A 70,486-nucleotide genomic window follows, 5' to 3' on the forward strand; every position below is an offset into this window, starting at 1 on the left:
AATGGACATAATCAACCATCCCCTGGTCCTGGATCCCAGGATGATGGGAGTCTGGTAAGCCTGCCCTTTGACCTGAATCTGAATGACGTTAGTAATACAGGAATAGGTAAAATGCCAGCCACACCTGGCTGGCCCATAAAGAGGAAATACTTCCCACACCTTGCTTTTGCACACTGAGGGCCCCCAGGTAAAGGCATCCCCAGTGCAAGCCGCTTGCTTTAATACCTGGGTGTGTCTGCAGGAACCACCCAGTACAAACCGGAGTGAACCTGCTGCCCTTTCCCCTCTGAGCTGCCAAGTCAAACAGAACACAGGGAACACAAATAGAATCATCACAATAAACCGGTTGTTGGAGTCAGACACAGGAGAACCCACTCCCTGGCACCGCCACCCCCTCCACGGGTCCAGACAGGATGAAGTGCTAGGAGGGCTGAGGAAGGTGCGGCCTGTGGGCATTCCTGCCCAGCAAGCAACCCTTTGGCTCCTCTGGACTCAATTGCCACCCACGTGGATCTCTGAAGGAGCTGCTTGCCAAGGCTGGGAGGGAGGAGGGTCTCCCCTTCCTCCGGGGCCCTGGATTGACGGGAAATGCCCTTCCCACCCACTCAACTTGACTAATGCTGCCGCTTGTCAAGGAAGGGAACTCTTTAGACACATTAAAATCCTAAAGGCATCTGAGGTTTGGAGGAATTCGTGCTGGACGTGCCTCTCTGCAGGGTCAGACGTGGGGGAGGAGAGAGGGGAAGGAGGAGGGGCCAGGCCCAAGTGACAGCTTCAGAAGAATCTGGCAGAACTCTCCAGGTAGTGCCCTCCCTAGCCTGGGGCAGGTCAGAGTCTCCCAGAACTCGCCCGAACTTTTCTGCTGCCTGTGCTCTGGGGCATGTCTCTCTTTGTCTCTTGGATCTCAGGCCAATGAGGAAATATAGGTTAATCCCAGGAGGCAGGGATGGGATCCAAGTTCTTGCTTTGTGGTGTCAGCACCTTTTCATGAAGTTCTAGCAGATCTCACAAAAGATCTTCAGTCTCCCCTCGGCCTTTTCTTTTTCGTAGGTTGGGGAAAAAGGGCTAGAGTCTCCCCGGAGAGGAGTAAACTTGCCATGTGATCCCAGTAGAGGTTTTCTGTTGTATTCCACTTCGTCCCAGGATGCAGGAAGAGCAAAAGCTCTGAAAACTGACCCCTGGATTGGAAGCCTGGCTCTGTACTCCATCCTCGGGCAAGTTACTTAATTGCTGGAGCCTTGGTTTCTTCAGGTGTCAAAATGGGTATAAAAAGCTCTAGTTCACAGGGAGGTAGAGAGGATAAAATGAGATACCGTAGATGAGGACACCAAAGGCCTAGATAAATCTTGCCTTTTTCCCTTCTCTCACCCTCTCTGTCAGCGGCTTGCTGGGACCTTGATTGGCCAGAAGAATTAGAAGAAAGACCTAGAGAGAGAGAGACAGAGAAAGAGAGAGAGAGGATCTCACAGTAAACAAGACGGTCTCATTCTAACTTAACTCTGAGTTTCAAGTAGGGACATTAGCAACCACTTTTTTTCTAGGTGGCAAGATCGGTCATTTATGTGCCTCGGGGTAAATCATAGCAATGCTTTCCTTTCCCATCTGAAACAAAACACAAGCCACTTCATTACCAGGCCCAAACTGATTCAATCTAATCTACCCTCAAGACAGGACTTCCCATTTACTTGAACTTGAGGTTTCCCTCTTTTCCATTTGCCTTATGCTTTAGGTGCAGTACTAGGGGTGGGGAAAGGGCAACTGAAACTCCCAGGGGCTTTAGCTTGAGTATCAGTTGTCAGAAAAAAGTTGAAATTATCATGACTCCCCTGAAAATGTCAGAACTAGTAGGTCGCTCCCTAGCCCATGGTCCCGTAATAAGCAAAATCTGCCTAATGCTTGGATACGTGGCACGAATCTCAACTACGGTCTGGGGACTTTTTTTTTGAAGTGCCGATGATGACTTTATTCTGCTCACTGTGCCCTTCTTCCTGCGTTTGGCCTACATTTACAAAAGGCCGCCATCCCTGCTTAGTAAGGACTAGACAGGAAAAACATTATGGTGGAGACGGGTGGATGGGACAAGGGTTTGGTGAGTGCTGATCAACTGGGTAGACACTTGGGGAGTGGCAACAGAGTGGGAAGGGAATTAAGGGAGAACTGTTTAGAGAAGGGTGTCAGGGAAGTGAGTAATAGGTAGGTCAGAGGATGGAGAAAAGGAATATTGAAAGAGAACGGATATGCTCTGTGGGCAGGTGGTAAAATATCGGAATGGGAGCCCAGGCAGGGCTAGCAAGGAGTAATAGGGAGGGAACTCGGAGGTGCTGATTTGTCAGAGGAAAATGGGATTTGGTATGCTCCGGTGGAGGATTGGAGGGATCCCAGATCAAGCCCAGATGCCATTCATTTTAATGAAATCCTTCTTTATGCTTCTGCCATTGGAAACACACACCATGTGCTCATCCCAATGACTTATTATTTTTTTTAAAGCCCTGCACTTTATGTTTGTGACTTTGCTATGTGCCTTACTGTTTTAGTTTATTTTTTAGTAATCTCTGCACTCAATGTGGGGCTCAAACTCACGACCCCGAGATCAAGAGTTGCATGGTCTTCCGAATGAGCCAGCCATTGGAGGCACCCAATGGCTTATCTTTTTTAATGTTTGTTTGTTAAGAGAGAGAGAGCAGGGGAGGGGCAGGGAGTGGGAGAATCCCAAGCAGGCTCTTGCTCAGATCAGAGCAGAGCCGGACACAGGACTCCATCTCATGACCTGATCATGACCTCAGCTGAAATCGAGTTGGGCGCTTAACCTACTGAGCCACCCAGGCGCCCCTGCAATGGCTTATTTTTAATTCAAGAACATAATAGCCCCTCTGCTTTCCCTCAAAAAATGAGACACAATGTAAATGCAGCTAGGCTGGATAAAATTCAAAGTCTCAGACCCTTCAGCTGTGCCTTATCATTCCAATGTTATAGAGCAGTTGCCTTCATACAGTCATCTTAACCCCTCACTCCTGATACTGAATCTCCTTTTGTTTACATTTGTTCTGCACCCTTCCTATAACTTTCGAGAGACTCGTGTGAGGAGAAAGGAGGCTGGCACCCTGAGATTTGTCACACTCCGCTAGCTTGTATACCCAACACAAAACTAAGCAGTACAGAAATCAAAGCTTCACTTCCTATTGGCCTGGGTTCTTCAGGCCTTCCCACTTTTCAGTATCCAGTCCTCCTGGATTTCTAAATTTTCCCTCCCTTTGGGAGGATTGTTCCTTGAACGGGGTTATTAGATCGCCTCCCTCAAGTCTTCAATAAAGCGCCAAGGCACGATAATGTGCTGCTTTTAAAGTACAAACGACATCCTCTGTGCCTCCCTCTCTCTCTGCCCCTCCCCCGTTCATGTTCTGTCTCTCTCTGTCTCAAAAATAAATAAACGTTAAAAAAAAAAAAAAATTAAAGTACAAACGACATCCAAACTTCTGATTCCCTTGATTCTGGAGTCGACTGCAAGCAGTGGGAAAGTTTTCTATGCTGGGTTTTGCTCCTGTCTCCTGGGTCAGGCAGTTTGGCCAGTGGTTGTTCTGTGGGCTGGAGGAGACTGCGGTCTGGGAGGTCACCCTGACAATTACCGCCAACTGAGCGTGGAGGGAGTGGTCTAGGTTTGGCCCTCAGTCTGGAGTCACAGGCAGCACAGAGATCTTGGCTCAGGACCCGGGGCTGAGGCGTGCTGGGACAGCCTTGGGGGTGTCCTGGCTTTCCAGGGGCTGGGGAACCCTCTCTGGCCCGGGGGCGGGAGACGCTGTTCCAGAATCGGTTCTGGCTCCACTGCAGTCTCAGCACTTTCTAATTCCAGCGCCAAACAACAACAGCCGCCCAGCTGCAGCCATGGCAACAGGCCCCGCCCACCAGACCTCGTTCCGAGCCTGCAGCACGTGACCGCAACGTCTGCGTCGCTCCCTCCGCCCCTGGCGCGGCGGGAGGGCGGGGAAGTGCGGGGATGACGTTTACTCAGTCGTCTCCATGGATATAATGCATAGACGTCAACGTCGCCCAGTGTTTAGTGTGTAACGTTCCTCCGTCTCCATGGGAACGTCAGGCGGCCAAACACCAGGCCCCAGCAACAGGCTTCTGATTGGCCGAGTCTTCCAAAGGCGGAGCTTCGTCGCCCGCGCCAGCTCTACCGTGTTGCTGTTTTGGTTGTTTGTCTCCTATTTGTTTATTTCTCAAACAGATCCTGGAGGCTGAGGTCTGGATCCGTCTCCAAGGATGAGATCCAGGAGAAAACGTGCTCAACGTGCAGCTTGCATTTGCCGATTATACAGCCTCAAGATGACATAGGCCCTTTGTGACCAAGTCCATTGTGAGAGTCACGGCCCTCAGGCCTGGCGGCTGTCACGGCCCAATATTTGGAGTTACATCCCCGACCCTCCCCCACTTCACAGCTCAAAAATGCTATTCCCCTCTCAGCCTCATCCCGGAGACTGTGTTGCCTTTCACAGTTACACTTGTTCACCCTCCCAGAGCAGTCAGGGCCTTCCGTACCTAATGCCAGGATTCAGTGCTACCCCCTGCAGGATTTGGCTACGGTTTCCCGTCTGGTCCTAATTCTGTTGAATGACATCATTTATCCGTATTCCTACCCAGAGATGCCCAGATTGCTTGTACCTTGAACAAATACCAAAGGATCCCAAAGGATAGGGGTTGGTACTTGTATTCACGGACTCATCGAATCTCACGCTTTTCTCTTTGCGTATTTTAATTCGAAACGAGGAGGGGGGCACTTGACTTCTCCAAAAGAAATAGAAATAAATTGAGGACAGAGATGGGGGTGGATGGAGTGGGGGAGAATTCTGATCTGAAAATCTCAGATTTCTTCATATATGAAAGTAATACACTGATGGAGTTAAACGTTCGGAGGCACAAATAATGTCTCCAGAAACAGTTTTAACCTTACCCTGAGCTCCCACCAGTGAAGCCAAGTTAATATCTGGCAAGAGATAGGGATCTAGCCTCAGGGGTTTCAGTCAAGTTGTGCTTAAAAGAATGCCTTAAAATCTTTAGTTATGGTGTCAAATATAATAAATCTTCACCAGCTCATGCACATACAAGTCTGAAATGTTGCATAAAAGGTTTAGATGACCCGATAATATGTTTTCAAAACCCAGAAAGGGAGAGAGAGACACTGATGCAAACCTCAAGTTAAAAACAAGAAAGTAAAATTACTTTCACAGATTGGAATTGATAAGAAGGGCATCTTGTTCTCTCTGCTCTCATCAGCCCACCACCTCCTGTCCCCTTTATCTGCTCTGGGGAATATCCTTGCTAAGTGTCCTCCCTGGCACTCCTTGGCCAGCTTCTAGCCTACAATTTCCTTTGGAGATGTGAATGAAATTGGAAGCCTGCTCAGTACAAATAGGACCAAAGGGCACAGCTACTTATTGTAATGAACTTCATTCTGATTAAGTCACAGAGACTGCAAGTGCTTACTATTTACCCAGTAAATATATTAAATTGCCACGCAAGTCTCCCTCCTGTCCTGATGCTGCCAAGGCATATCTGAAAGTCTGATATAAGATCATTTTTAGACCATCAAACATCCCTTTTGAATTCTATCATCTGTCTTTACATTTCTAGGAATACAGAGCATCCTGGTCTCCAAGAGCCTATCTATCTGGGTTGCAAAGAAAGAGTAATAATGAGACAATATTTACACTGTACCTTGAAGATGGACCTGAAAAGCTAGGCGGGGTGACTGAGGGCATTTCTCAGTGTGGACAAGGAAGACGGGAGTATGATGGAAAATGACAGAATTTCTAAGTACCTAGATTTGACTCTAGCACATGAGCTGGATTTTATGATTCTGTTGAAAAGCACCAGTTACAACCTCAAAGCTTCCATGTCCTTCTCCATCCCCCAGACTTAGTTCTGGAACTTTCTTCCTTTTATTTATTTATTTATTTATTTATGAAGGAAAGAGAGAGAGAGAGCATGAGTGGGGGAGGAGCAGAGAGAGAGGGAGACACAGAATCCGAAGCAGGCTCCAGGCTCTGAGCCATCAGCACAGAGCCCGATGCGGGGCTCGAACCCACAAACTGTGATATCATGACCCAAGCCGAAGTCTGACGCTTAACCGACTGAGCCACCCAGGCACCCCTTGACTTAAGTTCTTTCTTTTCGTTCTTTTGACCATGACCCAAACATGGTTGTGGGCCATAGCGTGTGGCAGGGGAGTTTTTAATCCGGGAAATACCAAATAGATGATAGTTTCGATGGTACTCAAAGCAACAGTTGGTTTCCTATGTGTCTACATGCACACACACATGCACAGACCCTCCTGCCCCCGGGGTTTGTCTGAGCTGCTCCGCTTAGCTGACCAAATTCAACCTAAAGACCGCGATGTCCTGCTCTGCTGCTGAGTTCCTCAAACGGCAAGAGGACTAAATTCCTCCAGCATATTTCCTCGCCTGTAACATGGGATCTGGAGAACTTACTGACCCTACATGTTTGCTCAGCCCCTAAGAGAATTATAATGATGGAGCGGTTATTAGTTGGTACTGTGGGAATACCAAATGGCATATAAATGCTTGATTATCATTAATGGGCATTATTTCCCCCCAACACCTTCCCATCTTGGTGTTGAGTGGAGCCTGCACCTGCCAGGTTTCCACAGCAGACAGGCTTGTCTCAGGCCCGGAGGAGCAGCGACCCACCTGGCCTTCCAAGACCCAAGTGCACATCATACCTCTTGCACATCCCAGCTGTGACTGAAATTGAGCTCTTCAACTCACACTCCTCCTGTCTTCAGTTGTAGAAGTGAAGATATTGTGGGGCACCTAGGTGGCTCAGTTGGTTGAGCGTCCGACTCTTGATATCAGCTCTGGTCATGATCTCGTGGTCATGGGATCGAGCCCCACGTCAGGCTCTGTGCTGAGTGTGGAAGCTGCTTGGGGATTTTCTCTCTCCCTCTCTCTCTGCCCCACTCTTGTTCATGCTCTCTCACTCTCTCTCTCTCTCTAAATAAATAAATAAACATTAAAAAATTATAAAACGAAACAAAGATGCTGCTACCTTCCCTGCTTACCTCTCAGCACTGTTATGAGGGTCACACTAGGGAATGTTCAAGAAAGGGCTTTGAAAACCATAAAGCAGAAGGCATTCAAGCTTAAAAATGTTTTACTAGACAAGGTGACCTATAAGTGGAACAGTGTCAAGGTGGGCTTGGGTGTCATTCATAGGCAGGCTGGATGAATGCCTACCTGTGCGATCTGATACATCCCATGTCAGGGCATGCTCCCTCACTCTCCCTAAAATTCCATTATCAGTGGAATATGCCTTTGGAGTCAGCATCTACCACTCTCTTCAAGTCTTAGGTTGAAAATACAAATTCTTTGATGAGTGAACAGTAAACTCCTAAAGTTTAACATAAATTAGGTTATCAGACATGTTCCACCCTGACAGGTGAGACAGCACCACATGAGAACACTGGGCTCTTAGGTGGGTCTGAAAAACAGGATCCTGGGAGCCTAGGGAACATTATTCATTTTAATCAAAGTTGCCCCTCCAAGTTGTGCCATTTGGTGACAGAGGATACTTGGAGCCCACCCAGCAGATCTGGAGCGCTACTCATACATGAAAAGGAGAGACTCTTCTCCCTGTCCTTACCCAAAGCCTCTGAGGCCACTACAGCAATCCAGGGGTTTCCACACTGCTGGATTTTAGGGGCTGGCAAAGTTTTTAAAAAGTTGGTGAACTGGCGTGGGGGGTGGGTGGGGGCGCCAGTCAGTTGAGCGTCCAACTTGGGCTCAGGTCATGATCTCCCAGTCTGTGAGTTTGAGCCCCGTGTGGGGCTCTGCACTGACAGCTCAGAGCCTGGAGCCTGCTTCAGATTCTGTGTGTGTGTGTCTCTCTCTGCCCCTCCCCCGATTGTGCTCTCTCCCTCTCTCTCTCTCTCTCTCAAAAATAAATTAAAAAAAATTTTTTTTTTTAAAGTTGGTGAACTTGGATGTCTGGGTGGCTCAGCTGGTTGAGTGTCTGACTCCTGATTTCGTCTCAGGTCATGGTCCCAGGGTCATGGGATCGAGCTCTGCACTGGGCTCTGCTCTGAGTGTGGAGCCTGCTTGAGATTCTCTCTCTCCCTCTGCCCCTCTTCCCCATTCACTCGCTCTCTCTCTCTCTTTCTCTCTCTAAAAGAAAAAAAAAGTTGGTGAACTGACATAGGTTGTCAGCTCTCAATTTTACCAAACAATCACCATTTGTTATCACCATCATTTTATAAATAAGAGGATATTTTAACATTAACAAAAGTCAGAAAGACATAATCTAAGACTTAGGGACAGCTCTTTTAAATTGAATGTATATAGCTCTGTGAAAACTCCTTGCTTTGTCATTTTTTTCCCCTATCTTCCTCTGACAGTTCTATTCCTTCTTTAGTCTCCATGGCGTATCGTTGACAGTGGTCGAGAGCAGACAGAAGCATCAAGGAGAAGTAAAAATCGAATTCAAGGGTGGATTCATTTTCCTAATCAAATGGACCACTTCTTAAACCACGTGCCTTTGGATCACCAGTTTCTGTGGCAAAGGGGTGTGACACAATCTCACCAGGATGGGTAAGAGTGCAATACAATGGTGGGAATATAATACTTTGCGTAGTTCCTTTGGAATTACACCCAGTCTGGGTGGGTCAGTTTGTTTCCAGTTGGTCTGATCCTTGCTTGGACCAGGCTCCACCCACCCAAACACTTCCAGGTTTACATGAGGAGGTGGGATTTTGACTGCTCTACGCCTGTTCAACAAGATCAGATGGGGCTGAGTGGTGAAGATCGGCATGTTCCCCGGAGGAGGGAACAAGCCTGCCTTCCAACTGGTGTCCCAGGCAGGTGCAGGAGACACTGGCAGAGCCAGTTTAACCAGCATCTCGGGCAAGGTTTGGCCATACTTTTTTCCTGCTTGCAGTTTCCTCTAGCAGAAGTGGAAACGCTCTTCTGGGCAGGTTAGCTCAGTTAGTTAGAAGTGGCAACACTCTACGTGTTCTGCGGCTGTATATGAACCGAATGCAACCAGCATTATAGCACTGTATATATTGCTGGTAGAGATGTCACTATATATATTATTATATATTATATATGCTTTCCTTCCAAAACCCAGTGTAAACAGAAGCTGAGGCTATCATTTAATTCTAAGCAATTTAAGAATAAATAAAGCCCATGAGACTTTCTCTCTCATCAGTAACTCCCTGCTAGATACCTAGGGAAATAAATTCACTTATTCAGGTCACCAGGGCACTACCTACCTACTATACTGGGGAGAAAACAGCACAATTATCTATTGTGGAGTAGTGCATTATAAGGTCATTATTTAAAGAGATGTATTGAAACTACTCAGCCAAAATGGCATAATAATGTATCATGGCACTTTGGTGAATATTAAATAACGTAACGATATCTGTAAAACATTCAGCACAATCCCTGAGCAGCACTCAATAAATATTAGCTACCGTTATTTCCATTTATCCGAGAAGTATTTTTTGAGCAGCCGATACATGGCCAGAAACCATATTATGGGCTTGCGAGTCCATCATGGGTGAAATAAGCAGGATTTCTCTCCTTCCGGAGTGGAGAGACAGACACCAAACAAACTCAATCAACAATTAAGGCCTACTCATACAAGGCCTTCTGTGGGCGTTTGGGGGTTCATCAGATCCCAAAGATCCCAACCTTTGTAGAACGGATCTCTTAGATATCAGCCCCATTGTTTTCTAAATAAGTATGCATTATTAGAAACAGTGATCAGTGCTATACATGCAAAGCCTGGGGTGAGCGAAAGACTTCTAGAGGGTTCCTAATTCAAGCTGGGTGCTCAGGATACAACATTCCAAGTTTGAAACCTGGATGAGAGTAGGTTTAGCTGAGGAGGAGAGCGGGAGATGGGGGCAGAGAACACAGGTTTAACACTAGTAACTCACATTTAATTCGTGCTTTCCGTGGTACAATGCCTTTTCACAAACGTCCTGCATCAGAGGTTTGCCACCGGAGTGAATTTAGTCCCCAGCTCCAGGATGCATGGCAGCAGCTGCCTACTTTGCTCCTTTCCAGGAGATCACCAACGTTTGACAGTTGCTGCCTCAGTTTTCCTTGCTTTCCATTGCCTGGAACAGTTAGTATCAGCTACAACAAGGATGACTGCTGAGGCCCGAACGCAGCTTCCTTTACTTGTTGTAATGAAAGCCACCCTCGTGCCCCCAGGAATGTGTTAGCAAACATTCGCTGCTGGGTTTAAATAATCAAGTATGGGCTGAATAATAATCAGTCTCTGAGGGCTGAGCTGTCTTCTTTCCCCAAAACATGCATAATCCTTTAGCTCACTGTGCCCTTTGCCTCCTGAATTTTCTCGCCTTCAGGTTTCAACGCTCCTCTTATTCCTACTAGCAAGTTCCACAGCCTGGCTCATATTCCAGCTATGAAATAGTTCACATAGTTCTGGGTAGACATAATATTTACGGGAACTGAAGATGGGCGGATTCTGATAATGGCTTGTGGAAGAGCCTTCGGTGCAGTCAAAATAACAAAGAATTTAAGAAACTAATGCGTTGAGACTTTTAGTCTCCCATAAACTTCCCAAATGTTCTTACTTAAACCCTGTGTAAGTATCAGCAGAATCCAGGGGAGCGTTGCCCTGGGTGAGAAAGAGTGGTTTGTTCAGCGTTCTGCTGTTTTACAGCACAAATTCTGAGCCGAATTCTGTTTATTGTCAATAGCTCTCTAACAAAGGGCAAAATGGAATGTGCCTGTTTTCAAATTCCTGTGAAAAAGGGTCCTGGAAGACCTCAGATCCTGGTCTAGGGCAATTTGCGTCACTGTTTTTCGGGGCTTTGAATGAAGACTCTAAGCTGTTGAGAGAGATCTTACCAAACATCGTTAGCGTGGAGCCACTTATCAGAAGGATCTATATAGGTTGTTACTGCATAAAAACGAAATAGAACTGTCCATGCCTGGTTTGAAGTACAGTGATGGCTAGGGAGGAAAGTAAACCGGGAAGAGCTGGGACATTTCTAAATTTGGTACCATTGATCCAAAATTTGGTGTTTATCATCCGGGGGAGGGAGAGATGGTTCGGGGGCAGCTCAGACACTAGAGCTTGTGGTGCGCATTTTAAGGACAGAGGGTTGCTGGGTTCAGAGGTGAGGAAAAATCAACGGTTATGTTTCTCAGTACTTAACTTTACACTGGGAAGCATTTCCTCTGCCCAGAATGCTCTGCTTCTGGTTGGCCCTGCTTCTGTGGCTGGTTCCTTCCTGTCATTTATTTCTCATCACAAAAGTCACCTCCTTCCACCTAATCCAAACACTCACAACATATCTCTCCATTTTAATTACCTGCTCGCTTTTATCTGATATTTTGGTTTGTTTTCTTGTTTATTACTGGACTACGAGCTTTGCTTTAATAGGAAGCTTGTCCGTTTACTACGGATTCCAGCGACTAGCACGTAGTAGATACTCAAGAAAGATACTGAATGAAGAAGAAGGAATAGGATAATTGTCCCTGTACAATTTGAGTCATGAAAAAATTAACTTTGTAGAGGTCTTACCTAGTACCTGCAGGTGATTTTCTGGTTCTTATGCAAGATAATAATAATTTGAGGTAAATGAAGCCCCTTTCATCCCTGGGAGGGATTCTGAAACCAATGGAAAAGTAGAAGGTAGGATAGAGATTTCTGAAAAGACCACAACTAAATTGGGGCACTTACATGTCTCAAACTCTTGATTTTAGCTCAGGTCATGATCTCACAGTTTGGTTTGTGGGATCAAGCACTGTGATGGGCTCTGTGCTGACAGCACGGATCGTGGTTGGGATTCTCTCTGTTCCTCTCCCGCTCGTGCTCTCTCTCTCTCTCTCTCAAAAATGAATAAACAAACACTAAAAACAGAACACCACAACTAAATTAATCTCGAACACCGTGGGGCTGCTTTATCTAAACATGCAGTCTAGAACCACCTCATTTGAGACTCTTCGGTATTCTCCATTGCTAGGGGTTTTGTGTACTTCTCTGGTCATCTTACCACACGGGCCAGAAACGGGTAAGACGTGTTGAAATATTCACTGTGGCTCGGAGCTGCTGTTTGGTAAGACTGCTGATCTGGCAGGCCAATGAGTGGAGTGCTACTTGAAAACACCAGGTTTTCTCCATTTCCCCAGCCTATTTCACAACGTCTTGCTTCACTCTTTTCCAAGTTCCAAGCTCAGACAGACACCAGCTGGATGAACACTAGGCTTGGATGGCAAAGTCATAGTAGCAAATGAACCCCCGAAGTCCCGCCTCCTGTGAACTGTCCCATTCACGACAAACAGAGGCCAGGGGAAAATGAAGATTCTTCACCCGCAGACATCCTCTGGGCAGGTTACCCACAGTTGATTCCAAACCACCTGATCAATGTGGAAGAAGGAATAGAATGGTTCAGCCAAACTGTGCCAATGAAGAATGCTGTCGGCTGATCCCATGCACGGAGCTAAGCAATCTGAATGGGGCAGGAGTGCGTGGTCCTCTGTTGTAACCTTGAAGTTCAGCTTCAGCCCAGATAGGGCTGATGTAGGCCCTGCAGCCAGGCCTCAGGTGATCGTGTGGTCTGCGATACTCCAATCCTGTCCAGTGCAAGTCTTACAATCAACAAATACTGACCGAGCCCTAGCCACATGCCCAGTCATGGCTAGATTGCCCAAGAAGCCAAGCAAGAACATGCTGGGGCCAGGGCAGGGCCAGGGATGGGGGTAAGGGGCATTCAAGAAAGAACTGGGAAAACTGTAGCCATCATTCTGTTTATTGAGTACCTTGCTGTTGTGCAAGGCACTGTTTCTGGCACTGGGGAACCCGCAATTTTTCCCTCTCGCATGAACTTACATCCTGGCCTTATTTCAGCATACTTGTGAGTTTTAGCTTTTGAAATAAAATTTTATTTTGCAATTTAATGTTGTTTTTATTTTGAACCTCTTGGGAGAGTACCATCGTCATTTTGGTATCGGGGCCATAAAAATTTTATTACGGCCTATTCCCTGTGCTGTTAAACATACAAACAAAAAGTTAGGTTTTTAAACCTTATGCCCAAATATTTTCTAAAAAAGTCACTTGTAGTATTAACTTGAATTTGTGAAAAAGAAAGGATTTGTGGGAGGGGGGCGTGCCGCACTTGGGTGACTCCGTCAAGCATCCAACTCTTGGTTTCAGCTCAGGTCATGATCCCATGGGTCTTGAGTTTGAGCCCCACATCGGGCTCTGCAATGAAGGCGAGGAGCCTGCTTGGGATTCTGTCTCCCTTTCTCTGCTCCTCCCCCACCCACTTTCTATCTCTCTCTCTCTCTCTCTCTCTCTCTCTCTCATAAATAAATAAATAAACATTCAAAAAGAAGAAAGAAAGAAAGAAAGAAAGAAAGAAAGAAAGAAAGAAAGAAAGGAGAACCTATCCCAGACAGATTGTCTCATTGTGCTGATCACTGTTTCTGAATGGGGTGGTTGTGGATTTAAAACCACAGGTAGTGGAAGCATTTAGACAGCAAATATGATGGGTGTATGCAGTTCTAAGAATGGGTGTACCCATGGGCTTTGGAAGCATTTATATTATTATGCCTGATAAAGTAGGTGCTGCTCAGGATTTTGGTTCCCCTCACCTCCAGAGAATACAGGTAAGAAGTCACCCATCGAGCCCCTTTATCCAAAGAGAGAATCCATGCTGCCTTCTCTGAGCTTTCTGTTTAATGTTCATTCTTTCCTCACACATTTATTGAATGCTTTCTAGTGTCACGAAGCTAGGCACCAAGGGTAGTTTCCTACCGAATGAGACAGATAAGCCCCCTGCTTTTGTGGAAATCATGGCCTAGTAGAGGAAGACAATGAAAAACGACGTAAATAAAACAAATAGGGTACCATGGTGCTAAGTCCTAGACAGAAAATGACAGCAGGTAATGTAACAGAAAGTGACTGAGGGATGCCACATTGGACCGGGGACGGGACAGGCTTCGTGGAGAATTTGATATTTGAGCAGGCATTGATCATGAGGAAGAGTCAACATGTTAAGATGTGGGGGGAAGAGTGAGCAACAGATAGAAAGTCTCAGCTACAGACCCAGCTTGGCAGGTTTGAGGAACAGGAAGAAGGCCAGCGTGGCTGGAGTGGAGGAGATGAGAGAAAGTGTTTCAAGATGAGGTCGGAGGGTTAGGCAGGGGCTGGGACCTACATTTGGTAGACCTCAGTAAGGAATGTAAATTTTTTTTCTACAGTGTGATTCTGTAAATTGGCCACTAAACAGGTTTGAAGGGATTGATGGTTTAGGGTTTAGTGTTATGATTTAATTCCGAGCCCCACTAAGTGGGAGAGTCGACTTTCAGCGTGCGATCTGTCCCTGTCTTCATTGATTACCTCTCAATCTCCGGCGGGCCAGAGTCTGAAGGTGGAATTCTTCAGTAAAGTCATTTTGGGGATGTTAGCCAGTGATCTCTAACTCACTGACACTCCATGTGAAATAACAGCGGAGAAAATCAGACCTCAGCTGGGAGTTTTCTGGTAGGACACAAGCAGATACTGAGCTAAGACAAAAAGTGTTCGTATCTGAGGATGAAACTCAAATCTATAGATCAGAAGGCAGCATAACTCTGAATGCCTACATACTGGCCAGGATTTTCCTGGTTTAATGTTTACTTATTTTTGAGAGAGTGAGAGAGAGCGCGCGAGTGAGCGAGCACGTGCGTACCTGAGTGGGGGAAGGGCAGAGAGAGAGGGAGACACAGAATCGGAAGCCGGTTCCAGGCTCCGAGCACCAGCAGAGAGCTCCACACGGGGCTCGAACTCACCGACAGAGAGATCATGACCTGAGCTGAATGAAGTCAGACGCCTAAATCCACTGAGCCGCCCACGCGCCCCTTCCTGGTTTAGATTTTTTTTTTTTTTTTTTTGTCGTCACAATTATTACCGTCTCTTTTAAGGATCTTTCTTGCTGAGCAAGGCTGTAGATAAAATGGTATCAACTATGCTTGAGATGTCTTAACACCTTGGAGCGCGTCACGTGCTAGCCCATTCTGGCCATGCCTGGCCCTACCCGTGCTGACTCTGGGATTTTCCCCGTTGGATGGGAGTCCTGCAGCTGCAGTGTTTAGTCAGGGTGTGTTGTTTTCCTATAGGTTTAGTGACCTAGATGGGCTTCTTCTGAAAGTCCAGCAGCTAAGTCCACCAGAGCTGCAGAAGTTCAGCTCAGGACAGCTGAGGAGCCAATGACCTGGAGAAGACTTGCTGGTCTGCCCGCGGTGAGCTCTGCTTTCTACAGGAAGTGTCAGCACGACTGACAACGAGGGTCCAATGATGCAGGCTGTGGTGTGAGACAGGCTGCAAGCTTGGGCTGAAATGTCTCCTTCTCAGGCACTATAACTATTCCCCAATGTCCTCAGCTCCAGAGGGAGCGTATCCCAGGGACCACACATTTGTTTAAATGCTCGCATTAGCAGAAGGACGGGGATCCCATTGAATCATCATCTCCTGTCAAAAAGCCAAGGGTTGTTCCGAAGGAATGCAGCTTTTCCCAAAGAGGCTAAATCCCTAGTACTGATTAGTTCTCGTGGCCACGGCGGGGGTGGTGGTGGTGGGGGAGGGCAGCGGTGCGTGTGTTTGTACGTGTGTGTGTGCATTGATGGTGGTGGTAATCCTGTGCCTCCGTTGTTTTAAAATAGGAGCAGTCTTTTTGCTCACTGTCTGAGCCATAGGGTGAGTAACCTTGACCCCTAAAGCCCTCCACTGGGTGTCATGTGTGTGTGAGTCCTGCCCCTCCTTGGGTCCAGACATTTAGAATGAATAAATTAGAGGGTGGTGGTAACATGGTCATTGTCATTGCAGACAATGTGGCATTTATGTATGGGCACTGGCTGTCTTTATCATGGGGCTCAATAACAAGGGCAAGTTTGATCTTTCATCACGAACCACTGGGGTGTTCTTTAGGCCTAGAGCCTGCAACAGCTGAAAATAGCCCTAGCATCTTGTTATTTTCTCTTTCCCAATTTTTGCCTATTCATACCCAAGAATAAAAGACACAGTCTGTTCAGCCTTTCCAAAGATTTAAAGAACCTTATCTATTGATTTCTAAGTACCCATAAAGGACAATATTTGCCTTGCTTGCATGAGGGTATTCATTCATTCATTCAGCCGTCCATTCAGGAGATATTCATCGGACACCTGCTACAGGCGAGGCACTGGGCTAGATACTAAGTGAATATCAGTACATGAAAAAGACAAGGGCCAAAGCATGGGGATGTTGAATAAATCTAAGAAGCGACTTCCCCAAGTCCCTGAAGGAGTTGATTTTGCTATACACATCTTCCTGACTTCTGGTCCCGTGCTCTGACCACAACCCTTCACCGCTAGACCACACTTCCCCAAATAAATAACTACTTCTGCATGCTGGGGACGGATTGTGTGCGGCAGCATTTACGTAGGCAGTGCAGACAGCAGCCTTTCACTTAATGTTGCAATAACACCGGGCTAAACAATGTGCACTGGCTTCCAGAGTTGCTGAACAAATGCTTGATGTGGGTCAGGTCTCTTAATTCAAATGCCAGAGAAGTACAAAATAGGAAAAGTCTCTATCTGATAAGGAGCAACTGTTGAGGAAAGATATATTTGTTGTCAGTTTGGGTTAAAATCAGACACGGGATTCTACCCTCCTCTTCACTTCTGGATCCCCACATAGGAGGAACTCCGCACATAGATAATCACAAACTGCGTAAGTTTTGGTTTTATATGCTCAGACTTGTCCCGGACACAGAACCCCTGCCCTGCTAGAAGGCAGCACTATGTTCACAGAGGCACACACACATCTGTCTCAAAGTCACCCTGACCTTGGCTAATGGCAAAGATAATTTCGTGCATCAGTTCTGATTTCCCTCTATTTTAAGGCTACATCATGTGAGCTCCACATTGAAAATGTGATTTTGTAGTCCTGAAGCAGATACCATGAGCAGATTCAGATGTGAGAGTACGTTAGGGTGATCAGAGATTCAGATGCTCTGGCATTTCAATCTTTATCATGTCACTTCCCAGAGGACAGTGGGTCCAGGTCCCATCTCTGTACCGTAGTCACTTCCTCTGATACTGGTCTCTGAGCCCTCCTCTGTGTTCTTACCTCTGTCAAAGCGTTTGCTGCTGCTTTGTAATTCTCTCCTGATTTGCTGATCTTCTCCCCAAAGCTGGAAGGTCTCTGAAGGTAGGGACAGGTCCATTCTGTTCTGTACAGTAAGTGCCAGCCCCCAGAATTCATAGGAGTGCATGGCCGTAGGAGGCTGTCAGTAGTTCCTGGATAAATAAATAAAAGAATTATGAATTCGTGGCTCTGTCCTTTTCAGAGGATGGGTTTAAATCTCCAACTCTCAGGTCGTAAGGGTGCCGGGAAGGAAAGAGTTAAGCTATCTGGAGGGACTAGGTTCATTCAGAGACCCCTTTCCTTTTATTGGCAAAGACAGGATAAAGTGATATATGAGATAAATCCTGGGATATAAAATCTTGACACATCCTTTAGGTGCTGAGTTGAGCTAATTCAAACTCTGAAGGGGAAATAAATGAAGTCATTCTAGGTTTTCTCTTAAGCGGCCTGAGATCCAGTTATGAAGGGAAGGCAAGGCCAGACCCAGGAATTTAAAGCTTGACCTCCTTTGTCCAAGCTAATAAGAGAAATGGATTGGCCTTCATGACTTTTTTTTTTTGTAAATAATCAAGAACAGTGAAGTAGCCTGACAGATGATAGAATTAGGAGAACTGAAGGCCGGAGAATTGTTTCACGATTCAAGGCAGCTCGGAGAAGTCTGTGTTTATGTATTATGTTTTTCCTTCTCGCTCTCCTTTTTTAAGTGCGGAGGTTGGGGGGCGCCGAAATTCCCACCAACATAAACCAGTGCCATACAATGATGAAATTCTGTTTTCACCTCTGCCTGTGACAGGGAATGCAAAAAATAGCAAGTGGCCCAGTTCCACGAATCCCCGCCTCCCTGCCCTCCCAGCTCCCGCCGGGTTCTCATCTCTAAGAATGGAGGTTAGCGCACCGCGGCGCGCGAGCCGCACGCAGTCCCAGGACCCGGAGGATGATGTCAGGCGGCGGGAGTGGCCGCAGCCGGGCCGGGGAGGCCGAGGCCCCGGGGGAGCGAGTAGGGAGGGCGGCCTGGCCCGGCCGACGGCGCGCCCGGCCGCGCGGCGTCGCCTGGAGACAGCCCTGGCGGCGCAGTGTTGCTGTAAACAGCCGCTTCCCTGTTACTATCTATAGCAGGATCGCCTGGCTCCGGGGTGCGGCGGCTGGAGGCAGGTCGGCGGTCCGACTCCCCGCGCTCCCCGAGGGATCCGCCCGCTGCCCTGATCCCGCCTCGCCCCTTTCCGTGAGCCCCTGGCCCGAAGAGTGGGGGAAGGGACACAGAGGCTCTGCTGGGATCTGCGGCTTCGCGTCCCGGAGGTGGCCGGCGCGCTGGGACCCAACCAGGGGCAATGTGACCCCAGCTGTCCTTTGCAGCGGAGCAGGAGGCTGGGGGCGTCAGGGGGCGCAACGAACTCCCGAGCATCTAGGCGCCCCAACCCCGTTTTCCAGGCCACGGGGCCGCGTCTTAGGTCCCAGTGGCCGGGGTCCCCGGCCTGGGCGCTGCTGGCCACGGTCCTTCCAGCGTGCTCGGTGCTCCCCCCTCCAAGTCCTCGCTGGAAAATCACCCGCTTGTGGGCTCCCAGTAAGCACAGCTTCCTGGGGGAACCGAACCACATCTAACTCCCCAGCTTGGACTTGCGCTCCCCCAAGAGCTCTCTCCACCCGGTACTCCCAACTGACCACCTTGCCCACATAACATCCCCCCACCCCCACCCCATTCCTCGGGCTCCAGCTCAGAAGGAGGCAAACGAACCCATCAGACATCCTTGCGTGGAGGTTCTGCACAATGTTTACTGGCTAGTGTCTCAGAGATTTGACAGTAACACTAACATCCTTAAGTATGGCCGAGAAAAAAAACTGCGTTTTTTCCTTAAAAACAAACAAAAAATTAAAATCAAAATGCCCAGCATCGTAGGTAAAGTAGGTTATCGTAGTCCCTTATTTTGGATCTCCGGACTTTCTGCTTCCAAATGCAGTAACAGTCCTAGTATTGCTCGAGAGTGGGGGCTTAAGGGTCTGCTTCCACAGTTTGCACTGAATTAGGGCTAGAATTTGGAATGTCGTGGTGCTGGGGGGGGGGGGCGCATTCCTTCGGGGGCCGAGGCTTAAGCCCTCGGGCTCTGTACCTGTTTCTCCTTTACCTTAGCCCCAGCACGTTTCCGGGGTTCCGTATACTGGTAAAAAGTCGCTTCCACCCCATCCCCCAACTCCGCTCCGGGAACAAGGGTCCGCATTGAACCAGGTGCGAATGTTCGCTCGCGTTCCTCGCCTTTCCCGCCTCCCCTCCCCCGACCGCGGCCCCCGCCTCCCCCCGCGCTGCACCCTTGGTGTTGGCTGCAGCCCGCGAGCAGTTCCCGTCAATCCATCCCCCCTCCCCTTACACAGGATGTCCATATTAGGACATCTGCGTCAGCAGGTTTCCACGGCCGTTCCCTGCGGTCGTGGGGGGAGCTATCCCCGGAGTCCCTCATCTTAGGGGGTCCGTGAGACCCCTAAGTCCCAGATTGCTAAGCATTGAGGAGATAAGGAAACGCACCAAGACGGGAGACGGGAGGCTGCGAGGGCGGCGGAGGCGGCAAGGAGGCAGCAGAGGTATCCAGGTCCGCTCGCCACCCCCCCAGCGCCGCGATGGTCGCGCCCATGACGTGTGGCTGCTCATTCATAGAATGCTGTTATAAAAGCAGTGGCTGCGGCGCCTCGTACTCCAACCACATCTGCAGCGAGCAGCCCAGAAGTCGAGACAGAGCCGGCGGCGGCGGCGGCGCAGCGAACGAGCAGTGACCGCGCTCCTACCCAGCTCTGCCCCACAGCTCCTACCTGCCTCTGTCCCTCAGCCCCTCGCCCGGGCCTAGACTCACCGCGACCATGATGTTCTCTGGCTTCAACGCCGACTACGAGGCGTCCTCCTCCCGCTGCAGCAGCGCCTCCCCGGCCGGGGACAATCTCTCCTACTACCACTCACCGGCCGACTCCTTCTCCAGCATGGGCTCTCCTGTCAATGCGCAGGTGAGGCTGGCTTCGCGCCGCCGCGGGGCCCGGGGCTCGGGGTCATCGGGGAGGAGACACGGTGGGCGGGACGCTCGGGGAGACGAGTCGGGGACCCCTTGGGCCGGGGAGGGAGGCTGCCCCGGCCGGAGCAGCCCTATCTCGGAGAGCCCCGGACTTGTTCCGAGTGCACGCACGCTTGTCATAGTAAGAATCGGTCCTCCTCTCCAGCGGCAGGCTCATCCTGAGTTGCCCTGGGACCGCGCTCTCTGACTGGTCTCTGACATGAGCTGGGGCAAACAGGTCTCAAGCAAAGATTCGCAAACTCGATCCTGGCTCCTCCGGGAGGCGGCAAAACGCGGCGATTCCCCCTCCCCTAGCTGCCTGGAGCAGGGAGGAGGGGCGGGGGAGGAGGGCGAAGCAGGCGGGTGTGTAAGGCAGTTTCATTGATAAAAAGCGAGTTCATTCAGGAGACTCCGGAGCGGCGCCTGCGTCAGCGCAGACGTCAGGGATATTTATAACAAACCCCCTTTCAAGCGGGTGATGCCGAAGGGATAACGGGGACGCAGCAGCAGGGTGGAGGAGAAGGGCACTGCGTTGCGGATTTCTTGGGAGGAAACGGGGAGACCTTCCATCCAAGATGAGGGGCATATAAAAAGACGAGAGCAGTCCAGGGCTCGCTTCACCCTCCCTCTCCCTGCTGCATGCGGCACTGGAAACTCGGCTGTCGCCACCGGTGTCCGGAACCTGCTCACTCACGTCAGCTCTCCCCTCCTGTCTTCGTTCTAGGACTTCTGCACGGATCTGGCCGTCTCCAGCGCCAACTTTATCCCAACGGTGACTGCCATCTCCACCAGCCCGGACCTGCAGTGGCTGGTGCAGCCCACCCTGGTCTCCTCCGTGGCTCCTTCTCAGACCAGAGCCCCCCACCCCTATGGAGTCCCCGCCCCCTCCGCCGGGGCTTACTCCAGGGCTGGAGTCGTGAAGACCGTGACCGCAGGAGGCCGAGCTCAGAGCATTGGCAGGAGGGGCAAAGTGGAACAGGTGAGGAGTTCTTCTGCGCCTTCTCTCAGCAGGGGGCATGGGTTGGCGTAGGTGGAGACAGGGAGCACAGTAGATAGGGCGAAGCCACCGATGCAATTCACCGCGCATCCTGAACGGGGACCCCTGGCTCCAAGCCATCTCCACCCCAAGCCAGACTCTGGTAGCCCTGCCCCAAGATGTACTGCAATAGTTTCTTCCCTAATAGGTTCCTACCTCCTGCTTTTGGACCGGGCTCTTTGTCCTGATTTTAAATGCCAGTCACACCTAGCCCACAACGGCAGGTTGGAAATGGCTTCCCAGCCGAGGTGCCAGGAAGCTGAGAAGCGCCCAGGGCCAGTTTCCCTGGGGTGGCCGAACAGAGCTGATGGCAGACCTTGTCACTGACTGTTGGCCTTTCTGAAAATTGTTTTTCTAGTTGTCCCCAGAAGAAGAAGAGAAAAGGAGAATCCGAAGGGAAAGGAATAAGATGGCTGCAGCCAAGTGCCGGAACCGGAGGCGGGAGCTCACGGATACGCTGCAAGCGGTGGGTAGATCCTGGGGGGGCGGGTCACTCCTTTTTCAAACTTTGGGAGCAAGTTGGCGACTGGGTATAGGGGAGCTTGAGTAAGCCTGTGTCTTATGCTTTGCTTTATCCCTCTGTGTGCAGGAGACAGACCAACTAGAAGATGAGAAGTCTGCTTTGCAGACTGAGATTGCCAACCTGCTGAAGGAGAAGGAAAAACTAGAGTTCATCCTGGCAGCTCACCGACCCGCCTGCAAGATCCCCGATGACCTGGGCTTCCCGGAAGAGATGTCTGTGGCTTCCCTAGATCTGAGCGGGGGCCTGCCGGAAGCTGCCACCCCCGAGTCGGAGGAGGCTTTCACCCTGCCCCTCCTCAATGATCCTGAGCCCAAGCCCTCCGTGGAGCCGGTCAAGAGCATCAGCAGCATGGAGCTGAAGGCCGAGCCCTTCGATGACTTCCTGTTCCCAGCATCGTCCAGGCCCAGCGGCTCCGAGACCGCCCGCTCTGTGCCAGACATGGACCTGTCTGGTTCCTTCTATGCAGCAGACTGGGAGCCCCTGCATGGTGGCTCCCTGGGGATGGGGCCCATGGCCACAGAGCTGGAGCCTCTGTGCACCCCGGTGGTCACCTGTACTCCTAGCTGCACTACTTACACGTCTTCCTTCGTCTTCACCTACCCTGAGGCTGACTCCTTCCCCAGCTGTGGGGCTGCTCACCGCAAGGGCAGCAGCAGCAACGAACCCTCCTCTGACTCGCTCAGCTCACCCACGCTGCTGGCCCTGTGAGCAGGCGGGGAGGGGAGGCAGCAGGCACCCACGAGCGCCGCTGCCCTAGTCGGTGCATTACAGAGAGGAGAAACACGTCTTCCCTCGAGGGTTCCCGTAGACCTAGGGAGGACCTTATCTGTGCGTGAAACACACCAGGCTGTGGGCCTCAAGGACTTGAAAGCATCCACGTGTGGACTCAAGTCCTTACCTCTTCCGGAGATGTAGCAAAACGCATGGAGTGTGTATTGTTCCCAGTGACACATCTGAGAGCTGGTAGTTAGTAGCATGTTGAGCCAGGCCTGGGTCTGTGTCTCTTATCTCTTTCTCTTTAGTCTTCTCATAGCATTAACTAATCTATTGGGTTCATTATTGGAATTAACCTGGTGCTGGATATTTTCGAATTGTATCTAGTGCAGCTGATTTTAACAATAAGTACTGTGTTCCGGCAATAGTGTGTTCTGATTAGCAATGACCAATATTAAACTAAGAAAAGATATGACTTTATTTTCTGGTAGATAGAAATAAATAGCTATATCCATGTACTGTAGTTTTTTCTTCAACATCAATGTTCATCGTAATGTTACTGATCATGCATTGTTGAGGTGGTCTGAATGTTCTGACATTAACAGTTTTCCATGAAAACGTTTTATTGTGTTTTTAATTTATTTATTAAGATGGATTCTCAGATATTTATATTTTTATTTTATTTTTTTCTACCTTGAGGTCTTTTGACATGTGGAAAGTGAATTTGAATGAAAAATTTAAGCATTGTTTGCTTATTGTTCAAAGACATTGTCAATAAAAGCATTTAAGTTGAATGCGACCAAACTTGTGCTCTTTATTCTGGAAGTTTTGTAAGATCCTGAAAGGTATCAGAGACCAGTTTGTCAAGAAGGGTAGCTCCTGGAGGGGGACACGCCCCTTCGTTTGATCCCTTATTGAAAAGGAAAGGGAAACTCTAAAGCTGATGTTGGGAATATTTTACAAATATGGGTTCATCTGGGGAGGCTAAGATTCCCTAGCAGATTCTGGGGTAGCAACCGACTGTACTATATAGCTTTTGAGGGAACGCGTCTTCTTGCTTCTTTCTCTGTTTTGGAAGTCCAAGGGGAAATATTTAAATCTAATTGTGCCAATATTAAACCGAAAGGTCTTGATCTTAAAGGAATCCTTTTAAGCAAACAGAATTGAGCTTTGCACAAACCACTTTAACTTTTTATTCCCTCAAAATTACGTGAGGGGTTACTCTCACCTTCAAGGTGAGCAAATTGAAGAAAGTTTAGAATGCATGCCTTTCTCAGTGTTCCACCAGTGAGATCGAATCTTAACTTCCTCATACCTTATCCTATCCCTAAGGCTGAGCTGCCTCTTAATATTTGGTCTAAAAAAAAGAAACAAAACTCAGGCCTTAACTCGAGCATACATTTAGTTGGGCTATTTTTATTCTCACAAGGAAAGGAGGGCTACTGTCCTATCCCTCGGTAATAAATGCATTGTAATTGCTGACATTTCTTTAACATCATAAGCCTGCCATTCTGTTTACACTGGGGGAAGAGAAAACTGGCCCTGAGAATTTGCAAGAGATCTTGAACAGTTCAAATAATGGTTGATCAGTCGGTAAATAAAAAGTTACATAACAGCTCATTAAGGAGAAGTCAACATGACTCTGAATAAGCTTTAACTTAGAATCTTTAAGAAGAACATGACCTTTGTCTGGGACACCTCTAGTAATGGGGCCCTGACACGCACATGCACAAACCACAAAGAAAAGAGCCGGGGCCCTTCCCCACCCTGTTCTCAGATACCAGGCCGGTACCATGTGTGGAAGCCAGAGGCCATGCTTCCCCACACCTGCTCTGTGGAAGGGGAGCATCGGTGCCAGCCTCCCCATGCTTTGGTGATAATGAAAATCACTGGGTGGTTATGGGGTGTCACACTCAGTCAAGTTGAAAGTTTTAATTGAAAATGACAGTTCCATTGAGGTTGATGTTCTCACCTACGGTCTCCCTGTGCCTGCAGAATAATTGACATTCGAAACCCACTTGCTTTAGGCTCTTGAGAACACTGATAGATCACATACGACTGCATATTACTTTTGCCTGTCTTGCAGTGATGAAAGAGGCTTTAGACTCCCTATTTGCTGTTCAGAGGGTAAATTTTCTGTAGCCTTTAAATGCAGCCTAGACTAATTACAAAATTACTGTAATTAACACCCAGATCTGAAATAACAAGGTGAGATACCTGTAAAGAAGCTAGCCACCCCCCTCCCCTGCTTTCGCATACAAGAATAACAACCCACAGAAGGAGATTTCCCAGGTGGAGAAGGGTGGCTGGACCTCAGCTTTGGACACTGAACTGCTCCCCCAGGACCTGGCTAATGACCCCTGTCAGTCCCACACTGACTATAGAGAAAGAACATTGCTTTCCCTTTGACAGCCTTATCCTATGCCCAGACACAGACCATTCTTCTATTTCACCATGACCCAGCGAAGAACACGTTGCTTCATCGACAAGACCGCATTACAGGTCCAGGGAGAGGTACTTGCACACAAGGAATCCCTTACCAGGCTTCTCGGAGGACAGAGTATCCTCCATAGGGTTGACATCTCACCCAGCTCCCTGCAGACTATTCTCATGGGATCAAGAGAAGAAAGGAATTCCTTCTGTTTCAGCCAAAGGGCTCTTTCCAAATCTTCCTTTCCTGAGTCAGGATTCAACAATTCCCATGGATGATGGATACTAGGAATGTCGACTTCTTTTTGGGAAAGACTGATCTCTACCCACAAGATACGACCTCACACTGGTCTCAACAAAACAACTATCCCACAATATACAAAAGATACACATATGATAGAAGGGGATGGGAATGAGGATGGGAGGGTCATTTTCTTATGGGGGAACATGTCTGGTTTGGCTCATCAATGGATCCCCAGACCTGTCTCAGTGTCTGGGGTTTAGTACAGGGATAATAAATATCGGCCTGGTGGCTGAATGCAGACATTCTGCACTATTTCCATGAGCAGAAGTACATTCCACACATATTCTCTAAATTCTCCTATTCCAGACCCTTTTATGATATTAAGCAATGGGAATTTCACATCTTTTATGTCTGGCTTCAAACACATACCCCACTTCTATCCTTGGCTCCTCTGACCTCTGCCCAATTCAATTTCAAAGTGAACACCCTGCCATTGGGTTTCCAGTTCCAAAGTAATTTTAGATAAAAAAAAGAATAGACGAAAAAATATCTATCTCTATATAATGGTGGATTATAGATTCTGTACTGTCTTTGCACATCCCTGCATCTTGCTCAAATTATTAAAATTAAAAGGTAGCACTTAGCCATTTGTTCTAAGAACAATAATTTCGTATCAACAGCAACTTTCTAGGTGTGAATGAAAGCAAATCAATTACTCCATCTTTAGTTAAAGGACAGAAACGAGACTGAGGCAAATTAAAAATTCTCGGATGATTACTCTTAGGAAAGCACCTGAAGTTTCAGTGTTTTTCAAACAAAAAAAAATCTAAAACAAAACAAAAAATCAACCTTTAAACTGTGTCTGAGGCTTCCTCGAAGCACAGAATAGTCAAATAATCAAAAAACAAATGAGAATTGAAGATCATTTGAATGCTGAACATCAGATCGCTTTAAGGTGTGCTGTTTTGCTATTCACATGAAGGAGCTGTCAGTCCCATGCTGACTATAGGGGAAGAACATTTCTCCTCCACATCCCCATCTTGTCCTTTTCCCCTACAGCCCCTGCTCACCAGCCTTCCTTCAATTCCAGACACACAGCAGGCTTGATCGTGCTGCAGGGCCTTTGCACTTGCTGTCTCTCTCTCTGGGTCTCTTTCCCCAGGTTGGCTCCTTCCTGTCATTCAGGATTCAGCTCAAAGGATACCTCCTTCAAGAGCCTTTCCCACATCATTCTATCTGAAGTGATTTATGCACACATTTCCTCTCCATGACTCTGTCTTATCATCCTGCTTTGTTTCTCCATAGCACACGTCACCGTCCGCAACATCTAATTTATGTTTTCTTTTCCTTTTTAATGAGTTTCGGCCCTTCTTCACCACTGTATTGTAAGTTCCATGTGAGCAGGGATCTCTTCTGTCTTGATCACTTCTGTTTCCCCAGTATCTATTAGGCACTCGAATGCTTGTTAAATGAATGAAGATGGATGAATAAATGAAGGCAGGTGAAATTTACAAAATTAATCTAAAGGGAGATAAGTAGAATTTAAAAGTGAAGATAAAGCTGTGTACCTCACGGACTTCTTCCTGGATAGAAAAGCATTTCCTTTGTTTAAAAAAATTCCTGTCAAGGGTTCTACAGTATTAAGGTAGGGCACTAGCTAGAGTGGGAAAGAATTTTAAGAGGTCCCCAAAATACAAGCATACTGCAGGTCAGTGACACTTCGAGACAAATTTACAAATTGAGAAATGTTTCAACATCAAATGAAGAATGGACATATGGTAAATATAGGCATAACCATCTTCAATGCTTTTATTTATTTTTGAGAGACAGAGAAAAGTGAGGAAGGGGCAGAGACAGAGGGAGACACAGAATCCAAAGCAGGCTCCAGGCTCTGAGCTGTCAGTACAGAGCCTGATGTGAGGCTCGAACTCACGAACCTAGAGATCATGACCTGAGCCAAAGTCGGACGCTCAACCCACTGAGCCATCCAGGCACCCTGGTATAACCATCTTCAAAGAAACAAACAAAATTATGGTTTTCACCCTTATTCTTATGAAATTTTATTTTATTTTTTAAAGTTTATTTATTTATTTATTTTGAGAGAGAGAGAGAAAGAAAGATAGTAGGAGAGAGGCAGAGAGAGAGAGAAAGAGAGAGAGAGAGGGAGAGAGAGAATCCCAAGCAGGCTCTGCACCGCCAGCACAGAGCCCAAGGTGGGGCTCAAACCCAGGAGCTGTGAGATCATGACCTGAGCTGATACCAAGAGTCAGAAGCTTAACCATCTGAGCCACCCAGGCGCCCCCACATGAAATTTTAGACTATCACACAAATCCATTTGGAGTGCCTACAAACTGGTATGCTAAATTATAAAACCTACAATTTAGTTTGCATTAAAATAGAAGACTGGGCACCTGGGTAGCTCAGTCAGTTGAGCTTCTGACTTCGGTTCAGGTCATGAGCTGGGGGTTCGTGGGTTCAAGCCCATGTTGGGCTTACTGCTGTCAGTGCGGAGCCCGCTTTGGGTCCTCTGTCCCCCTCTCTCTGCCCCTCCCCTGCTTGCTCTCTCTGTCCCTCAAAAATAAAGAAAAACATTAAATAAAAAAAAAAAGAATAGAAGAATAAAGGTTAGCTGTTATTACTATCATTACTGATATCAATCTTATCATCATAATCATCATTTATCATCATATCATCATAATCATCAAGAATATGCCCAGACCTGAGGAAAAGCAGTTGGTAATAAAGTGTATTGAATCCTGATGAATGAGTTCAAAATCCCTGAAGGACACTGGCTGGATAGATGGCTACTTTCTTTGCACACAGAAGAAAGCGACAGAAGCATAAACTGGGTTTAGTTCAAAGCAATTCATTTCAATGACTCCACACACTCATTCACTAAGTTGCCTTTCCTTTGCCCAAGGGCAGAAAGGGTTCTTGGCCACTGTCCCAAGGAGGCTGCCTGGCTTGATGGCCATCAGTTCTTCTTGACTAATAAGCCCTTTTTACTTTCAGCTCACACTGAGAAGGCAGCGCTTTGCTTGGTCCAATCAGTTGATTAGAATAAGAATCCGGAGGGGTTTGATCGATGGTTACATTAGGAGCAGGGCCTCAGAAGGAGGTCTTGTCAAAGGATGAGGAGCAGAAGGCCGCCATGTTTACTTTGGGGGAACAGTGTGCAGTCAGATCTACGGAAGCAATGATTGATTTGCAGGCTTTTTGATCAACTACGAGACTCTCATCACAGCTTTAATTACCAAAACAATATAAGTGAATTTGGATTTGAGGAATTGGATCCAATATAGCAGAGTGGTTCAGAGCAACGACTCAGGTTTGAATCCTGGCTCCTTGACCTTGGGCCAGTTACTTCACCTTTCTGCACCTTAGTTTAAGTAGAAGGGGGATAATTGTACCTTACCTCTTGGGGTTGTTGCAAGTATTAAAAAAAGTTAGTATGTATTGGGTGCCTGTTACAGTACAGAAGTGTTTGCTATTATTTATTATCTCTATAATTAAGGGAGATGGGGGTCAGGGGAGAAAATATTTACCCTCTTGGGCAAGCATGGGCTTCATTTAATTCAATAAAAAGTTTCTGGATGTCTATTATTTATCAGGTGCTGGTTTCAGATATGAGAAAGGCATAGGCCTGTACTCAAAGAGTTCATGGTCTAGTAAGGGAGAAAGACACGTAAACATGTGCATCATAATACACCGTAAGGGTGAAAACATCAGATGCAACAGTTGTGCAGAAGAGGGAGTGATGAACTCTATCTGGGGGCGTCTCCGAGCCAGTGATCTCTGAGCTGGGCTTTGAAGATGGATGGAGTTTGCCAGATGAGCGAGTGGCCGGTGGAGGGATTTCAGGAAGCAGAGGGATATCCCCGTAAAGGCACACACTCCTGAAACAACACACTTGCTTTTGCTGGACTATAAAATATGGGTGGAGGGGGGAGGAAGGAAAGGAGGGGGATGTGATTATAGAGCATCCCCGAAGTGCATTTGATTTCGTTTACATTAATATTGCAGCATCAAAGCGGAGGGGGCTGGAGATAGGTCAGGAAGAGGTAACTGTGGCCAGATCATGAAGAGCCTGGTATTTACTTGCTTCAGTTGTGTGTAGGCTGGACCGGGGCAGTGGTGGTGGGAATGCAGAGGGAACAAGAGGTAATTAGGGGGTAGGACTGTTGGGACCTGGTGACTGAGTGGATGTGGGAGGTGAGGGAGGGAGAGGAATCCCAGTCACTCCCAGGTTCACCGGGCTCGACATACATGGAGGCTGTGTGACTGTGACTGCAGGAAGAAGAGTAGGTTTGGGGAATAAGAAAGTAAGTTCCATGTTGGACATGTGGAGTTTGCCAAGCCTGTGGGATTCCCCGGGGGCGGGGGCGGGGGAGGGTGGTGTAGGCAGTTCACTTATACACTAGATGTTCTATGATGTGAGCTTATGGAGCTCGTCTGGAGGCACGTGGTTGGGATCGGACCTGGAGCCCTAGGATATAATAGTGATAATGGCTAACATTTCACATGTGCTTGTTACATGCCAGGCTGTGCTATGCACTTCACAGGCAATGCTAAATCAGGAACTGTATTCGCTTCGCTAAGCATTTTACCTCTAGTAACTGGCCCATACTGGGCATACGATAATTATTTTGTTGAATGGATGCTCTCGTTAAGTCCGCACCACAGCCCGATGATGCAGATATTATTAGGATCTTCATCTTACAGATGAGGAAAATGAGCTAAAAAAATATCACATTGCCCAAGGTCACACACTTATGAAGTAGCAGATCAGAGATTTGAAATGAGCTCTTTGTGACTATGAAGTCTGACGTGCTGAACTGTTTTGCTAGAATGTTAAAATCTGCTCCTAAGTAGGTACTTATGGGGCTCCTGGGTGGCTCAGTCGGTTAAGCGTCTGACTCTTGATTTAGGCTCAGGTCATGATCTCACGGTTTGTGTGCTCGAGCCCCACATTGGGCTCCTGTGCTGGCTGTGCGGAACATGTGTGGGATTCTCTCTCTCCCTCTCCCTCTGCCCCTCTCCTGCTTATGCTCTCTCTCTCTACCTCAAGATAAGTAAACTTAAAATAATATATACTTATGTGACTTAGGGTGAGCCTCTAGCCCCTCTGAGATGACCCCATCGGGAGTGGATTTCAAAAATCTCGGAGCTCCCTTTCCAGCTTCAAAACTCTGACGACATCAGGTGACCACGGTGGAAATGCACTGTAGGGGCCCATACCCCACCATTTAGGATGGAAGGCCCGAGAAGTGTATGTAGTGCTAGGTGCTACACCACAATGGCGAGGTGGGAGCTGTGTGGGCGGGCAAAGCGGGCGGATTAGGGTTCTGCATCTGCACAACAAATTATCGCAAACTTAGCAGCCAGAAGCCACACATATTTCTTCGTTTCTGTGGACTGCATGGGTAAGCTCCGTCCTCTGTCCATGGTCTCATAAAGCTGCAGTCAAGGTGTCAGCTGAGCTGAATTTTCAGCCGGATGGTTGAAGGGAGAAGAGTCTGCTTCTGAACTCATTCTGGTTGTTGCAGACTTTATTTCCTCATGATTTTGTAACTAAGGCCTGACCTTCTGCTGGCTGTTTTGAGCTGGCCTCTGGCCATCCTCAGATCACAGAGGCTGCGTTCTCAACATGGTTGCCCACTTCGGCAAGCCTGCCAGGAGAACCTACTAGTGTGTGCTGGTAAAATGGATGTATATATCTCCTTTATATAGAAATAGATACAGGTGAATATATAAATATTGCAGATTATTTATCACAGGAGTAACATCCCATCGCCTTTGCCATATTCTATTGCTTAGAGGCAAGTCTTGGGTTCCACCTGCACCCAAGGGGAGGGAATTACACAAAGGCATGGACACCAGGAGGTAGGAATTACTGGGGGGGGGGGGGTCAACCAAGGGCCTCTCATCCACAAGAGGTCACATTACGTGCTGAGAATGTAAAACTAATAAAACCAACTAAAGTTGGTCTGCTTTTTTATTAATGCCATGAACTGTCAACTTTAGGTGTGACAAAGTATTTCCTGAAAAGAACGTCTCTTGTTGCTTCGAGTTGTAAACAGTTGCCGGGATTACTGTCAACTTTTCATAAGGCGTATGTAAGCTTCATTTTTAAAATCACTGATCCTTTAATGCGTTGTATGCTACACGGAAGGAAACTCTCAGTTATACTAATAGTTGGTCCCCAACACATGGACTTAGCTATATGCCTTCATCTCAAAGAGTAAGTTTGTAATGGTTCAGAGTCATTTGAAACTGTTTTGGGTGCAATGCACATCTCCAACCTATGGTAGTACACAGCACTGTGTTTAAATAGATTTGAAATAAACACGGACAACAGTGAATGAGAAATCGAACTTGAGTGACTTCAGTTCTGTTATTATTTATGACCGTGTGGAGTTTTTGTGTTTAAAATCTAATACTGTGAGGCGGTGCAAACAGAGGTGTGATATTTTTATTTGGTAAATATACATTTCAGTTCATACAGGCAATACTTCACTAAATTTTAATATTAGCTTTAAAGTGGAAAATTCCTTTACAATTATTCATTTTAAAACTGAAAAACGATCAAGAAAACAAAACATTACAACAATATTGTGATTTAGTAGTTGCCTAATACTTGGTAAGCTACTGTTTTGCTGCTTAGGAATAAAAATAGCTAGCACTGATTTGGCTCACCACGGGCCAGATTCTTCCAAACACACACTCCCACATACTAGTATCTACATTAACTCGTTAATACAATTTAGCAGGTAAGTCTTGCTATTAATCTTACAGATAAAATAATCTGGGGCACAGAATGACTGCGGTTTCCTCGAGATCATCCGAGTGGAGTGGCAGAGCTGGTATCCGAGCCGGGGAATGTGGCTCCGATCCCTGAATTCTTAGCCGCTAGTAAGAAAAGACAAAACGAAACCAATATCCCCAACAACCTTGCAGGCCAATAGAAGCCCTTCAAAAAGGACAGGTAGCCTTCTTCTGGTCCAGAAGGGCTTCTTTCTATTCTAGACCCACCCCTGCTGGATCCTGGGCTGCGGGATAGCTGGCTTCCCGAGGGGGTGCTCTCTCGGCGTCCCCTCCTCTGCCCGCGTCTGCCAGGCCCAGGTTTGTCCCGGCCCGTCCCAGCTTCCGGTCCTTTGCTTCTGGCCAGGTCGCAGGGTCAAGCCGTGCCAGGAGCTCCCGAGTCCTCTATTTACTGTTTGGTTTCCATGGTGACACGTAGGCGCCGTCAGCGCCTCCCGTCACAGGCCCCGCAGCGCGCCCCCACCCGGCGCCGTGACGTCTGTCCGCCGCTTCCGTTCTGCCCATATTTGGCGCAGCCCGCGAGCCGCCCGTCGGGAGGAGGCTGGGAACCGGACTCCCGCCTCGCCCCGCCCCCTGTTCCCGGCCACGCCCCCGCAGGGTGCTGGCGGCGGCTCTGTGTCACGCGCCCCCCCTCCCGCCCCTTCCCGCAGACCAGAGGTGAGGCAAGGGGCGGAGGCGTTAGGGACCCCTAGAGAGGGCGTGGGTGATCGGATGAGCTCTGAGGTCTGTAAACATTACTTGACTCTTTGAGGCTGCAGACAAAATTTGGGGCTGTCTCATCTGTCCCGGGTGGGTGAGCTCGGATCACGATTTTCTCACTCTGTGCCGGAAATCATGGAAACAGCCATCCCTCGCCTAACTCTATTTTATATTTTATAGGGTCGAACTTAAAATTCTCGCCCATGGCGCAGTGGAAAGCTTTGTAGCCAGAGGTTCTGGGTCAGTGTTGCCTCTTGGGGGATAAGTGACCTTGGGAAGGTCGCTTCTCTTTACTCGGCGTGGTAAAATGAACTGTGGGGGTGAGTGGGGGGGGGGCGATCGTAATATTTGCAGCAGTATCAATCAGGCTTGGGAGGGAATACCGTCCCTCACCTTGGAACTACTCCCTATCCCCATGACATAATTGGAATGTCAGTGAAGCCCGCTGAGGACCCCTGCAATTTTGATCCCAATGGTAACTGGATTTGTGTGGCTCTTTGCGCCTTGCTCGTATGAGACGCTTAATTAAAATAGTTACCTGATTATTGAATGAATCCTAGGCAAATTACCTTCGGATTTCACCTTCATAAATCCGGATCCCTGCAATTCCTCTTCCAGGCGGAAGGAAGAATATTGCGATGATTAATAATCGCGCAGCAGGGTTGCTGATGTAAAGCGATTTGCAGATGTAAAGGGCAATAAGCATTCCTGGGAGGAATCCAGTGAGATTCCAGAAGTCTCCGAGGGAGCCGTGGGTGTATATCGCCGGGCCCTGCGGGCGGGGGTGGGGCGGGCAGTGCCGCAGAGGCCACTGCTGGGGACTGGACTGCTTGGCAAGGGGCTAACTCTTCAAGTTGCTCAGTCGCACCCCCCACCCCCCACCAATCCCCCGGGTTTTCTGACCAGAGGACTGTGCGTTTTCCAGAATTTCAGAGCAGGAAAGCACTTCCCACATTCTTCCTGCCCCCCCCCCCCCATTCAGCCCTTCTATTTCACACATGCGGAAACTCGGGCTCTCGAGAAGTTGGTTCGTCCACCCAAACTTGCACAGCTAGTTAGAGACAGATAAAGGCTAGGATTTCTGGCTTCCATCTCACCTCTAACCGCCTGTGTGCTCTTGTGGCTTCAGGACCCTGTTGCCCGGCTCAGATGAGGGGGCGTGCAGTAAAGCTAAGTACTGACCTCAGGCCTCCTAACGGATAACAGTGGCACACCTGCTGCTTCACGCAGCCACAGCCTGACACCAGGGCCTGTGGTGGTGGCCGGGACGTGTGTACTTCCCAAGCCACAAGCGTTCCTCCTTACAGTGGTTGGAATGGCTTCTCTTGTCCAGAGAACGTGACTTGGCTGTCCTGAAACCAGGCTTAGACTAGCCGTTAGTTATTTTTTTAATAGTGACCCCAAGCCTTGCATTAAACTTTTCTCAGCTAAGACGACAGCAGAAGGCATGCAGCCTGAACCCATGGGAACCCCTTTCAGCCCTTGGAAGGTCTTTTCATGGTACATAAAGGTTAGATTCTGTAGGGGAATGCCTCTTCAATGTCTCTCTCTCTCTCTCTCCCCTTTCAATCTCGACCAATTCCTCCTACATTCTACATTCTATTTCTTCCCTCACTTCCAGACTGTGTATGAAGGCAGCTCAGACTAAGAAGATTGGTGCCCACCGCTGGCCTCCGTCATCCTGCTGATTTGAGAAGTCTGGAATCCTTCACCTCTGATTGTACTCGGAGCTATAGCGGCAGAAGCGGCAGCTCTGCCCCCTGGTGGACATATGAGGCACAGCGCCCTTCTCCGATTCCAGAAGCCCTGTCACGGTAGAGGCTAGAGGAGGTATTTGCTCTTTGTTCACTCTGATAGAAATAGAAAAATTTGGCAGGAACAAAAAAACAACCCCAGCCTTTTCTCTTTCTAGTTTATTTCTGAGGATCTGGTGCATTCTTTCTCTTGCCTGGACTGTATTTTTCTTCTTGCTATCCAAACCCTGCCGCTATTTTTTCAATCCCTATTTCAAGTTCCACCTGCTTCATCATAACTTCTCTGACTTTCGTCTCCTAGGTATCTTCTGAATGCGGCTGTATACAGACCCAGCGCACTGAGTGCACACTTATATATGATGGCATTAGCGTTGTTTTCTTGAGGGTGGGAGCCATGTTTTGTGTGTCTTTGTGTTCTTAGACTCCGTATTGCCCCGTACAGGGCTGGGGACAGAAACTGCTCCCAATAAGCCCTTGTTGACTAAATGGTAAATTGATTAATCTCTGCATTCAAAACAAAACAAAACAAAACAAAACAAAACCAAAAAACCCAAAACAACGCTAAGCCTTTGCTTCGACAAACCTTCTAGAACTGTTAGTTCTTTGGAGGAATCTAGATAGTGACCTAATCAAATAAAGCCTTGCACAATAAGTAGTTCACCAAGCAATTTCACAAGAGAACACCATCACCACCCAGAGAGGGATGAGAAAGTTTGAAGTGGACTCTCAGAGAGAGGAGAGTGGTGATGTGGAAAGGCCAAAGGACGAAGAATTAGGAGGGAAGGGCCTCTGCTCCTGGGTTCAGAGAGGCAGTACAGGGGCTCTAGGGCCAGGTTTATACCCAGTCTTTACCATCTGCTGTGCAGCCTTAGGCAAGTGTACTCCCCTCTCTGTGTGTCAGTTTCCCATCTGTAAAAATAAGCACCCATCTCCTAGCAATACGATGAGGATAAACTGAGTTGATATTTCCAAAGCTCCTGGCACATAAGTGCTAGTTAACAGTTTGTAAATGAATTTTCCATCTTAAATGTCTTGTAAATGGGATGGGGAATATTATATGATCTCTCGGTTCCCCTCTGCATTAGCCTTCCAGGACAGCACATGAGCTTTGGGGTCAGGCAGGTCTGGGTTGACTCTCGTCTCTGTTAGCAGTTGTGTGACATTGGGCAGATCACTCGACTTTCTTGGAGCCTCAGTTTTCTCATCTGCGAAAATGAGAATAATTGTGTCTACCTCAAAAGACTGCTGCGTGCATTGCATGCTTGCAAGATGCCTATCATAGAAGGAGCTTAGTAAAGAGAAGCTATGGTTATTATTAGAAATTCTTTTAGACGTTTGTTTATTTTTGAGAGAGAGAGAAACAGTGTGCGAGCAGGGGAGGGGCAGAGAGAGGGGGAGACACAGAATCCAAAGCAGGCTCCGGACTCTGAGCTGTCAGCCCAGAGCCCAACGCGGGGCTCGAACTCACGAGCCAAGAGATCATGACCTGAGCCGAAGTTGGACGCTTAACCGACTGAGCCACCCAGGCACCCCTATAGTTATTATTGATGAGAGGAGCCATACACACACACACACACACACACACACACATACATATATGTGTGTGTGTGTGTGTGTGTGTGTGTGTGTGTATGAATAGGGTCTCCAAAATCTCTGAAGTTTCAAGGAAGAGCATATGGAACAGCAGTAGTGACACCAGCTCAATCGTGGAGCTTGGGGTGGGAGGGGAGGCCCTGGGCCTGGGCCATGATTGGCTATCGCAGCCTCTGAAGAATCCAGGAATGGTTTGACTTGCACATCAGCTCTAGGAACACTTTGTGCCCGAGGGCTGCGCCGAGGGTGTGGACCCAGTGGGGCTAGGCGCCAGCAGCTGTAGGGCCATCCTGCTCCCCTTCCCAGGAGGGGGGACTTTAATAAGAGAGGGTGTGGGTAGGGTGGGCCTTAGAAACCTATTGTTGTGGAGTGTGTATGTGTGGGAATGGCCCAGAGACATCCTGCCCTGCGACCTGGGCTCCCCGGCCTGGTGTGGCTTCCCTCGTGGCAGAACCTGTCCGCACAGCTCCTCAGAGCTGTCATTCCCAAACCTGTCCAAGGACACTGGGATGGATTGCCAGCAGTTCTCCAAGGGGTGGGGGGGGGGGGGGGGGGGGGAAGGAGGGCTGTGATAGTCTTAAAGCCAGATTAACCTTACTTCCCTTCAGCTGCATGTGTGGAAAAGTACTAAATGGAATATGCAAATGCTGTTTGTATTCCTTTGAGTTCTCTTCCAAGGGGAAGGATGGTTGCAAAATCCAGTAATGATAGGGTGTTGCAATTGCAAACACGCTGGGAATCACTCTTATGGTCCTCACACTTGATGGCTCTTGTCGCCTGTGACCCACGAGGAATTGTGTGATCCCCAACAGCAGGGTCCGCACTAAGTGAGTTGCTATTCTGGAATCCCAGATGCAGTCTGAGACCTGGACAAATCCACCTTAGGGGCTGTTTGGTATCTCGGAGGAATCTGTAAGCCCCATTCCAAACTCACGCTGGGAACAGGGTGGGCCCCAGGGACTGGCATCTAGAGCAGAATGGGTTTTTTTGTTTGTTTGTTTGTTTTTTTTTTTTTTTTACTATCTGTAAAAAAACGGGACTTATGAAGAGTCACGAAGGTGCTGGTATTGGGTGTCTGTGGGGAGGAGGGAATGTGTTTCTCTCCTTTTGCTTGTTTGTTCTCTCTGATTTTTTGTTTTTGTGAGAAGAAAACATGTTTTTTTAAATGTTCCCAGCAGAGCAATATGTTTGTATTTTAATAGATAATAAATGGGAAGGCTCAAACGCCTCCTGAGTTTTTTCATTTTTATTTTATTGCTTTTCCTCTCTTTCGAAAAGAAATAGATGCTCGTGGCGAAACCTTTAAAAATTCAGACAATCAAAATAAGGAAAGTAAAAAATCACCTGTAGTCTCATCACAGAGATAACAACCGTCATTACTTTTGATCGTACTTTTCCTATACACTCTACTTTTATACCTTGTAGTTTCTATGCTGTGGTTTTTATGAAAATAGGATCACGCTGTAATAATGTTTTGTAATCTGCTTTTTCTATACCATAGATCATGAACATATTTTTCTATGTGATCAAATTAAATAGCTGGTTACATAGGATTCTGGTTATAAACGTCCAGCAATTTAAATAATTCTGCATTGTTGAAATATAACCTTTGGGCTATTTCTTTTTTATTTTTTTTAATGTTTATTTATTTTTGACGGAGAGAGAGAGACAGAGCATGAGTGGGGGAGGGGCAGAGAGAGAGAGGGAGACACAGAATCCGAAGCAGGCTCCAGGCTCCGAGCTGTCAGCACAGCACCCTACGAGGGGCTCGAACCCACGGACCCAGAGATCATGACCTGAGCCGAAGTCGGACGCTTAACCGACAGAGCCCCCCAGGGCGCCCCACCTTTGGGCGATTTCTACATTTTTTTTGCTGTTCTAGACAAGGCTACAAATATCTTTGCAGCTGATTATTTGTACACCTTCAAGGTGATTTCTTTTGGGGTGGGCCAAGAGTGTGCTCCTTCTGGAGGCTTTCGAAATGCAGCTGTGCCGTCAGTACAGGGTCACACGGTTTCTAGCTGTGTAATTGTAAAAATTACTTACCCTTCAGAACTGCTTTTTTTTTTTAATTTTTTTTAACGTTTTTATTTATTTTTGAGACAGAGAGAGACAGAGCATGAATGGGGGAGGGGCAGAGAGAGAGGGAGACACAGAATCGGAAGCAGGCTCCAGGCTCTGAGCCATCAGCCCAGAGCCCGACGCGGGGCTCGAACTCACGGACCGCGAGATCGTGACCTGAGCCGAAGTCGGACGCTTAACGGACTGAGCCACCCAGGCGCCCCCTTTCAGAACTGCTTTAATGTCCTCAACTGCAAAGCTGGAATGATAGCAGCTATCTAGTGAAGGCGGGTTGTAAGGATCGGATGAAAAAGTGTATAAAATGGTGGCTGGCAGGGCACATGATGATCCCTCCATACACGGAGCCTTCAGTGAACTTGTAGCTTCTGATTCAGGGATTGTCTTTCCTTCCGGGGAAGGAGTTGTCCTGAAATTGGGGTCTGGCTGCCCGGGCAAGTTGGGGGAGAACTCAATCAGGTTTAAATGGTAAATGGTGGAGACGCTGGAGCGGGAAGGGTAGAAGCAGGCAGGTAACAGAGAGATGGCTGGTGGTGGGGAGGGTGAGGAGAGGTTAGCAGAGGAGAGAGTGAGCGGTCGCGGAGAATGGGACTCAGTGGGCAGGGGTGAGTTGTTCGCATGGATGTTTGCAGCAGGGACCCTCCAATACAGGGCCGTGGGCCAGTCGCTTTGCAGTGTGTGTGTGTGCGCGTGTGGAGCCTGTGTCCTCTGCTTCTGGCCCCATCAGGCTGCTTTCTGCCTCCCTCCCTGTTGCCTCACTCCATGCCAGTTCCTTCTTTCAGTTCCTTGAATGCTCCACGTTCCTCCCTGTTGCGTGACCTCTGTACATTCTCTTCCGCCTGCCAGGAGCTCCTACTCTTTCCCTGGCTTAGGCATCATCAGCTCTCAAGCTTATAGTTCACTTTCTCAGAGAGGCCTCCCCTGACCATTTGGTATAAACCGGCTCCCCTCCCTCCCGTGACTGTCTCATGGCCCTCTGCACCCACATGGCAACCACATCAAGGTTTGTAGTCGTGTGTGTGACGATTCATCCTTGGTGTCCCCGCTAGGCTGAGAGCCCCCCAAGGGTAGGAACAGGGTCTGTTTTTTTGCTCACTGTTGTATCTCGATGCCCAGGACATAGTAGGCACTCAGTAAGTACTTATTGAAATGGAAGAAGATGAAGCTAGTTGCTTTGTGACCTATAGAATGCTTTTACATCCCTCCTGTGGCTTCAGTCCCATCTTGATTGATGCTGGCTGATTGGCTGAAAGAATAGGAGATTTGGGGGCTGCAAGGGATGCCTTGGCCAGTTCCTCTCCCATCCTTCTTTCTGTTGAGGAAGTGGGCTTCCCTTTCTCAGGCTAGAAGCTTTAAATCAGTGCTTCTTAAACCTTAATGTTTGTATATATAATTTTTATAATTTTTTTAAATGTTTATTTTTGAGAGAGTGAGAGAGAGAAGGACAGAGCGCGAGTGGGGAGGGGCAGAGAGAGAGGGAGACACAGAATCCGAAGCACGTTTCAGGCTCTGAGCCATCAGCACAGAGCCCAATACGGGGCTCAAACTCACCAACCATAAGATCATGACCTGAGCTGAAATCAGATGCTTAACTGACTGAGCCACCCAGGCGCCCCTACCCAGGGATCTTCTTAACATGTGAATTTTGATCGCAGGTGTCTAGGATCCTCCCTAGGGTCAGGTCCAAGATACTGAATCTCTAACAATCTCCCATGTCAGGCCCCAATTGTTGAACAGCAAGGCTTTCTATTCCCCTTGCTGGCTGTGATACCCACGCTGAAGATTGAATCGCTGCGCCCTCTGTCGGCTACCGGAGGGCATGGCAATCCTTGATAGATAAAGTAGATAAAGCGCGCATACATGGATTTTATAAGGCACACCAAATTCTTGGGGGACAAGATCTTCTGCTGAAAGTGGATGGACTCACAGATTCTGAAAGTGTTAGGAAATTTACTCTTAAGAATTCACTCTGTACAGGATCCTGCCATGCTGAGGCAAAAGGAATTCTCTGAATTGAAGAATGTTAGGGCTGGAGAGACCCTTACACTCAGCTAGTGAGCGATTTTCTTCTTTTGCCACTGTTTGCTTTTCCCACTTTTTCTTTTTTTTTTTTTTTAAATAGCAGAGGACTTTCTTCAGAATCAGGGCTGCATAATGACTTTGATGGGCCCTAGACTCTTTGGCCTTTGTGGGCTCCTTCCTCTATAAAAATTAATTGAAAATTATATTTTATGACTGCATTGGTATGAAGACAAATAGGTTAACATATATAACATAGTGTCATTTTTTGATATAAAAGTTAATTTTTTCTCCTGAGTTTTAAGGTAAATAAAATCATGTCTATGGATTTGTGAAAATATTGTGGGCCCTAGGCACCATGCCTTCTGTATCAGCCCTGTTCTCCACACAGCGCCCAGGTTATATATCTCTCTACACGCGCCCAAGGCTGTAGAAGATGCCTCGAGGGTCATAATGCTTTTTAAGCAGGTGACCAGATTGGACACGTTAAAGGACTTAGACATACAAACTTCTGAGTGTTTACTATGTGCCAAGTGCTCAAAACATATGTAAGTTTCAGAACAGCCTGGTTGCGTAGGAGAAGGTGACGAAATTTTCCTCACGTCACAGTCTAGTAGGTGGCAGATCTGAACTCCGAGTCTGTCTGATCCCTCCAAAGGCCGTGCTTTCGATGGGACAAGGTATATACATCGAGATGTCTGCCTGGGTGTCTGTTCCTAAATGTATGTTACAGTAGCGGGGGCACTAAGGGGCAAGATGTCAGGGAGGGCTGGAGGGTCTTTGGGAAGATGGAGACTTGAGTATGGCTTTGGGGAAAACATAGCAGAGATGAAGTGGCAGGAAAAGGCACCTGAGGCCACAGCGGTGTAGAGGTGGGGTCCCCTGGTTCAGGGACCATGAAGAGATTTCCCAAGCAGGAGGGAACTCAAGAAGTAGAGGGTGATGAGGCAGAGTGTGGCTACTGAGCCTGCGGAAATTGGGCTCAATCTAACGTTCGGTGGGAGGTTTGCACCCTTGCAGGGTGCATCCTTGCACCCTAAAATCTAGTCCTAAATCATCAACAGTGTAGCAAAGCTTTATCTGCCGTCCCTGACTCAGTTTCTTATCCAACTAGTAGGCGTTCTGAAATTTGCCCTACACTCTTCAGAGATGTCAGGAAGTTCAAAAGACTGTAAGCTCCGTAAGGGTGGGGAGCCTGTGTCTGATCAGGCTGTATTCCCAGGGCCTGGGCGCTCAGCACACCTTTGAGGAAGGAGTGGACATCATATTCTACAAATCCCTTTAAAAGCAGCGAGTAGGAAGTAGCTGCTTCAGGAGAAAGGGCTCCATGCCAGAAGAGGGCGCTGTTCAGCAAACAAGTTTTAGTGTAAGGAAACCCCGGGCGGGCTCTTTCTGCGGGGTTGGGGGATTGAGCATTTGCATCTCTGGGCTTTGCTTTACACTCTGGGACTTAGGTGATCAAATCATTCTAAATTCTTATGTTAACTCTTGTTTTCTAACTAGGAAAAGTGGCCAAAATGTAGTTTATTTCCTCTATTTCACATTCTCTTAATGCTTTAGGCACTTAATACAGATGTAATTATTTGGGGGGAGAACAGAGCTTAAAACAGCAACCAGTTTATTGTATCTCATGATTTTATGAGTTAGGAATTAAGACAGGCATTGGCCAGGACATTCTTCTGCTCAGTATGGCAAAGACTGATGTCCTCTGTGGTATTCAACTGGGAGATGGGCTGGTCTGGAGTGTCTAAGATGGCTCACATGACACAGATGTAATTTTACATTTTGTGTGGTTATTTGACTAATGTCTGTCTCCCCCACTAGTCCAGAAGCTACTACCAAGGGGCTGGAGCTGTGTCTGTCTATCATTTTATCGCTAGTGGCTGGCGCAGTGCCTGGCCAATTGAGACTTAGTAAATATTTGTTAAATATTTGTTGGATCGATGATGTAATTTTTATAAAGAGTGTCAGGATCCTCAGAAAACAGGCATTGGTGGGAGTTAATGATGACGATAATAGCTCAGTAAGGGGGCGCCTGGGTGGCTCAGTTGGTTAAGCGTCTGACTTCGGCTCAGGTCGTGACCTCACGGTCCGTGAGTTTGAGCCCCGCGTCGGGCTCTGTGCTGACAGCTCGGAGCCTGGAGCCTGTTTCAGATTCCGTGTCTCCCTCTCTCTCTCTGCCCCTCCCTCGTTCATGCTCTGTCTCTCCCTGTCTCAAAAATAAATAAATAAATAAATAAAAACGTTAAAAAAAAAATAGCTCAGTAAGTACCAAGACTAAGCCAAGCTAAGTAGCTCTATAGCCTGGCGGGTTGGCATGATTTACTCCCATTTTACAGATGAGGAGCTGAGGTTGCCCTGACACAGCTGCAAAGGGCGACACACGAGAGGCACCTTTTATATCACAAACCAGAGAATCTGGGGGTAAACTCAGGAGCCCCGGAGGCCAAGCAAGTTATTAAACTGCATTATTTGGGAGATAAAAACCTGATGAAATGACAAGAGGCTACAGGTGTGTCTTCAAATTAGTCACCAACAATGTTCCAGATTCCTGCTTCTGTAGTTATCCAAATAATAAAAGCAAAGTCACCCCCAAGTGATGATTTGAAAATCCACTTGGATGTCTATTGCCATATTTACTTAAACTGTTCCTCAAAAATCCACCTAAGTGTTTCTTCTTCCTGGTTTTATTTATTTTTGATGTTAATCCACAGCTGGACGGTTCCATCAACATGGTGTATTGCTTCTTTAGTTTTATCAAACAACAGGCTGGCTTTTATTTTTTTTTTATTTAAAAAAATTTTTTTAACGTTTTTATTTATTTTTGGGACAGAGAGAGACAGAGCATGAATGGAGGAGGGGGAGAGAGAGGGAGACACAGAATCGGAAACAGGCTCCAGGCTCCGAGCCATCAGCCCAGAGCCTGATGCGGGGCTCGAACTCACGGACCGCGAGATCGTGACCTGGCTGAAGTCGGACGCTTAACCGACTGCGCCACCCAGGCGCCCCAGGCTGGCTTTTAGTCATGAGTGTGGCATCTCAGAGCCAACAGTGGGCTGGCGAGAGTGTCCTTGATTGAAGTCATCAGAGGGATCAGAGCATTAATGGATTATCTGATGCCTCGGCTTCCTATGGGCTCTGTCCTGCCTGAAAGGCTCTTCTAGATCTTGTTACTGTGATGGGGAAATACCCCAGGGTGCCAGGAAATCCTTGCCCAGGCAGGGAGCTGACTTCCCGGTTAGTATCCCAGGGATGCTAAGCCCAGCCCCTGCAGCCAATCAGCAGCGGAGCTGCCTCAAACTGACAAGCAAAACGGAGCCCAACAAAAGCAGCTGGAACTTGAACAAACAGATTTGGGTGAGGCTGGGAGGGGAGTCAGGCCTGGCGTCATCCAGGCTCTGGGCCAGGCTGTTGTCATGGTGATAGCCAGCCAGTTTACCAGCCGGCAGCTGAGCCAGTTTTCTGAGGGGGAAGCCTGAGGAGGGGGGCTGGGGTGCCCAAGGGGGCTGTGCTTCTCCAAGTAATGGAAACCCACAGAGAAGGCACGGCCACTTCCAGAGAGTAGTGCCTTGTCACAGGAGCTGGTGGGCGGCCTGGGGAACAGTGGGCTCAGAGAGGCTGGCCAGCCCGGGAGGGAGGGAAGTGGCCACTGAGCGAGCAAAGAGGCCTCTGGAAAGGCTGAAAGGCTGGAAGGCTTTCAGGGCAGAGAGGATTTGCAGCTGTGTTAGCTTTCTTGGCAAAACATGAATTGAAGTAGATCACAGAGTTCTTTAAAACAACAAAACAAAACAAAACAAAACAAAACAACAACAACAACACACAGAGGCCAGTGGATGAGAGGGAGTCTTTGGGAATCTCAGAAGTAGAACATGAAAATGTCTTATGCCCCTCTCCAGGAGCCCTTTTTCTTTTTCTTTTCTTTTCTTTTTTTTTTTTGTTGGTGGGAGGTTAGGGGCGGGGGGGGAGGGGAGGGCGGGGGAGGTAGAGGGAGGGGAGGGGAGGGGCGCCGGGGGGGGGGGGAGGTGGGGGTAGGGGGGGGGGAGTGCGAGGGGGATTGGGTGGGGGTGCAGGTGGTGTCCGGCCCTGCCGGCCCTGGCCTACGAACCTAGAAGAGACCTCCTCCCCTCCCTTCCCTTCCCCTCCCCTCCTCCCTTCTCTCCTCCTCTCCTCTCCCCTCTTCTCCCCTCTTTTCTTTTTGCTGATGTCCACAAGTCAAGTAATTTCTTGGAGGCCCAAGAGGAACAAACAGCATTCAGCATAAAACCAAATGTTAGAAAACATGTGCTTTGCAGGGCAGGGCCTACCAGGTGTTTGTGTCCACGAGGGTAGGTTACTTTCGGGTGAGGAATAGACACTCTCCTGCCCTCAGAGCATTGCAGATGTGGCTGATGTGTCACACTTGGGTCATTAGGTGGCAGAAAGAGAGGCTTGTCTCACTCAGTGTTCTGGCCCATGAATGTCTGGATATTAATAGTCTGACACTTGACACACACAAAAAATAGACACTGGCTGATGTGCAATATTAGCAGAACAAATACAGTGGGGGAAGGAATGCCAGTACGTCCTCCAGAAATCTTGCCGCAAAAGTGTCTCCCGCACCAGAGGACAGACACTGTATGAATCCTCTTGCACGCGGTTCCCAGAGCAGTCACGCTTATAGAGACACAAAGTAGCAAGGTGGTTTCAGGGGCTGGAGAAGGGGAGGAGGGTGTTAGCGTTTAATGGGTATGGAGTTTCAGTTTTGGGAAAATGAAAAGAGCTCTGGAGATGGACGGTGGCGATGGCCGCACAGCCATGGGAACGTACTTAATGCTGCTGGACCGTGCACCTGAAAATGATTAAAACGGTGAATTCTGTGTTACGCATATTTTACCGCAGTTTTAAGAAAAGTGTCAATTAAAGACTGTCTTCTTGTTGTAGCGGGAGATGGTGGCATTTGAAGGCTGACTCACCTCTCTGAGCCTCAGCGGTGTCCTCATAAAGAGGACTTATGTCTTCTTGTAGCCCTTAAGGAAGAATGGATGTGAAAGCACTTGGTGAACTGAAATGCACCACAAGAACGTGAAATATGGTTAAGATATTATTTCAAAACTCATTGTTAAGGCACCCAAGTGTCGGGGGGAAAAGTTGAAGCTGAAATGGGGGAACTTTGGAGGAAACTAAGGAAAGTATTATATTTGGCCATCAGAGGAACTGGAAAACGCCCCAATGCCTTAGGAGAGCAGGAGAGAATTTGGGGCTCCTTCTCAGGGGCCAGAAGGTAGGACCGACTTGGGCTATCCCAGCGATTTAAAAAATACTTCTCCCTTTTGCTTCGCCTAAATTGAGAAACAAGTTAAGCCCACCCATCAAGAGGAAATGAAAGGCAACAATGTCAAAACATCACCTCTCGAATTTCATGAAGGGAAATGGTACCGTTACGACACGATGCTGGGTCAAAGTTTATGAGACCTGGAACCCAAATGTGCTGGGGGGACTCAAGTCACCATGGGTCTCCTTTACTGTTATGTTCATGAAAAGCAGCTTAGAGTAATTAAGTCCAAGCAACTTTTTTTTCCGCTTAAAGAAAACGTCATTCACCACCACCGCCACCACCTGTTAGGTTAGCATAGATCAGCGTGTGCCAAGCACTAAATTAAACGAGGTACACACCTTACCTTTTCATTTCTTATAGCAACCGTGCAAGGTAAATCTTTTTCGTGGATAACATGAGAGTCACGGGCAGCAGTTTGTTCTTTCTGGTTGTTTCCGCCTCCATAAAATGAGAACCGCATCACAGCCAGAGCAGTTTAGCATCTTGTTCCTGGTCGGTCACTCAGTTGGTAAGTGGTAATGTCAGGATTTGAACTCATGCCTGACTCCAGAGCACCACACTACGCTGGAGAAGACCCTGTGGCCGAGAAGCTTGTGAGACAAAACTGGAGTATTTTGCTCCGGGAGCAATTAGAACGAGCAATTGGTAAATTGCTTTGTCGTGGCATTCCATGATGTCACGTTGGCCCACCAGGGGGAAGAGCAGCGAGTCTCACGGGCGTGTGTCCGCAGGGATTTGGCTGCAAGGTTGCACGAAACCGCCATGCACGGAGTATGAAAAACGCCTGGCTGTGTTATGTATGCACGCATGTACGTCCTGTGTCTTGTGTGTTTTGTTCTCCTTGTTGTATGTTACAGGTGTTATGGATGCGTTGTGCGTGTTATGTGTGCATTCCGTGTATGTGAGTGGGTTGTGTAAGTGACGGAGGCTTGCCTGGTGACTGATGTCTTCAACATTGCAGACCACACGCTCCAACAGCCCACACTTACTCGGTGCCCACAGCGAGCCGGCCACTCGTCCTAGTGCTTCCCACTAGGGAAGCACTTCCTTCATCTTCACAACAGTCCTGGGCAGTAGCTACTAAGAGTAGCCTCACTTTATGAATGAGGAAGTGGAGGCACAGAAGGATCAATCAACTTGCTCTAGACCACCCAGATAGTAAGAAGAGGGTCTGGGATTGGAAACCGGGGAGGCTGGTCTCAAATCCTCTGGTCTTTTTTTTTTTTTTTTTTTTTTTTATGTTTATTTTTGAGAGAGACAGAGACCGAGTGTGAGCGGGGCAGGGGCAGAGAGAAAGGGAGACAGAATCCGGAGTAGGCTCCAGGCTCTGAGCGGGCTGTCAGCACAGAGCCCGGTGCGGGGCTCGAACTCACAAACCGTGAGATCGTGACCTGAGCCGAAGTTGGACGCTTAACCAACTGAGCCACCCAGACGCCCCCCTTTTTTTTTTTCCTTTTCTTAATCGGTGCTCCCAGATCACCATGTGAAAGATGATAGAATTGTCCTCGTCCTTCTGTGGGTGAAGAGCCTGTGAACCATGTGACAATCAGCACCTTCCAATTAAACATTAGCCACGGTGAGACAGGTGGCCATTGCTGACCTTACAGTGCATGTGTGATTTCTTTTGTAAAATATTTTATTTTTAAGTAATCTCCGCACTTCACGTGAGGCTCGAACTCACAACCCCGAGATCAAGAGTCTCATGCTCTACCAACTGAGCCAGCCAGGCTCAATTTAATGATGTGTGATTTCTATCAATTTAATGATAATTAAGAGTTGAAAAGGATTGTTGTCAAAATCTTACATTTCACACTTGTGAAATCTGTACAGACAAAATAGTTTCATTGATTTTTTTTCCTCTAAAACTGGGGACCACTTAGAGAGGCCCCATATCTATGGATCAGATGTTCTCTGGCTCATAAGGACAGACTGATTTACTTGAGGTAGGATGACATTTCCTCTCTTGTCTTTCTCCAGTTGGCCTTCCTGAGGCCTGGCGCTTTGGAGTGGAGGATAAAACGAAAAAGTCTCTGGCGATGCCACTGAAGGTGGAGGAGGAGACTGAGCCCGTTACCGTAGCAACACAGGCCAATGGTTCTCCGTCCGTCCTCCGTCTGTCCATCCATCCACCCACAAATGAGTTTTGTCCATGACAAAAACTCAGACGTGAACGAAAGAAAGTAGGTGCTTTTGCGGAGCATCTGTTCCAGTGCAGAAAAGGCATCAAACAACTAAATAAACATAAACACAATAGAAGTCCAGACAGAGATAAGGGCTTGGAGGAAAGTAAAGCAGGGAAAGCGGGGAGAGAGCAAGGCATATTTTGCCTAGTGTGGCCACAGGGGCTTATCTGAGGCTCTGCAGAGTGGTTAATCTAATTGCATTAGACTCAAAGCTCCCAAGTCTAGACCCCACTCTCAGTGGACTTCTTTCTTCTCGTTCCCCTTCTCCCACAGGATCTGACGGTAGCCAATGACCCCAAACCCTCAGCTGCAGAGTGGAGGTAGGTGAGGGTCATTTAGGCAGGGGATGAGGAGAAGGTGAAGCTAGACCCCGGGGAAGGGAGCAGAGGGTTCAAGGGCTTGGACGCTCATGGGATGAAGGGTCAGTGGTTGTTCATTGATTACCTACTCGATATCCATTCCTCTTCTCCCCACTTCCTACCAGCACTCATATTTGCTTTCTGGGTTTGGGTGGGATGTCAGGGGGGTCCTGAATGTCCTAACAATCAGCACAATCTCAATCCTGTTACCTCAGTGATCGGTTCATATTGTGAAGTGTGGAGTGTGGCACTTTGGGTCTTCTTTTATTCTTTTTCATTAAAAATTTTTTTCTTATTACATTTATTTATTTATTTTTGATAGAGGGAGACAGAGCACAAGTGGGGGAGGGGCAGAGAGAGAAGGAGACACAGAACCCGAAGCAGGCTCCAGGCTCCGAGCTGTCAGCACCGAGCCCGACGTGGGGCTCGAACTCACAAACCGCGAGGTCATGACCTGAGCCGAAGTTGGACGCTTAACCGACTGAGTTGAGAAGACTTGGGTCTTCTGATGGATATAATGGTGAAGTTCTCTCTCCTCCTGGTAAAGGCACAGATACAAGTAGCCCTGGGTCCATCTTGGGACCTTGATGGAAGCCATCCCGAGGGCAAAGCCAACCCATGGAAGAGGGCAGAGCACAGACAAGTGTAGCCAGACTCCCAGTTGTTCTTGAAACACGCAGCGCTGGAGTTTTCCCCTTGTGAACCAATTCATTCATTCACAACGTTTTGAGCGCTTGTTAGGTGCTAGACGCCGTTCTCCGTATTTGGGAAACATTCAACGCCTGATGTATGATGAGTTGCTATAAAGGCCTGAACCCCTTGCCTCAACTCAGGACAACTCTGGAAGGTCACGCGAGCCCTGGAACGCTCCGTGGGATTGATGGAGGCCTCTGCTGGGTTTCCATCTCGGCTCCACTTCTCCCTCTGCCCAATCCTGCCCAATCCTTTCTTTCCTCCCTTTCTGTGCGCGTCGATCCAGGCAGCACATGGTGCACGCTGGTCTCAGGGTTTCTTCTCAGGAACCCAACCAATGACTCTGAATGTGAGCTGTTACCATCATCGTCGTCGTCCTCCCCATCCAGAAGCCTCCTGAGTGATAGAGCAAAGAAGAGAAAAGTGTGTAAAGGGGAGAGGTTTTCCTACTAACTGGGCAAGGGTGGCCCCGTGGGGCAGCGCAGAATGGCTAGAACGAAGACCCCACACCTTTTGCGGAGCTGAAGGTTTGTTCAGTGGAGCGGGGGCGGGGGGTCCTTCTCAAATCCTCGTCTCCAGTCACTTCTGTGTGGATTGGAATTGGTGGCTTGAGCCTCAAGTAGAGCTCTGTGTATGAGCTTGACCTGCCAACAGTAAGATTTTTCTTTCTTAATCGACTGTCCCACCCTCTCCCCTCCAATATTAACGGTGTAGTGCAGGGTTACACTTTTACCTTGTTATTCAATTTCCTGCCACGGCTATTCTGCTATTCTGGGAATTTGGCAAGCACTTTTCACATATAAAAGCTCAGCTTTTAGTGCTGTGATGGGTGGACCAGTTGGAAACGGACGGAGGCTCCTGGTTTTATAGTCGCACGGGGGCAGGAGTTTGCTTTCTTGAATCCGGAGAGGTATCGGGACACTGGTTATTCGCAGGCTGAATCTGGCCAATGAAAACCAGGGTTTAGCACCTACCCTGTTCATAGCTTTGCTGGAGGGGGCAGCTTGTTTCTGTCCTCTGGCTTTTAATTTTTTTTTAATTTTTATTTAGAAAAAATTTTTTTAAATGTTTATTTTTGAGAGAGACAGAGCATGAGTGGGGGAGGGGCAGAGAGAGAGAGAGAGAGAGAGAGAGAGACAGAATCCAAAATAGGCTCCAGTCTCTGAGCTGTCAGCACAGAGCCTGACGCAAGGCTCGAACTCATGAACTGTAAGATCATGACCTGAGCTGAAGTCGGATGCTCAACCGACTGAGCCATCCAGATGCCCCTGTCCTCTGGCTTTTTAAGCACAGTGATCATGACGCAGGAAAGCAAACTGGCTGAGCTGTCTCTAAAATGCTGATGGATTCAGTTGAACCCCACGACATCATTCAAGCACTGGGCAAGCACTGTGTGCATATGTGTGTGGGGGGGGGTAGGGGGGGCAGGTCCCTACCATCTGTAGGGGAGACAGACTATGTTCCCAAACAACACGTCACCCAGCACAATGGACTTAGAGCCAGTCAGACCAGTGCTCAAAACCTGAGCTGAGTCCTAGTTCCGTTACTAAAGGATGTGGTTTTATATTTGGGGTGACACAAAGCTCTTTAGACCGATGGGTAGGAGATGGTAATTCTGGAAAAGGGAACTGTCTTGTGTTTGCCGTGTTATTTATGAATATTCAGTTTTGCTATAGAAAATGAGAGACATTAAGTATAGAAGCAAGTAGCTTAGGAGATTTTTTAGACACAGAAAGAATAAATAGAACGTATATGGGTGGAATATAGATCAAATGAAAATGTTGCTTACAGACAAGGAATGAGAATACCAAGTAAATCTTAAGGATTTATGAGGCACGGATCATGTCTTCTCCAGGTTGAAGCAATGTCACTCCTGTGTTGGTCACTCACTGGTGACACTCCAGGAAACAGAGAAAACCCACAGCTGCTCAGCAGATGCACTCGGGCGCTGCAGTGTGAACAGGTATACTTGTCCTTCGTCTTCCCCAGTAGAGGCCGTTTGTGTGCTTACTTCGGGCACTGCCTCCAGCTATCGCCCTTGGCCTGCCCTTGGGTCTGACCCCCGTAGCCACACCAGCAGGAGAGAAGGCTGTTGTGGCAGAGAGGACAAGATACATGAATGCTTGTAACCCTGGACTCAGGCAGGGTGATCCTTCCACCTAAATGTGATCACCTGTCCTGTCTCTTTACCTTCCTCCTGTCCACTGTGTGTTTTAAATTGATTAATAAATGGTGTGATTCAGGGTGCCTGGGTGGCTCAGCTGGTTGAGCCTCTGACTCTGGAATTCCACTCAGGTCACGATCTCGGGGTCGTGGGATCGAGCCCCGTGTCGGACTCCACACCGAACGTGGAACCTGCTTAAGATTCTCTCACTGCCCCTCCCCCTGCTCTCTCTCTCTCTGTCCAAAAAGAGTAAAAATAAAATAAATAAATGGCTTAATTTGGGCTGTGAGCCTTTCTGTTCTGTGACCTCTGGTATAGGTTGCCTGGGCATATAGTTCGAAGCCACTGTTGCCTCAAGGTAACTTCTCAAGTGACAGGGGAGTCGTAGCTCAGCCTTTCTGGAAGCAAAGCCCAAGACATAAATTCTCGTGCAGGTGATTTATGAGGGCGTTCTGTCTGGAGAAAAAGTCTGTGAGGAAGTGAAAAAAACGGGATGGGAGGAGGGAAGAGACCACACAAAGATGGGGTTCACCTGAAGTATAACCTCGGCCTGGTCCCATGGACAGCTGTGCAGCGTGGAGGCAAGAGGGCGGCCTCCTGTACCTCGCGGCAGGGAATGGCCACACCGGCCTAGGAAAGGGGGTCTGGGTGGGGCACCGGCAGCATCTGCTACAGGTGAGGGGTCTGAACTCCCCTCCCAGGTGGGTTACCGTGGCAAGGGAGGGAAGAGAGAACTTAGTAGGCTGGGAATGTAGTGGGGGGAAGGACTGAAAGGCATGGTGTGGTATGACGTGGAGGGGTCTGAAAGTCAGAGCAAGAAGTTAACACCCGATTCCATGGGTGGGAAGCCATAGGGAGCCATGGTGTGTTCTTGAGCGTAAGTGTCATTTGGAGCAATGTTTAGGAAGAGAGCCATATGACAGTGGCATGTGTTGGGAGGAAGCTGCTGGCCAGGAGGGCAGCTGGGCCTGGTACTTTAAGCTACTTTAAGCTACTACATGTAGCTTAAAGCATCTCTCTGCAGCCTTTGGGCAGCTCTCTACCCTCAGAAGCTACTTTACCAGGGTCTAGCTTTGCAGCCCTCTTCCTGGTCTCAGTCTTACACGATTCTCTGAAGAATCGGCCTCGTCCTGAAGGAAAAAGGGCTCGTACCACATCCCCGAGGAGTCAGCCTCCCTGGGCCGGGCTATGGAGGGGGTGCATCCCTGAAATCTCTCCCTCGGAGAAGAACACCTCATAAAAAGCTCAGCACAGATCTGGGCCTCTGCCGCAGAGGGCTGATTAATGCTGGAGTTGTACACACTGAGCTGGCTCCAAGTGACGTTACCTGATCTCTAAGTAATACAGAGCTTTTAAGCCTCTGGCTTTTGTCCGAGGCACTGTGGCCACCTGATCTGCGGCAGTCTGAAGATTCTTGGCCTCAGGCCAAGCCAGCCTCCAAGCAACGATCCTTTCTCAGGGCAGAGGTTTTGACTGTCTATCAGAACTTTAAAGGTCGTGGTTCCTAAACTCCAACACGCAAAAACACTACCCGGAGTGCCTTCTGAAAGCACAGATGGCTGGGCCTGACCTGCAGAGATTCAGACTCGGTAGGTGTAGGGTGGGGGGGGGGTGTCAGGAATCTGCATTTGGAACAAGTACCTACGTGACGCTTTTGACAAGTGTCAAAACTGGGGAGAGGGAAGATCGAGCATTGATTTACTCAGGAAACACAGCAGCCCTGGGAAGGAGGTAATCTTATTTTCATTATTCTCCAGTTATAGATGGATAAACTTAGGCTCAAAGGATTTAACTAAACTTCCCCAACTCTCAGAACGAGTAAATGATAAAGCTAGGATTCTAATCCACTTATGTACAGCTTGTGCTGCTGAGATCTGGAGAAAGAATAGGGGATCTAGCTGACCGCATACATAGGCAGGCTCATCTGACCCCCCACCCCCAGCCCCGGGATAAACCCTCCGCAGCCAGGCCAATGGTATCAGCTAGGAACAGGCTAGGTTATGCCGTAGTAACAAATGAGCCGTTGAGTTCATTTCTTGCTCACACTACATGGCCATTCAGACCAGCAGGGGGCTCCATTCGTTATAGTGACTCAGGGATCCAGGCTCTGGTAGAAGCTCCATGTTGACGTGTGTTTCCGCGATTGCAGGGGTAGAGAAAGAGGGCCCTGGCTCTTGAACGATGCATTTCTGTCTGGAAATGAATGGTGCCACGTCGGCTCAAATGTCATTGGCCAAGTAAGTCCCATAGCCACGCCTGACTTCATCGGGGTGTAGAAATGTAAACGAGAATCTAGTCCATCGCACCAAAATCCACTCATAAGAGCCTGAATGTGCCGTCTTTTCTCATGTCTTTGCCTGTGCTGTTCCATCTGTTCCATGTGTCCTATCCGTGCTTCTCAGCCAGGCTAATGCAACTCCGTGTTTAATTCTGGACTCCCCTGCCACCAGCTCTGGGCAGCCTTTCCCAATCTGCCCCAGTCTCCAGGCCACCCTGAGGGCCCCGGGCTGATCTCTGTGAGGACGCATGTCACGGTGCATGGCAACTGTCAGTTTGTCTGTCCCCCCTGCCCACTGGACCATGGGCTCCTGGGAGACGGGAGCATGTAGTGGTCACAGGCCTTGTGGCTCTAGCCCCCGGGAGGCAGGAGACGAGCAGGTGCTCGGGGGCAAATAGAGCGACGAAGAGCTGGATTTTGGAGCTTACAGGAGCGGCCCCTCTTCTTTTCCCACAGGAACAGGGTATGTATGGACTTTAGAAAATGGGGAAGAGGAAGGCAAGAATTCTATGACTTCAGGATGAGCCAACTGCAGATAGAAGAAACCCCCCCCTGAGAAGGGGGCTTTTTCCAAAGCTTCATTGCCCCATCATGGAAAGACTCACCTCAAACCCGGGTTAGTCACTGCCCGGAGCTGCTGTGTCACCGTGGGGTGAGTTTCAAGAGACCAAGAAGAGGACATTCTGCAGCTGGGGGGAAAATCCTTGCTGTCCCCGCTCTGGGGGCCCTGGGACCCGTTAGAGATGATTGTTAGCAAAGGGGCAGGTGTTAGTGGTCCCTTCAGAGGAGCTTTGCCTGAGTCCTGTCACTCCCCCGTCTTTGGGGTCTGGGGAAGGAGATCAAGGCCTCCCCAGCACGGGTATTAGCCTGACTCTGGTGGGGGCCCCCGCAAGGTCTGGGTCACTTGTTGGGTGTCCACGCCTGGAGTGACTGCGGAAGGGAGGCCAAGAGGCCGGGAATAAAACACCTGTAGTGTTGAGCTGCACAAGTCAGGATCCATCACCGTCAGCTTGACTTCTGGGGGCTCTATCTTCCCCACCCCCCATTCCCACCTCACACCTTGGGCTCTGGGGGATGAACCATTTTCAGTGCTTGGCATACCCCGAGCTCTCTCACTTCTGGGCCTGTGTGGGCATTAACCCTGACACAAGTTTCAGTCTCTTCACTGCATTTTTCACAAGAAGTTAAACTCTTCAAGTGTTTTTTCTCTTTGTGGTGTGGCTTTTCCTGAAGTTTGAGTTTCTAGGCCTGGGTCCCCTTGTGCCATGCCCAGCACTCAACTCAGCTCACCCTTCCTTGCCCTTTGCCTCCCTCTCCACCTGGATCCCCTGGGAGCTCCCAGCCCCTCCCTCCGTCACACACAGTCCTCCCCCTTCCTTTATTTATTTTTTAAAGTTTATTTATTTACTTTGAGAGAATTTTTTTTAAGTTTTTATTTATTTTTGAGACAGAGAGAGACATAGCATGAGCAGGGGAGGAGCAGAGAGAGAGGGAGACACAGAATCTGAAGCAGGCTCCGAGCTATCAGCACAGAGCCCGATGCAGGGCTCGAACTCAAGAAGTGTGAGATCATGACCTGAGCCGAAGTCGGACGCCCAACCCACTGAGCCACCCAGGCACCCCAGTATTTATTTACTTTGAGAAAGACACAGCACAGAGTGACTGGAGCACATGAAACACCGTGAGATCACAACCTGAGCAGAAATCAAGAGTTGGATGCTTAACGAGCTGAGCCACCCAGGCGCCCCCTCCCCCTTCCTTTAAAGCCTCAGGGCTGCAGCATGCCTTGGACTTGGAGGGCTTTTGCCCCAGTTCAAGGCCAAATCAATTCCTTGTAAAGAGAATGACTCTCTCTCAATAATACTCTCCCTGCTCAGCTGCTGAGACGACATCTTCCCCTTCTAGGCCTTTCCTTAGCCTGAACACAGGGGCCCACTGGGCCTTGTTAGGCCCCGCCCCTTTGGTCTCAGCTGGCCTGACTGCCTACAGTTTGCGCTTTGAAAAAACGGACTGTTCCTTCCATTTTCAGCAATCTTGCGAGCTGGGTTGTTAAACACGGACATTATTAAGAATTCACATATGGTAACACATACTACACATTCACCATTTCCTAATTGCTTTAGCACCTTTTGCTTTTGCCGATGCTCTTGAAGTTATGTCTCATGCATCTCCATGGTGAAAATACCATATACTTGGTAGGCGACTGGGCACCTCTTCCCGAATCTTCGTTTAGTATATTACACCAGGTCTTAGTCTGTCTGGGCAGCTATAATAAGGTCCATCAGACTGGGTCGTTTAAAAATAACGGAAATATATTTCTCACAGTTCTGGAGACTGGAAGTCCAAGATCAAGGCACCAACCTGGTTGTCTTCTGGTGAGGGCCCCCTCCCTGGTTTAGAGTCAGTGCCTTCTTTCTCCTACGTCCTCACAGGGTAGAGGGGGCAAGGGATCCCTCAGGAGCCTCTGGGTAAAGGCACTAATCCTATTCCTGAGGGTTCCACCTTCATGACCTAACCACCTCCCAAAGGCCCCCCCCGCCCGTCCTAATACAGTCAATTTGGGGCTTAGAATTTCAACATATGAATTTTGGGGGGGACACGAATATTCAGATCAGAGCACACTGACAGCTTGAAATCAGCCTTTGTGTGTATATTTACACCACGAAAAACAGCAAATACTCTAAATGGGGGATTGTTGATTGTCCAAACGTAAGGACGTGATGGAGAAAATGCAGATTAAACTTGAAAGGGTGTTTGTAGCCATTGCACTGTGAGTTGCACAAAAAAATTGAGGAGATATTCATTTGGTACTTATTTATTTTTAAATGTTTATTTATTTTTGAGAGAGAGAGAGACAGCGAGTGAGAACACAAGCAGGGGAGGGGCAGAGAGAGGGAGGCACAGAATCCGAAGCAGGCTCCAGGCTCTGAGCTGTCGGCACAGAGCCCGACGCGGGGCTCCAACTCACGAACCGTGAGATGGTGACCCGAGCCGAGGTCAGACGCTCAAGCGACTGAGCCACCCAGGCGCCCCACCATTTGGTAATTTAAAAACTACCATCCAGTTCGGCAAAGAAGTTGTTCCCGTCACTGACAAATAGGTGAAATCCCAACATACCTTTTTATCTCAGTTCTGTCTTTCTTATTAGCATAAACAAGAATATCAGCAAATACTCTGTTGGAACCACACCTGTTCATCAGTTCCAACGATAGATTGGCTCCAGACCCCAGTGTTAGCAAAAATCAACAAAAGCATTCTGGGAAAACCCATTTTGGTTGTATGAAGCTTATAATAAAGAGTACGGTATGTTTTGTTATTATTGGCATATTGTGTGCTGTGCATCCTTTATAGCAGTAAAATTCATAAACCCACGCATAGTTTTCCAGAGAGCCAGTCGTCAAACATTTGCCAGCACACCCGGCCCAGTGTCTCCTGTTCCGCCCCCATCGCCGAACTTACCTGCTGTGCTCGCGTGGCCCGTTTGCTCGTCTGTATCCCCTCGGGCCTAGGGGCTCTGTGGTGGGGATGGTCGTCCCCTTCACGTGTGGCTACTCAAGTCCTAGTCAGGACTCAGTGCTCAGCAGTCACTCAATACATTCCTGTTGCACGAATACGCGACCACAAAAGCACTTCTGGGACCTAATGGGAGGTAATGGTTCTTGTCCCCGTGTCAGCCTGTGAAGTGGGGGTGCGCATTTCACCATGGAGTCTTGCGTGTCCGATCCTATGGTGGGCAGCCAGCACATGCTTTCCCTTCTCGCTGCCTCTCGATCCCGATCCAGAGAGTGGCCCTGTGCTGAGTGGGTTCCCTGAAGCGTCCCTCCTGCAGCCAAATGGCACCGAGGCCAATGGGGATGTGAGGAGAATTCCGGATGCCAGGAATATACAGGTGGATCGGAGCAGGATACAGTGGTCACGGGGTCAAGCTGCAAGCTTTGAGGGCTGAGGGCAGATCTCATTCCTGTCTCATCCCTAGGACCTGTCCTGACGAGAGCCAACGTGGTCCTACATGACGGAGCGCGCTCCTCCCTCTGCTTACCTCCTCCGACCTCGTCTCCTCGTATTCTCCTTTCTGCCCCAGACATACTGACTCAGGGCTCCCTCCTGCATCACATGTCCCCACGCCTCAGGGCTTCTGCACCTACTGTTCCTGGCTTGTTCTTCCCCAGAAACCCACATGGCTTTCGATGATGTCGGGTCCCTGTCCGTATCTCACCCGATCAAGAAGGCCTTCATGACCACTGTGGCCTTCATTGTGCTGTGTCTGCCTTAGCTTGCTTAGCTTTTCTTCCTGGGCCTTTCCCCCCCGGGGGAGCACGCCCTTGGTTATTTTTGGCCTCCCCTCTCTCAGCTGTAAACTCTGTGCCGCAGGATTCTTTCTGTTCTGTTCCTGACTTTACCCCCAGGATCTCGCCTGGTATAAGTGGATGTATTGTCATCCCTGAAGCAATGTCTGCTGACCGGCTCTGCCTACAACAATACAGGGGCTGTGGTCAGAGAGACCTAGATACCAAATCCAGCTCCCTGCTCTCCTGGCCAATTTGGTCCTAGTCCATCTTCTGGCACCGGTAATCTGAAAACCTGGATATTTTTCTTATTTCTCTGGGGTTACCGGCCCAATGGGAAGTGTCCCCTCTTCTCCAGTGGCGCCTGAAACCCCCTGGTCACAGCGCGCGCGAATGGCACGACTGGGCAGGCTGGGCAACCCAGGTGACCCCCGAGGCCGAGGGTGCAAGTTGGCCGGCCACACCCGGCCTGGAGGAGCGTTCTGGCTGGCACTCAGATGCTTTCATCTAACTAAGATGAAATGAATCCAACATTCAGAAACCGAGACATTTCACAAAACAGCCAGAAGATGCGGCCGGCCGTGGTGGGTCCCGCATTCAGGCACGGCACAGCTGCCCCCCCACCCGCCCCCCCACCCGGAGCTGAAAAGCTGGCCCTGTTTTTGCTAACCCTCCCCCCCCCCCCCCCCCCCCCCCCCCGCCATCTGCCTGCCACAGCCCTCACCGCTCTTGCAACATTTGCTCCGGTGCCGCCTGAAACAGTGCGTGCTTCGCTTCACACTAGCTGTGGCACTTGAGCGAGGCTCTGAACTTCCCAACACTCCGTCTGTGAGATCGAGTTCCCAGTTACCCTCCCCCTCCCAACCCCAGTCCATGGGAGATTCCTTGGGGAGCAGAAGCACTCCGCCCGGCCGGCCGCAGGACCCCTTCCCTCCCCACCCCGCGCTGCTCTGCCACGTCCTTTTCTCTTAGCTCCCCTTCTCAGAGGCTACCCTTTGGGTCCGTGGAAGCTGCTATCTAGCCAGCCCAGGTGGGTCCTCCCTCAGCAGCTGGACCTGCCTTCCCAGGCAGGGAGAGCTGCAGACGGCCACTCGCTGCTGCTGCTGCTGCTGCTACTGCACCTGCATCGGTGTGAGAGGTGGCCACCCACCCGGGAAGGATGCACGCGTCAGGGTGAAGGGGTGACAGGATGTAGGAGGGTGCCGGGTCCGGCAGGGCTTGGCCTCAGAACAACTAAAGAGGAGATTTCAGCCACCAGATGCGCGGTTGCCACGGGAGAGCCTTCCTCTTCCCATCCTAAGTGTCTCGTTCTAGAACCAGGGGTCACGGCAACTGCTGGGGAAGGCAGCTGGGTTTGCTCAGCTTTGTGGGGAAAAGGTACTTCTTCCGTCCTGGGGCTTTTAAGCTAGTACACCTTTTAAAATGTTTCAAACTTTCATGGCTTCTTTGACATACGGTGTTCCTCTCACTCCAAAATGAAATGCACTTCCAATGGATTTCCCAAGATTTTCTTTATTTTGATTACAAAAGCAATCCGTTCATGGTTTTTATAGAAAAACTGGGGAAATGTATACAGATGCAGAAGGAAATGAAAACCTCCTATAATTACTGTTACTCTTTTGGTTTATGTCACTCTAGACTGCTCGCCCGTATACTTCCAATCATATACATATATATGTATGTACGTATCTTCCATATATGATGTCAGAATCTTATTTTATTTTATTTTTATTTTTTTTTTAATTTTTTTTCAACGTTTATTTATTTTTGGGACAGAGAGAGACAGAGCATGAACAGGGGAGGGGCAGAGAGAGAGGGAGACACAGAATCGGAAACAGGCTCCAGGCTCTGAGCCATCAGCCCAGAGCCTGATGCGGGGCTCGAACTCACAGACCGCGAGATCGTGACCTGGCTGAAGTCGGATGCTTAACCGACTGCGCCACCCAGGCGCCCCCAGAATCTTATTTTAAACACTGTTTATAACACACAGCATAAGGGTTGGGAAACAGTAGACAATAAATATCGCCACTGCTAAGAAGTATCATTTATCGAGTGCTGGCAATATGCCAGGCATGATGTTAGGCGTTGTATCTTTTTTGTTTTAATCTTTTAAAATCTTTATTTATTTTTGAGAGAGAGACAGCGTGTGAGCAGGGGAGGAGCAGAAAGAGAAGGAGACACAGAATAGGAAGCAGGCTCTGGGCTCCGAGCTGTCAGCACAGAGCCCGACGTGGGGCTCGAACTCACAAACCGTGAGATCATAACCTGAGCCGAAGTCGGACGCTTAACTGACTGAGGCACCCAGGCGCCCCTGATGTTAGGCGTTTTATATGCTATCTCACCTAGTCCGCATAACAGCCTTAGGGTGCGCAAGCCATCTTACCCATGTTTTACAGGGCTTGAGGCCCAGAGAGATTAGGTTACTCATCAAAAATTACAAAGGTTGTCAACGAGATGGACAAATACCCCTTTGTGCGTTTTTGTATCAACAAAGGGCACCTTTGCAGCTTTAAGTTTTTCAAAAATTGAAGAAGAGCCTTACTGTCCACTCAGGTGCAAACCGTCACTGAGAATGAGGCAAGCTCAGGTTCTGGCCTCGGGGGGCAGGAAATCTGGCTCTGCAACTGACCAGTTGCGTGATCTGGAGCAAGTCACTTAGCCTCCCTGACCCTCAGTTTCCTCATCCACAAAATGGGATTCGTGGAGAGAAGGGTTGGCACTGTGCCCGGGGATATGGCGGTGTTTGAAACGATCAACAAAAGTTGGTGGTGGTCGGAAAACATCAAGGAACCGCAACAGTGCGTGATACAAAGCGTGCTCTCCAAAGGCTCAGCCGTCATATTTCATGGTGATTCTTGCCAGTGTGGACCTGGTGGGATACGACCTTGGTCATTTGTGAGTCCCCGTGAGGCTGTGCTTCCTTCCTGGGGCGGATTACTGAGCTGCAAAAAGACTGCTTATCAATTCGTATTTGAAAGACAGCTCATCATCCACAGTATCTGAATGTGCCCAACTCCTAAAATGGTACCTTTGTGTTTCTAGAATCTTTGTGGCTCAAATAAAAATCAGGGGTGGGGGTGGGGTGGAGAATGGATATGCACAAGTTATCTGAATTAGCTTGAATGGCATGGCAATTAGGGGTCTCCCGGTTCTCCCCCTTCCCTGGGGCACATTAACTTCTGTGAGCCTCAGTTTTTCCGAGTGTCAGGCGGGAGTGGTAATACCTCCCTCCTCGGGATAGCGTGACGGTGACAAAAAAAACGGTATGTGTGAAGGTGTCAGGTCAGGATCTCAGTCATAATAAACAATACCCTTTCTGAGGCCATATATGTGTGGTGGTCGGGAACACAGGCTTTGAGGTTAGAGTTAGAACCCTGGGCCCGCCATTCACCAGCTCTGTCACCTTGGGCAAGTTATTTGGCCTCTCGGAGCCTATCTCATGAGGTTTGTAATGACCAAGCGCTAATATATGTGCTACTTGGCCCCGAGCGGGCATCCGACATCAGATATTACAACGAGGCCCTCCTTGCTTTCTCCTGGTCACATTACTCCTTTGCCTCTTTGATCCTCGCAAAGCCTGAACCACGTAATGTGGCACTTGATGACATGCTGCCTCTGCGTCCCCTGGTTTTTTTCCTCACGTGCTTCGCTCTGTATTTTTTCCACGGGGCTCAGCCCCTTGAGGGCACCATCGGGGACATAGACTTCTTTAGTATGCCTTCCAAGGACTCATGTATGTGCATGCCCGATAAATCTTCACTGCCTTGAATTGCATCTGACTGATGGCTCTTTCCCTGTTGGTTTCTCAAGGTTTCGCCCAGATTGAGCTGAAACCCTTGGGAAAAATTGCAGCAGCCTGTCCGGGTCCCCAGAGACCCGAGCATTTGGCTCTGCTGCAAATGACAAATGGAGAAGCTGAAGGGCCTCAGTGCCCCCGCAGGCATCTGACAGCTAAGGAGAGGGGCCCCTCAGCCCCCCCCCCCCCCCCCCGTCGGCCCTCCCAGCCACCTGACTCAATAGCAGCGCCCCGTGGCTTTTGTGGGACAGCTGTGGCCTTAAATGGCACCAGAGCATCAGATGCTTCCCTTATTTACATAGCTTCTGTTTTACAGCCTTCAGCCAGTCTTTCTACGGTCCTGGAAGGTAATAGGGAGGAAAAGTTAAACATGAAGGAAGTGAGGGAGGGGCAGAGTCAGGATCTGGCTTTCGATTTTTCGACATGCGTGTTTAGTTTCCCCAGCTGAGTATGTCACTAAAACGGGGAGCTTTCACCCTCCTAGTGCCTCGGTTATTTCTAATAGTTCACTACGAGAAGAGGGCCTAAAGACTCATTTAAGTAAAAGAGTTGACCTTTGGTGTAGGGCAGCCTTGAGGAGTGGATGTGCTAATTTGTCTGTCTAAAGTTTCCTGGGGGGGGGGGGGGGCGCCTGAGTGCACTCAACTTCGGCTCAGGTCATGATCTGGTGGTTTCGTGAGTTCGAGCCCCGAGTCAGGCTCTCTGCTCTCTGTTGCACCTTCAGATCCTCTGTCCCTCTCTCTCTGCCCCTCCCCCACCTGCGCGCGCGCGCGCGCGCGCGCGCGCGCGCGCACTCTCTCGCTCTCTCTCAAAAATAAACATTAAAAAAAAAAAGTTTCCTGGGAGCATAGTTTCATGATTCAATGCTGTTTATGAGCATTGGGCTGCTTTTTATTCATTTTTTACTTATTTTTACGAAGTGTTTATTTATTTTTGAGAGAGAGCGTGTGCACGTGCAGGGGAAGGGCAGAGCAAGGGGGAGACAGAGGATCCTAAGCAGGCTCCCAGGTATCAGCGCTGTCGGTGTAGAGCCCGACGTGGGGGCTCAAACTCATGAACCATGAGACCATGACCTGAGCTGAAGTCAAGAGTCGGATGCTTAATTGACCGAGCCACTCAGGAGGCCCACGGGCTGCTTTTTAGAACCCAATTCTTTTGCTTGTTTGATTTTAGGGGCTGTAGAATCATTCATTCATTCATTCGACAAATATTTTTTGAGCTATGTGCTAGGTCCCATGAATACAAAGTTTACTACTGGGTGAATATGGGTTAAATGTCCTACATGCGAGCCCTGCATCAGGTGCTGGGGAGATGGCTGTGGCCAAGACAGGCATGGGCCCTAGCTTCACCGGCCAGTGGGGAAGACGAGGCAACTAACATACGGCGCCAAGTGCCATTTCATAGGGTGGTAAAGAAGTTCTCAGTAAGAGTCCCGTACCTAGACGTGGAGGTTCAAGGAGGAAGTGACGATTAAGCTAAGCCTGATAGAAAAACGGAAGTTGGCCAGGTGTGGAGGTGAAGGGGAGGAGAGGTACAGGGTGAAGTTTAGATGTGTGGGTTCAGTGACTGATGGAGAGTGGCCCCATCCACCTGCTAGGGATAACAGGAGGAGTAAGTTTTAGGGCAAGAGAACATGTTCAGTTTGGGATTCACTGAATTTTGGGGGCCTAGTACCTCCAAGGGGAGAAGTTCAGGGGGCATCTGGACCTGCATCTATGGCTCTGGTGCTTAAGAGAATCTGGCTCATGAAAATAATTTGGGAGTCATGAGTATACAGATGGTATTTGAAGTCATGATGATGGAACGTCGAATAAAGAATGATCTCTGGGGGCGCCTGGGTGGCGCAGTCGGTTAAGCGTCCGACTTCAGCCAGGTCACGATCTCCCGGTCCGTGAGTTCGAGCCCCGCGTCAGGCTCTGGGCTGATGGCTCAGAGCCTGGAGCCTGTTTCCGATTCTGTGTCTCCCTCTCTCTCTGCCCCTCCCCCGTTCATGCTCTGTCTCTCTCTGTCCCAAAAATAAATAAACGTTGAAAAAAAAAAAAAAAGAATGATCTCTGTTCTTGGAGCGCTTGGGCGCCTCAGTCGGGTAAGTGTCCAACTCTTGATTTTGGCTCAGGTCATGATCTCACAGCTCATGGGATTGACCTCATGTTGGGCCCTTTGGTGATAGCTTGGAGCCTGCTTGGGATTCTCTCTCTCCCTCTCTCTTCCCCCCTCCCCTGCTCACATACTCTCTCTCTCTCTCTCAAAATGAATAAGCATAAAAAAAAAACTCTGCTCTTGAGTACCTAAAAGTCTAAAAGTCTAAGCCAGGCATATAAGCGAATATTGGAATTCAGGGTAAATGGTATAACACAGAGGCATGTACAAGGTTCAGTAGGGGCTCAAAGCCTGGGAACATCATAGAAAGCTTGACAGAAGAGGGGCCAAGGCTAAGTAAGAGGTAGGTGGGTCAGGAAAGGGTGCTTCAGATGGAAGGAACAGCATGTGCAAAGCCATGGAGATATAAAAGCAGCACTGCCCAGCCAAGGAAGTCCTTGGGGCATTTTCTGGAGCATTTCAGTGTGCTCATCTGAGAGAGAAGGCAGCAGATCCATGAAGCCTTTGAGGAAACACCTGTTGCCAACATGCAGGCAGTGCGTGCTAAGGGCAGGAGGCAGATTTTACACAGTTGAAGTGTCCATGATAAGATGACATCTTTTCAAATGTTTAAGATGTTTTTTTTATCATGGAAGTTTTCAAATATATCAAAAAAGTAGAGACAATAATGCTACGAACCCACATGTATTCATCACCCTGCTTCAAGAATTATTAGCATTCTGCCTTTCTTTATTTACTCATTTCTCTCTCTTTTGATTGCCAGAGCACTATTTTTTTTTTTTAACTTTCTATGAAGGAGAAAGTAGACAATGGGGTATATAACGAACCCTCATGGACCCATCAGTGAATCTCAGGAAACTTCAGCTGGAGGTTATTCCCTCCTATGCGTGCCCTCACCAGCTTGCTCCCCTCCCGTCGAACATTTCATCTGCAAATACTTCAACAAATATATCTCTAATAGATAGTGACTTAAAAATAGAACTGCATTATCATTATCATACCCAACAAAATGAACATTAATTCATAAGGTGACATTTAAAAATTTTTTTAAATGTTTTTATTCATTTTTGAGAGAGAGAGTGAGAGCGAGCGAGTAGGGGAGGGGCAGAGAAAGGGCGGGGCACAGAATCTGAAGCAGGCTCCAGGCTCCAGGCTCTGAGCTGTCAGCACAGAGCCCAATGAGGGGCTCAAGTCCACGAACTGTGAGATCATGACCTGAGATCATGACCTGAGGCCGAAGTCAGATGCTTAATCAACTGAGCCACCCAGGTGCCCCATCAGGTGATATTTGAAAACATTGGTGGGGGAGGTGTTTGATAAAGCCAGAAAATCCTATGACCATTCAGAGGTGTACTTCAGATAGCAGTTCTGGATGTTCAGGTTGGGATAGGCCAGATTCCTTTACTTTCTAAAAGTTTATTTGTTTATTTTGAGAGAGAGAGAGAGAGGCTGAAAGAGGGCGAGAAAATCCCAAGCAGGCTCTGCGACCTGGACTCTGACTCACAAACCGTGAGATCATGACATCACTGATCTCAAATCAAGTCTGAAGCTTAACCCACCGAGCCACCCAGGCACCCCTAGACCAGATTCCTTAAAAAAGACCACATGGGTTGGGGTGCCTGGGTGGCTTAGTTGGTTAAGCGTCAGACTTCGGCTCAGGTCGTGATCTCACGGTTCATGGGCTCGAGCCCTGCATCGGGCTCTGTGCTGACGGCTCGGAGCCTGGAGCCTGCTTCACATTCTGTGTCTCCCTCGCTCTCTGCCCCTCCCCTGCTCATGCTCTGTCTCTCTCTGTCTCAAAAATAAATAAAAACATAAAAAAAAAAAAAAAAAAGACCACATGGGCCAAGCCAAGTGGAGAAGGAGCTAGAGTGAAGGCCGGGAGAAGCTCTGGGGGGACCAAGGGAGCCCTCTCAGGTCTTCTGGGCGTTTCTGGCAGGCAGCAGGCAGCCAGCCAAAGGAGAGCAAGCCAGAAGAAGGGATAGGGCAGGGAACGGAGACCGAAGGAGGTGGGAGCAGAGGGACTGATATTGAGAAAGAAAAAGAGGAAGGGGAGGGCAAAAATGATCGCAGGTTTCCAGGAGAGGGGCGCCCCCAAACCTGCCTGGCCCCCTGCTCACCCCTTCATTGAGTTACTGTTAGTGGAGCGAGGGTAGGGGCAGGTATGCAGGCGGCCGTATTTACAAGGAAAGAGGGCGGTACCAAACACAGAGGGGCAGGGCTCCGGCAGTGAGGGTAGGGCAAGCTCCTTCCCGACCTTGGCAGAGTCGGGCAGGTGGGGGGGGGGGGCGTCTGCAGGATGGCATCCGCCAAAGCAGGGGAGAAGGAAGGCCGCAGAAACGCAGGGGTTGGTCCTCGCGTGGGAGGGGTACTGCGGGGCACCAGTCTCCCCAGTCTTGGGTCTGCGCGGGGCTCCGGCCTGTGCCCAGGGTCGGGTGGGAACCGCGCTCCTGCGCCCTGTAGCGGGCGGAGAGCGGCCTCCCGGTTTTGCCTACCCGCACCCCTGCTGGGCGGCGGGGGCAGCTCGGGGATGACCTGGGGAAGCAGCGGGTCCTGGGGCTCGGTAAATCGGTGAATGGCGGGGAGACTGGCGGAGCCTCCGGGGTGGGGGCAGGGCCTGGCCCGGGGCGCAGGGCGCAGGGCGCAGGGCGAGGCTGCCGAGGGTGCGGTCCTGCCCGACTTCCTCCCAGCTGGGAGCGCTGCGAGTGAAATCCCCGGTGGGAAGGCGAACGTCGAGGCCCGAGAATGTGTTTCTCGAGGTCTTTGGCGGGAAGGGTGATCGCGATCGGGGCTGGCCAGCCGGTACCCCGACTGCTCTGACCCACCCCAAGCACCGCCCCCCCCCACCCAAAACCAGCGCCCGCAATTCCTGATGAAGTCCTGGGCCCTCCCCCTGCTTCCCGAGGGGGCTTTCTAGATCCATCTGCACCCATCCTCCAATCCAGGGGGAAAGCGCCCAGAGCCCCGACCTGCGACTCTGTTCCTCTCCCAGACATCACAGTTGTTTAATGGCCAATCAGCCTGTTGCCGCTGTCCCGAGCGCACATTTGCAGGGCGCTTCCTTCCGGGACGTCGCAGGATGGATTGCAAGAGGGCCTGTGGTCCAGTGAGGACCCTGATGCGGGGAAATCTCTTTCTGCCCTTTCGTACTAGACAAGGCACGGGCTGGAGGTGAGCCGCATTGGTTAGAATCAGCAGGACAGGTGGCCACATGAAGCCAGGGGCGGTCCAGGGCCGTGGGGTCCCATCAGCTAGCTGATGTTGGTGAGCACACAGCAAAAGGGATGTATAGACTGAATAGACCGGATCTGAGGACTTGTCTTCATCAGCGAATAGGAATAATGAACACATTGAATTCTTCTCACGTGATGAGTGGACACTGTTCTTAGCATTGTTCTAATGCTTCTCATGCATGTTCTAAACATGCATAATCTAATTTCATGACATTATTCCTGATGAAGAATCTGAGCCACTAAGAGATGACATCACTTGGCCAAGGTCACACAACTTCTGGGGCCAATGTTCTGTTTTGCCTTTGTGAAGAAGAGGGAACACGCATTGCACTTTTCTGCAGGAAAAACAAGCTGATGTCAGGGATTCTTTTAGAAAAAGCAACTTTCAGGGCCATTGCTGAGATCACCACCCATTCAGCAAATGTCCCAAATGCTGAATGCACTTCTGTGTCTCAGCCCTGTGGCATTACTGGTGTTCATCACGACCGCCTTCGACTACCCAGGAAAGGTTAATTTATATTTTGTAAGCTCTGCTTAATGAGGCAGGGAGAGTGAGTAACGAGCTTGAAAAAGATCTCTATCAGAACCAAATTACGGAAGTTAAGCAGTTAAATGAATTAACCCCTCCACCCGAAAAGCTCGGCTAACCCGGTGACGCTTTCTGGAGGACCCTCAGCTTCAGACGTTGTCCCTTCTGGACGGACTGTGCTCACGGGCCACCGGTGTTGCTCCTTCATCTGCACGTCAGGAATGAGCAGTGTCTCACCATTCTCTCCCTGGCAAGTACTCCCAGGAGATGGCGGGGATCACGCGGTCAAGTTCTCTTTCTTCCCCTGGCCTCGGTCTGAAATTCCCCAAACGTTTGGGGCCCTGCAATGCTGGGCAACAGGCAGTTTCCCCAGCAGTTGCCCTGGCATCTTGCCCCCTTCGCACAAAGCAATCACTGTTGCAGAAAATGAGGGTCCTGTGACCGTTTGGCACCAACCCCCGCCTGGCATTCGCGTGGGAGAAGGAAATGTCTGTCTCTCTGACAATAGATTCTGATCACAACCCGGGCCCCTTTGAGAGAAACAGCTTCCCATAGAATGACTGCCTAGAGGTAAGAACCGAGGGAGGGAACACAAGTGGTTTCTTGCAGGAAGCTTGTTAATGTCACTGAGAAATCACTCAGTCTAGGAAGGCCTCAGACAGCTTTCCACAGCCCACCCTCGTTGGCAGTAGCTTGCAGCCAGGCCTCTCTCCCTTTACCTGGGTCCTCTCCCTGAATTGGTTCCAAACAGTGGCGTATCTGGGGCCTGGCCGCTGTCACATCTGTGGCACCCTGCAGTTAGTGGTCTAGAATTCCAGCGTTACCTCTAAATGCAGGTGTAATGACCCTTTCTTACAGATAACATTTCCCTGGGTTTCTTAACTAAGAAATTAACGAGGGTGTAACACCCGTGAACTAAACTACAGACTTTATTTGGATTCCCCCCTGTTTTTCCACTAATGTCCCTTTTCTGTTTCAGGATACCATACCGCACCATGTCTCCCGTGATCCGTGAAGCTTTCTCTGTTGTTCCTTATTTTCCACGACCTTGACATTTTTAGGTATTTTATTGAATGTCCCCCGATTTAGGCTTCTCTGAAGTTTTCTCATGATTAGACCCGAGTTATGGATTTTCTGGAGGTATACCACAGATGCAAAGTGCCCTTGCTTTCCACCCTATATCAGGAAGTATGTGATATCAACATGACTAATCAATGGTGAGGTTAACCTTGATCACATGGGTGGATGGCTCTGCCAGTTTTCTCCACTGTAAAGTTACTGTTTTCCCCTTTCTAGATGCTACGGATTGGAAGTGAATCACTAAGTCCAGCTTATACTCAGAGGGAGGGAACTGAAACCCCACTCCCTGGAGGGGGGAGAATCTACATCTATAATTTGGAATTCCTCTATAAAGATTTGTCTCTTCCCGGTAATTTACTTATTTATTAAATTATTTGTTTATATCAGGATGGATTCAGGGACATCGATTTTATCATTTGAGTTACAATCCAGTACCTTTTCAAATTGTTGCTCAAATTGTTCTAGCTCTGGTCATTAGGATCTCTTTCGGGTTGGTCCCTGTGTCTTTTTGACATGCTTCCATTTGGTTTCCCATTACCTTACCTTCTGACCCTATACAACGCTTCAGGCTCTTTTCCCTGCGTTAAAATCAGTTCTTTCTCTCCAGGGAGCCCTGATTCCTTTATTGGGAAGATGGTATTTGGAAACCAAGTTCTGAGGGCTGGGTATGTTCTTTGCTACTGGGTCATTGCTTTAGGAAGCATATGAATGTAGAGTAGCCAATGTATAAGCACATATCGACATTTCTACACCTGTCTCTCTATATATATGTAAATAAAAACAAGTTCACCCTGATACCTCCAACTTGAATCCAGCACCACTGGGTTTGTCCTGGCCTCCTGCCTTTCCTCACTGTCCCTTCTTACTCTGACAATGCCAAATGGACTCCCATTGTCTACAACTCCTACACTTATTTGTTCCCCTTACTATACACGTAGTTTCAGAATCACTAATCCATATCCCTGCGAAAACAATTTCTAATGAGAATACAGTGTTTTCGTATAGTTCTTTTTGTCTTTCGCCTTACAGGTCTCTGTCAAAATGCTGTTTTCCAAAACAAAAAGCTGACCTAGGTCAGCTTTTTTTCCCCCTTGTTGATGGGTGCATCTTAATATTTTCAAAGCATTTCCGTATGAGGCTTCACCTTTGATCATGTCGTTATCGCTGTGCAAAGGAAGAAGAAACCATGTCGTGTGAGGAGGAATTGATTGCCTCGTGATCAGTTGGATCCATGATTAGTTACACCTTGGGACTTTGGGCTTTGCTAGACCTCGCTACCTTTCGTGAGGCTGCTGTTTGCTTGGTGGTTCTGGGCTGCAGAGACAGCTGTGACATACGATGTCTGGTCAAAGAAGGTGAAATATGGCTGAGCAGCTTGTCTCTTCCTTGGGCGGGCAGAATTGTCAGATGTCAGGGGAAGGAGGCTTAGCGATCTTGTGACTCAACCTATTTTCCTTATAGAAGCAGAAACTGAGGCCTAGAGAGACAATGTGACTTGTCCAAGATGAGCTAGCTGGTTGGAGCCAGAAAGGGGCACAGGATCCAGGACTCTGCATTCCCATGTCTGTGCTCCTCGCCACTCCGTGTGGGCTGCAGGGCCAGAGGTCACAGGTCTGCAGAAAAAAAGCCCCTTTGAAATTGTTCAGACAGGCAGGAGAGAATTCACCACCTTTTCCTGAATAGAGAGGTAGATCCAGGACCACCTCTTCGTACCCTGTGCATTCTGAAATGGGGGAGAGAGTAGATTAAGAAATGATTGATGGGTCTGCAAAGTTGGTCCCTGCATGTCACCGAGCAGTGACTTCACTCAAAAGTGGCAACTTGAGGGATCGTGTGAATCCCAGAGCTACCATTTTTTTAATCAGCGTCATGTTCTCTCTTAACTCTCATCCCCACTAGTACCTAAAAGACTGAGGAGGGTCGTGTCTGTCTTGCCCAGGTCATGGGATTATTTTAAGGCTCCCCACGTAACTATAACAAATGAATCAAACCCGTTTTTCCTTTTTCTTTACTAACTGCTGGTTTTCTTTAAAAAAAAAAATGTCTATTTTTGGGGAGACCGAGAGTGCAAGTGTATAAGGCGTGCACGTGAGCAGGGGAGAGGCAGACAGAAAGAGAGAGAGAATGCGAAGCAGGCTCTGAGCTGATAGCACAGAGCCTGACGTCAGGCTCAAACTCACAAATCATGAGATCGTAACCTGAGATCGTGACCTGAACCCAAACCAAGAGTTGGACACTTATCCGACTGAGCCACCCAGGCCCCGCTAAGTGCCGATTTTCTGATCTCCAGCATAGTACAATGGAACACAGTAGGAATTCAATAAATATTTATTGGGTGAATGAATTAAGGATCATATGAGATGTTTCA

At 48.8% G+C, this 70,486-nt stretch overlaps 1 protein-coding gene, 3 long non-coding RNA genes and 1 other non-coding gene across 5 annotated transcripts in view; 3 read left to right on the top strand and 2 right to left on the bottom strand.

The window, feature by feature from the left end:
• Nucleotides 1-326: 326 nt before the first annotated feature.
• LOC115516699 lies at nt 327-12,987 on the bottom strand. The gene is made up of 4 exons (XR_003969620.1): nt 12,050-12,987; nt 11,578-11,664; nt 9,956-10,138; nt 327-1,425 (listed from the first exon to the last, which is right to left on the bottom strand). It is a non-coding gene; the product is annotated as an uncharacterized LOC115516699 (long non-coding RNA).
• Nucleotides 12,988-19,843: 6,856 nt separating this feature from the next.
• On the top strand, nt 19,844-23,262 carry FOS (Fos proto-oncogene, AP-1 transcription factor subunit). The gene is made up of 4 exons (XM_030319601.1): nt 19,844-20,146; nt 20,915-21,169; nt 21,585-21,692; nt 21,816-23,262. Exons 1-4 carry the CDS (start codon nt 20,006-20,008, stop codon nt 22,455-22,457), a joined length of 1,146 nt encoding a protein of 381 aa, XP_030175461.1. The 5' UTR covers nt 19,844-20,005; the 3' UTR covers nt 22,458-23,262.
• Nucleotides 23,263-32,560: 9,298 nt separating this feature from the next.
• LOC115516700 lies at nt 32,561-48,306 on the top strand. Its single transcript, XR_003969621.1, has 5 exons — nt 32,561-32,616; nt 34,280-34,488; nt 47,395-47,597; nt 47,874-47,920; nt 48,282-48,306. It is a non-coding gene; the product is annotated as an uncharacterized LOC115516700 (long non-coding RNA).
• On the top strand, nt 44,462-44,586 carry LOC115517522. The gene has a single exon (XR_003969963.1). It is a non-coding gene; the product is annotated as a small nucleolar RNA SNORA17 (small nucleolar RNA).
• A 19,643-nt stretch (nt 48,307-67,949) lies between the features above and the next one.
• LOC115516701 overlaps nt 67,950-70,486 on the bottom strand; it is a 3,974-nt gene continuing 1,437 nt past the window's right edge. The window contains exon 2 of the long non-coding RNA XR_003969622.2: nt 67,950-69,731. This is a non-coding gene — a long non-coding RNA (uncharacterized LOC115516701). The remainder of the gene's footprint in view (nt 69,732-70,486) is intronic.

The sequence above is a fragment of the Lynx canadensis genome, chromosome B3 (assembly GCF_007474595.2).
Source record: "Lynx canadensis isolate LIC74 chromosome B3, mLynCan4.pri.v2, whole genome shotgun sequence".
In the NCBI taxonomy this organism is placed as follows: Eukaryota; Metazoa; Chordata; class Mammalia; order Carnivora; family Felidae; genus Lynx; species Lynx canadensis.

What these genes read in the sequence shown, in the direction of transcription:
- FOS (XM_030319601.1), top strand. Translation starts at nt 20,006, where the DNA reads ATGATGTTCTCTGGCTTCAACGCCGACTACGAGGCGTCCTCCTCCCGC. An exon ending in GCTCTCCTGTCAATGCGCAG is followed by an intron (nt 20,147 to 20,914) that starts GTGAGGCTGGCT and finishes TCTTCGTTCTAG; the next exon opens with GACTTCTGCACGGATCTGGC. An exon ending in GGAGGGGCAAAGTGGAACAG is followed by an intron (nt 21,170 to 21,584) that starts GTGAGGAGTTCT and finishes TTGTTTTTCTAG; the next exon opens with TTGTCCCCAGAAGAAGAAGA.